This window comes from Sus scrofa, chromosome 6 (assembly GCF_000003025.6).
Source record: "Sus scrofa isolate TJ Tabasco breed Duroc chromosome 6, Sscrofa11.1, whole genome shotgun sequence".
Classification (NCBI taxonomy): domain Eukaryota; kingdom Metazoa; phylum Chordata; class Mammalia; order Artiodactyla; family Suidae; genus Sus; species Sus scrofa.
In genome coordinates this window covers 89,389,228-89,443,443 of record NC_010448.4, presented here as the reverse complement: position 1 = coordinate 89,443,443, position 54,216 = coordinate 89,389,228, and the positions used below count along the sequence as shown (strand labels likewise).

At 51.8% G+C, this 54,216-nt stretch overlaps 1 protein-coding gene and 1 long non-coding RNA gene across 2 annotated transcripts; both read left to right on the top strand.

The window, feature by feature from the left end:
* Nucleotides 650-36,974, top strand: TRIM62 (tripartite motif containing 62). The gene is made up of 6 exons (XM_003127763.4): nt 650-743; nt 1,179-1,695; nt 18,275-18,370; nt 23,181-23,437; nt 24,384-24,499; nt 34,631-36,974. The coding sequence occupies exons 2-6, from the start codon at nt 1,288-1,290 to the stop codon at nt 35,179-35,181; spliced, it is 1,428 nt and encodes a 475-aa protein (XP_003127811.1). The 5' UTR covers nt 650-743; nt 1,179-1,287; the 3' UTR covers nt 35,182-36,974.
* LOC106510647 lies at nt 39,517-51,561 on the top strand. The gene is made up of 5 exons (XR_001309294.2): nt 39,517-40,793; nt 43,804-43,926; nt 47,170-47,311; nt 48,066-48,176; nt 49,336-51,561. It is a non-coding gene; the product is annotated as an uncharacterized LOC106510647 (long non-coding RNA).

Here is a 54,216-nt window from a genome sequence, read left to right as displayed (position 1 = left end):
AGGTGAGGTCTCCTATTACTCCGCCTCTCTCCAGCGCCACCCTCCCCACCCCCCCAACCCCCACCCCGACCCCCACCCAACAATGTAGCACTCCAGAAATGTTTGCTGAGTGGAGACAACTCCTAGAGTCAGACATTAGTCAGGGCCAGGGCTTTCCAAGCCTTTTTCCCCACCGCCCAGCCCCAGACTCCTTAAGAAAGTGAAGAAGAAATGGGACCCCAAGTCTTAGGAGTGTGAGGGTCTTGAACTTGCTCTAAGCAAACAGGGTATTTCTCGAGTTTTATCGTTATATTTTACGCAAAAGTTGTATTCTATGCAGATTATACAACATATCCTTGTTGGTTTTAATACAAAGTATTATTTCCCCCAAATCTTCACTTTGATCATCCAAAAAGATATTCCTCCTTTACTCGTTATCCTCTCAAATTAGCTGTTCCCCCTCCCCCACCCGCCGCAGGGATCCCAAGAGAGACCTGAACGAACGTTGTTCCAAGTGCGGACCTGAAGGAACAGCTGGGTTTCACACCCCCTGGAGCTGGAGAATGGTGGGGGCGGGGAGGGGGTCCGCCGGCCAGAGGCCGGGCCCCGCCCCTCTTCTCCCCCGCCCGCCGCGGGGGCGGAGTCGCTTGGGCCCCGCCCGCCGGGGCGGGGAGCGAGCCAAGGCCGCGGGCAGCACAGGCTGGGCTGGTTCCGGGTTGAGAGGCTGCGCTCGGACCGGAGCAGTGGCCACCGAGCCGGCGCGGGTAAGGGGCCGCGCGGGGCTGGGTCTTGGGGCAGGGATCGGGAAGCGGAGCGTGCTCACGCCCCCCTCTCTTCTGCCTGGCATAGCCGCGGTGCGGCTTTGCCTGGCTTCCCCTTCGCCCAGAATTCCCCATCCCCAGCTTCTCCCCCTCCCCCTACCGCACCCATCCCGGTATCACTGCCCCCCAAGGCCTCCGCCCCCCTCCGAGATCCCCCTCTCTCAGCACCTATCCCTTCGGACTGTCCCTTTCCCTAGAAGCTTTTTGCTAGGAGCACCTTCCCTCCCACCCCATAGCCCTCTCCCTCCGGCGCCCATAGCTCTGGGTCACCTACTACCTTGAGACCACCTTCCTGGGCTTGCTTCCCTGATAGTATGTATCCTGCACCTATTACTCGCGTTACCCCGTCCCAGACAGCACCCTTTCCTTCTCCTGTAGCTCCTGCCTCTTCGGGCCTGCTCCCCGCAGCCATCCATAGGTGCTGCCCCAGCCAGCGCCTTGCTCTCCTGGCCGCCCCCCTGCATCTCGGGGGACCCTTTCCGGCGCCATGGCGTGCAGCCTCAAGGACGAGCTGCTCTGCTCCATCTGTCTAAGCATCTACCAGGACCCGGTGAGCCTGGGCTGCGAGCACTACTTCTGCCGCCGCTGCATCACCGAACATTGGGTGAGGCAGGAGGCGCAGGGCGCCCGCGACTGCCCCGAGTGCCGGCGTACGTTTGCCGAGCCCGCGCTCGCGCCCAGCCTCAAGCTGGCCAACATAGTGGAGCGCTACAGCGCCTTCCCGCTGGACGCCATCCTCAACGCGCGCCGTGCCGCGCGACCCTGCCAGGCACACGACAAGGTCAAGCTCTTCTGCCTCACTGACCGCGCGCTGCTCTGCTTCTTCTGCGATGAACCCGCGCTGCACGAGCAGCACCAAGTCACCGGCATCGATGATGCCTTCGAGGAGTTGCAGGTGAGTTGTCTGGCCGGCCTGGGGCGGAGGCGGGGCCTGGTCGGGGGCGGGGTCAGGGCTGGACGGTGGGCTGGACCCAGTCGCAATTGTCCTAGGGCGGGCTCACTGGCAGGGTCAGGGCCCTATCAGAATTAGTACGGGGCGGGGCCGCGGCGAGGGGGGCGGTGTTGAGGGTGGTGCTTTGGGCGGGGTCTCAGGCCTGAAATGGGGGGTGGGCCCATGGTTGGGGAGAGATCACTAACGATTGGGACGGTGGGGACAAACGCTATCAGAGTTGGACCAGGTACAGGCTGGGTCAGGGTGAGGGATGGGGCTGAAACAGAGCTGGGCAAGGGCGGGGCTGCTATGAGGGGTCATGGGGCTGGACCTGGAGACAGGGCCCACATAAAGAACGGTTCAGGACTGAGCTGGAGACAAAGGCACAGATGGGGATGGGAACAAAGTCAAAGCTAGAGAAGGGGCGGGGCCGCCGTCCAGGAATGGGTCTGGACTATATGGAGTAGACTAGCTGCAGGCTTGGGGTCACGATGCCTCTGAGTTCAGTTAAGTGTGCATCAGGACCTAGGGCCAGATGGCTCTGGGCAGGTCAGAGTTAAATCCAAGAGAGAGTATATACATGAGGGTCAGCAAGCTCCTGAGAGGATGGCTTTGGGCGCCAGGGGCTAGGCTGAGGTGTGCGAGGGGCTAAGGCTGGGATCATGTTTAAATACTGTAAGAACCATTCCGGGTTTAAATTAGAGTAGAGGCCAGCTTGAGAGTGAGGATAGGACATAAAGACTCAAGACTTGGGAGTTCCTATTGTGGCTCAGGAGGTTAAGAACCCAACTAGTATCCATGAGGACGCTGGTTTGATCCTGGCCTCATTCAGTGGATTAAGGATGGCATTGCTGAAAGCTGCAGTGTAGGTTGCAGATCCCGTGCAGATCTGGCATTGCTGTGGTGTAGGCCGACCCCTACCCTGGGAACTTACATATGCCCTGGGTGTGGTTGTCAAAACGGGGAGAGAGAGAGAAAGGAAGAAAGGAAGAAAGAAAAAGGAAGGCAGAAATTTGGAGAATAAGGCCCTGAGGTGAGGTGATTCAAGAAAAAGGAGAAAAGTGGACCTCTAGGAGTCTCCAGGATTTGTGGTGACCTCCTTGACCCACATTGGGACCTTTGAGGACTAAGTACATGCAAGGTAACCCAAGCATAGTCAGCCTAGGACTCTAACTGATCTGCTTTAAGCCTTCCCATCTTCGCTGACCAACTCCTGCTCAACTCCCAAAGCCCTGCTCAGACGCCCTCTCGGTGTAAGCCTTCTCCAAGCTCCACTGGCCAAAACATTAGCATTAGAGCTGCATCTCCCCAAGTGCCCTTTGTAAATAAGTATAATGTTTGAAAAAGTAGTGTTCTAAGATCAGCTGTACTTGGGAAATGTGATATATTCTCTATATCTTTCTTGGAGGATTCTCAATGTGCATTTGCCTATTAAAGGCTTGGAGAAATCCTGTAGCAAAGAAACTGACTTTGCTTTGTCTGATAAAATGTTTCCTTATTTGAGCCTGGAATCTTTTTCTCAAACTAAACCATTTAAGTCTCGCAGCCCCAGCTCTTTGGCCTTGGGATACCAGATGAGCACACAGTCCCCAAGAGCAGGGACCGTCTCTTAGTCATCATATCAATAACCCCAGAGCCTGGCACAAGGCCTGGCCCAGAGCACACATCAGCAAAGGTTGAATGAATGAATGACTGGTCCTGACCTGCACTGGCTGGGTCTGTGGAGCCTTTGGAAGCAGAAAGTTTTTGACTCCTTAAGTAGGAGTTAAATAACTATTTCCCTCGTGTTGTAGGGGGTCACTCCCCTCCACCTCCTTATACATAAGTTTCTGTGAGTCAGCCTGCATCAGCAGATGCTCTGGCTTTAGAAGAAATGGCCTCATGTTCACCTCAGACCTCCCTGTCCCTTTAATCCCCAAACCACAACTGACTCCTTCCCAGTTTGGCTGTTTGAGGATGGAGAGCAAGGGTTGGGGGCTCTGAGAGCTTGCACCAAGGGTGCCAGGCACCGGTGTCCCCATCTCCCTGTCTCTGAAGTCACATAAACAGAGAAGAGAGAACCTTGGGCAGGACTAGGGGCAGACTGTGAGAGTTTGAAGGGGCTCTGTCTGAAATCATCTGTCCAACCTCTTCATTATTTACATGTGGGGACTGGGGTCCAGAGGGGTGATGTGACTTGCCCAAAGCCGCACTGCCAGACAGTGAGAGAGCCGGCCTAGAAAGCACAGCCTGACCCCCGCCAGATCCCCCCCCTGCCACTCGCCCCCCTTCTCTCCTGTCTGACTTTCTAGCTGATGAGAACTCTGCCTTCCCAGGCTTGATTCGCATGTCTGCAAACCAGGAAATCCAAATTACTGTGTTGTGGTTTTTTGCAGTCCGTTCCATGACCTGGGGCAGGCAGGAGAAACTGAACATATATTTTCTGCAGACGTCATTCCTGGGTAAAAAAGAAAAACAGGACTGCCATCCCCTTACCCTCTAATGTCCTGTCCTGGGGTCAGTCACACTTGAGTCCCAAACCTTCCTTCTGCACTGTCTGCATAATCCACAAGTCCTTTCTTGGGAGCCTTGATCCTCTCACCTGTAAACTGGGGTCAGGATGATTCTTTCCTACCAGGATGTTGACGAGGCTGACCTGAGATGAACCTGCTATTTGAGATGCCTGCTCATGACAGGGGCCGGGCCAGCACGTGCTCCCATCCCTTCTCCTACCTATGAGAACTCATGTGCTCAGCTGGGCAAATGCCCAGACCTGCCTCTCACCTGAGAAGGAGGCCTGGCTTTGGTGCCTCCTTTGGGCTTGGCAAAAAAGTAGCAGAGAAATATGCCTTCTCCTGGAGGAGTAAGCTCCTGGGTGAGGCTCAAGCCACTCCCTACCCCATCCCCCATCTCTCTCCCTCCCTCTCTCTTTCTCCTTCTCTTTATAGGGAAGTAAGGCTCATTAGCTATTTATGCGCTGGAAATGAGGTTGCCCCCTCCTCTCCCAGCAGCTGGCGGCTGTCCCCAGGGCTCCTGGAGCCTGGGCTTGGGCCCCATAACAGACTCAGAGCCTGCAGGGCCCTGGAGATTGGCTGGTACAAACTTCATTGGACAGATGGGGAAGTGACAGAAGGGGAAGGAGGAGACCTGTCCCAAGACCTTGAGGCCAGAGGAGGCTGCTCCTGGGCTCAGCCAGAGTCTCCTCACACCCTGCCTAGCAGTTGGCCTGGAGCTTTTTTTCATTTATTATAAATCCTTGGGCAGCAGAGCGGAAAGTTTAAAATCTCTGGCTCTGTACTCAGGCAGCTCCAATCCTGCACTTCCATTTTCTGGCTGTGTGACCTTAACAAAATCCCTTATCATCTTTGAGCCTCGTGTCCCTCATTCACAGCATGAGAGTAACAGGGTTGGATTAAGTAAGATGCCATTTGCAAGAACTTGGTGCTGCGCTTGACACACAGTAAGCACTCACTAAATGACAGCGCTCCGTATTTTGGTTACATCATACTCGGCTCTGTTGACATTTGGGGCCAGATACATCTTCGTTGTGCAAGGCAATCTTATGCATTGTGGGATATTTAACAGTATCCCTGGCCTTGGCCCACTGGATGCCAATAGCCAAAAATGTCTCCAGACTTCATCAAATGTCCTCTGGGGTCAGAATCACCCCTGGTTGAGAAGCCTGGCCTGGAGAAATCCTACTCATCTTTCCAGGCTCAGCTCAAATATCACCTCCCTGACCTGCCAAGCAGAATTGCTTTGTACCCTAGATTCCAATCCTGGGGTCAGATCCTGGCATCATCACTGATAAGCTGTGTGTCCTTGGTCAGGTCATTTCCCTTCTCTAAGCGTCTACCTGCTTGTTTGTAACATGGGGATAATACGACCTTTCTGGGAAGGATGTGTTAAGGGTTGGAGGCTGGATCAAAAGTGCTTGATACTATGCCTGGCACAAAGTAGCCCACAACAACTTTTAAATATCTTTATTTTTCCTGATTATAAAATTAACATAGAAGTTCCCTGGTGGCCTAGCCGTCAAGGATTCAGCATTGTCACTGCTGTGGATTTGGTTCAATCCCTGGCCCAGGAACTTCCACATGCCTCGGTCAGAGTCATAATAAACAGAGCTATATAATGTAAAAGTTTAAATCCTCCCATTATCCACCCCATAGAAAAACATTATTTTTTTCTTAAAGATTTACTTTCTTAAAAACTTGCTACAGTTTTTTTGTTTTTTTTTGTTTTTTGTTTTTTGTTTTTTTCCTTTTTAGGGCCACACCTGAGGCATATGGAAGTTCCCAGGCTAGGGGTCAAATCCGAGTTGCAGCTGCTGACCTACGCCACAGCCACAGCAACCCCAGATCCAAGCCGCATCTGCAACCTACACCACCAGAGCCTTCACCCACTGAGTGAGGCCAGGAATTGAACCCACATCCTCATGAATACTAGTTGGGTTCTTAACCTGCAGAGCCGCAATGGGGCAGTGGTTAACGAATCCGACTAGGAACCATGAAGTTGCGGGTTCGGTCCCTGCCCTTGCTCAGTGGGTTAAGGATCCGGCGTTGCCGTGAGCTGTGGTGTAGGTTGCAGACGCGGCTCAGATCCTGCGTTGCTGTGGCTCTGGCGTAGGCCAGGGGCTACAGCTCCGATTCGACCCCTAGCCTGGGAACCCCCATATGCCACAGGAGCGGCCCAAAGAAATAGCAAAACGACAAAAACAAAACAAAACAAAAACAAAAACAGAGCTGCAATGGGAACTCCAAGATTTGCTACAGAATTTTTGTCGTGTAAATAGCATGTGAGCGTGTGTGAGTGAGTGTGTGCGTGTGCGTGCCTTCCCTTTTTCTTCACTGCTGAGCACTGGACCACAGAGCCCAGGGGAGGGAAGAAGCCTCATCTCAGAAAGGTTTGGGGCTTCTCAGCCAGTACTTACTGAGCCCTAGCACCCTGCCTGGGAGGGCACTGAGCGCTCTTCTTGTATCGCCTCATTTAATCTTCATCATACCCTGTCGAATGGGTACTGTAGTTTACTCTTTTTACAGATAAATAAACAGAGGCTCAGAGGAATTTGGTGACTTGTTTTTGGTCACCCAGCTGGTTAATGGCAGGGACAGGGTTTGAAGCCTGGCTGACTGGGCCACTCTTAGCCTCTGAGCTGCCTCTGAAGCCTGGGTTGTTGTCTCCCCCACATCCGGCCTATCTTTGTATTTCAAGTATACTCAGCACAGGGTCGGGCAGAGGACACGGTCTGCCTGGGCCAGCTGATGCGCCGAGGGCAGGTGCTGGATGTCATCTTGGTCAGGCTTGGCATCCGGCTCTCTGGCCATCTCAGCTTCCTAACCTCCAGAGGAGGGATTGGATTCATTCCCAGCCACCCCCTCCATACCTCATGTGACCACTGGAGCCCTTCCCAAGGCCTCCTTCATGCCAAGGGAGACGGCAATGGGTCAGCCTTGAATGGGAGCCCTAGTGAGTTGGGCGTGGTGATCCAAAGACACTGAGGCAGCCACCTGGGGACAGAACAGAGCTGGGGACTGGATTCAGATCCTGATGCTGGCTTCTTCCAGCTGAGTGGAAGGGACTGCCTTCTCCACACCCTTTCCCAGCCTGGGAAGTGGAAATAAGAACAAAACTGTCCAGGAGTTCCCGTTGTAGCTCAGTGGGCCAAGGACCCAACGTTGTCTCTGGGAGGATGGGGGTTCAATCTCTGGCCTTGCTTAGTGGGTTAAGGATCCAGCATTACCCTAAGCTGCAGCGTAAGTCACAGATGCTGCTGGGATCCGGCCTTGCTATGGCTACACCTGCAGCTCCACTTCAACCTCTAGCCCAGGAACTTCCATATGTTATAGGTACAGCCATAAAAAGAAGAAGAAGAAGAAGAAAGAATAAAAGTAGTCCACTTAATGTGTAAAGAGGGAGAGAGAGAGTTGCCACCTAGGCAAAGTCAACTGATATGAAGGCACTTTATTTTGTACTGAGGATAGGGAGACAGCCAGATTGTCTGTGTTCCTGGGGAAGTGGCCTCTGTTGTTACTTTTCCCAGGAGAGGGCAGGATCTGTGTGCAAACAGCAGCCTCCATGGGGGCGAGGCTGGCAGTGAGTCAGACCCAAGGCTACTGCTGGCATCTCTACTTCCCTCTTCACAGGTGTCCGTGGGCAGCCAGGAAAGCCTTGTTCATCCAGGACACCTTGGCTAAGCACACGCCATGGTGTCGAAACTCAGAATTGAAGCTGGGGACCCAGGACGTTTATTTTATAGAGAGAAAAGGATCTGGTAGGAAGTGACAACAGAAAAAATAACAACCCTAAAAAAAAACCCCACTAGCCAGGGTGTGTTGGACACTTGTTATGTCGCAGGTGCTATTCTGGGTATTGAATCCTCACAGCAGCCCCTTTCTTTGCTCTGCTCCCTGAGTGGGACTAGGATCAGTCCCATTTCACAGATGAAGACGTTGAGGCTGAGAGATTCAGTAACTTGCCCAAGATCACACTGCCAAGTAGGAGGCAGAACTGGGATTCAGACTTGGGTCTCTCTGGCTCAGAACTCACCCTCCTCACCAACACACTAACTACCTCAGAGAGCATCCAAATGGGGAGGGATCTCATAATCCCTCCCCTTCCATCCTCTCCCCACTTTATAGATGGAGAAACTGACTTCCTGAGGCTGGTCCAGAGCTCAGCTCCCAGGACTCTCAGTCTGGTGCTGTTTTCACAGCATCAGGTATTTAACTTCTGCTTGAACACTGGGGTGGGTGTTAGTTTTGAAGATGGGTTCCATCTTGGGTTCAGGGATTCATTCAGTTATTTCTCCAGGTGACACTCCTGCTAGAACTGAGGGCCAGGTCCTGGGACAGGAGAGAGCAGGACAAGCTTGGCCTTGCTGTGGTTCTTGTGAGACAGGCCCAAAGGCTGCAAGATTGGGTCCCACCTATGCTCCTCTGGCTGTAACAGTTGCCCAGGTTCCCGTGGAGCCAACAGCTGAGTCAAGTCCTGAGAGTAGAGAGATAAGGCATTAAGAGGGAATAAAAATGGAGTTCCCTTATGGCTCAGCAGTGATGAACCCGACCAGTTTCCATGAGGACGCCTCGCCCAGTGGGTGGGGGATCCAGTGTTGCCATGAGCTGTGGTGTAGGTTGAAGACGAGGCTTGGATCTGGCGTTGCTGTGGCTATGGTGTAGGCTGGCAGCTGCAGCTCCAATTGGATCCCTAGCCCGGGAACTTCCATACTGCCTCAGGTGAGGCCCTAAAAAAAAAAAAAAAAGAGGAATAAAAACATCCATAGCCACCACTGCCTGGGTGCAGAGAGTACCAGGGGCAGGCACCCTTTCCTGTTTAATCCTCACAGCAGCCCTAGGAGGTGGGTCTCATTGCTCCATTTTATAGATGAGGAAACTGAGGCTCAGAAACTGTGCCTAAGGCCACACATCCAGTAAGTGTTGCTGAGGCTGGAACTCGGACTCAGATGATCTGAGTCTGACAAGGGGACAGGCGTGGAGGTGAGCCAGTGGTTCACTGTAGCTGGAGGGAGAGGGTGTGTTGAAAATCGAGGCCCCCTTAATGCACCACTCCCCATCCAAGGAGCTTGGACTTGATCCTGGAGATGCTGGGGAACCAGGAACAGGTTTGAGCAGACGAGGAGCATTATGGGCATTAAGTGGTGGCATGCAGGTGGGACTGGTGCTACATCCAGGAGAAGGGAAGCAGCCACAAGGTGCTGCCTGCCAGAGACCTTGAAGCTCAGAGTGGATTTTTTGTGTGTGTGCTTTTATTTAGGGCTGCACCCATGACATATGGAGGTTTCCAGGCTAGAGGTCCAATCAGAGCTGCAGCTGTCGGCCTACACCACAGCCACCGCAACGTGGGATCTGAGCCGCATCTGTGAACACCACCACAGCTCACAGTAGTGCTGGATCCTTAACCCACTGAGCAAGGCCAGGGATGGAACCTGCATCCTCATGGATACTAGTCAGGTTTGTTACCACTGAGCCTCAAGGGGAACTCCAAGGCTCAGAGTGGATTGGGGGAGAGGTTCAAAGACAGAGAAGAACTCTGAGAGTTCAGGTTTGTTGGGAGGAGCAGGAGCATCAGGGGTCTGGACCTAGAGGATGGACTTGGGGGAAAGGGGAAAAGAGAGGCAAGTTGAATTTGGCATGTGACGATCTGGGGCATCCTTGGGTCAGAGAGAGGAAGAGAAGGCAGTGCAGGGCACAGAGAGAGGAGGGGGCCTGGAGCATCTTCCGGGTGTCGCGCCACGCTGGCCCCTTGCAAAGGCATCATCTCGTTTAATCCTCATAGCATCTCCATGAGTGCCTCTCATCCTCATCTGAGAGATAAGGCTCTGAGAGGCGGACCCTGGGAGGGGAGGAAGTGATCTACCCAAGGGCACGCAGCCCGGATTCTGCCACCAAGTTTTTTGACACCAGAGCTCATGCTGTCTGCACTGGACCACACTTAGTGAGGAGAGTGAGGGGTCTGTGAAGTGGGGGCAGATGGTTTCTTGGAGCAGCTTTGTCTTTATGGTGGGGAGAGGGGTGGCCTTGCTGGAGGGGAGGCCTAGCCTTGGGGGCATGTGAGCCCTGGCTCTGGGTCTGCACCCTCAGCTGCTGCCCCAGTCCTGGCCTCTCTGAGCCTCTGGGAGTTCCAGAACCTCTCAGCTGACACATTTGCATAATTGTGTGCTGAGGTCTGTACCAGCCCCGCCTCTGCCCCCTCTCTAGAGGGGTGGGGGGCGGCAGACAGAGCTGTGGCTCTGCCCTCCAAGGGGCATTTCCTACCACCCCCATCCTGATTCCTGCCCTGCCCCCTCAGATGGGGCCTGCAGAGTCCAGCTCCCCAGGGCTGACTGACCTCCAGGGCCTCCTCCGCCCCCGCCCTCACCCCAGCCAGCCCCACTGGCCTTTCCGGCTTTGTGAAGCCACCCACATACCTGACTCCTGCCACCCCCAACGGCCCCCTACTTCCTGCCCACTTCCTGCCCATGCCCTGTGCCCCTGCCCGTCCTGTTCTCTCCCCTGGGAATGCTCTGACCCCATCCTGGAGACTCGAAGGGACCCTGCCCCTCCATCCATCTTTCCTGATCCTTCCATCAGAAATATACTTTCTCCAGGAAGCTCCCCCAGTTCTGAGTCTCTTTCACATACAATTATAATTATTGTGATGATAATGACAGTAGGCTGAGCCTCATGGCAGGGCATGTATGAAGTCACCTAATCCTCACAACAACCACAGAGCCAGCCCTGTCATTAGCTGCACTTTATAGATTTGGACACTGACGTGGGAGGGAAAGTGTCACGAACACAGCCAGGTTCCTAGGTGCTCCCTCTCCTTTTATCCTCTTCTCCCTGTGGTCTACCTACTGGCATGTCTTCCTCCCCTCCAACTGCAAACTCCTCAAAGGTAAGGGCTGTGTCTGCAGCCCCCTCAGTGGCGGGCACAAAACCTGACCGTGGGTTCCCAGACGTGATCACTCTCTTGAATGGAGCAGGAGGCAGAGCGGCCGAACAGTTTCCACCATGGGTTTTGGAGCCACTCAGATCCCAACTTCTGAGTCTTATGAGCTCTGTGACCTTAGGCAAGCTGCTTGACCTCTCTGAGCTTCCATTTCTCCCTCTGTGAGATGGAGATGATAAAGGCACTCACCTCATGAAGTTGTGAGAATTTGGTGACAATGACACCTGTGAAATTCAAACCCAGACCACATGGCCTCCAGACGTGGTCCTGAGCCTCCAGCATGGCCAGGGTCCTTCTTCACGGTTAGCTCTATCGCTTGGGCGTTTATCAACACTCTTCCTGTTTCCTGTCTGACCTCTGCTGGGAGGAAACTTTCCAGTTGGTTCTTTGTCAAGCTGTGTGGCCACTGGCCACTCAGTCCTTTTTCTTGGACCTCAGTTTCCTGTTCTAGAAATCTAGATGGTTGGACCATATGGTCCCTAGGGCCTCCTCTGGCTATCTGAGGAGGAAAGGAGGGGCCTGGATACAGCAAATGGTGGAGACGTGGAGAAGTGACCAAGGAGCCTCCTGGGGGACATGGTGACCACTCCATCTCCTGAGCACCTGCTGTATGCCAGGCTGTCCACTGTGAAGCTAACCACCTCTTACTCTTACCTCATTTCACCCTCCCAATCCTAGGAGGTATTATTATCCCCATTTCACAGGCAAGGGACTGAGACACAGACAGGCTAGGGTGCCTGCCCAAAGTCACACAGCTAGTAAGTGGCAGAGCCAGCCTCCTAACCCAGGGGATTGTGTCTGATCCCAGGCTTGGAAGGAGGGCAGGCAGGAGGGTAACAAAGCTCAGGCTGCCTCTTAGTCCTGCTCTGTGGGTTCTCTTTTTTGTTCTTCTGAAGTTAGCTGTTCTCATGGGCTCTGTAACCCACCTGGGGAGAGCTGCCTGCTAGGGTCTCCTCTCACCCTTTCAGAGGTGAGCACTGACCCAGCCCAACCTCTTCTCTCTGGGCAGACTTATCCTGCAAACTCTGTGCCTGGCCCTGTCCTAGGTACTGAAAGTGTACAAATCTACCAGACACAGCCCCCACCCTAAAATCCCATACCTCATGGGAAAGACCAACAGGTAATCTTGCAGTTCAAATGCAGGGTATGCTATATAGTGCGAGGGAAGGCTCTGCAAGCAGGATTGTCTGAGGACAGAATGGAGTTTGGGGTTCAGATTCTCAGTGAAGGTGAGATCTAATCTAGATCTCGCTCTCTCTCTTTTTTTTTTTTTTTTTTTGTCTTTTTTTTAGGGCCGCACCCTTGGCATATGGACGTTCCCAGGCTAGGGGTCTAATTGGAGCTACGGCTGCCAGCCTACACCACAGCTCACAGCAACGCAGGAGCAAGGCCAGGGATCAAACCTGCAACCTCATGGCTCCTAGTCGGATTCGTTTCTGCTGCACCACATCGGGAATTCCTGATCTAGATCTTACAACATGAGCATGAGCCTAACAAGTAGAGAAAACCCATTCGGGTAAGTCTTCCAGACAGGGAACAGCATGTGCAAAGGCCTGCAGGAGAGCACTGCCAGTCGCTTAGTGCATCTAGAGCGGCACTGTCCACTAGAACTTTCTAGGATAATGGAAGTATTCTGCAGCTGTGCCATCTGATACAGTAGCCACTGGTCACATGTGGCTATTGAGTACTTGAAATGTGCCACCAGTACAGCTGGGGCACTGAATTTCAATTTTATTTCGTTTGAACTCATTTGACTTTAAATAGCTACATGTGGCTAGTGGCTACGGTATTGAACAGTACAGGTCTGGGTGAAGAGAAAAGGCTGGGGATGAAATTTGGGGGCAATAGGGAAGGGCCTTCATGCCACACTCAGTCCTGGCATGCTTTTTCCCAGACAGTGTGGAAATCTGCAAAGGGACATGGGGGGAGAGAGCCATGGACATATCTGTCCTTTAAAATGATCACCCCAGGAGGTCTCATCTTGGCTCAGCGGTAACAAACCCGACTAGTATCCGTGAGGATGCAAGTTTGATCCCTGGCCTTGCTCATTAGGTTGAGGATCCCAAGGTGCCATGACTTATGGTGTAGGTCTCAGGCTCAGATCCAGCATTGCTATGGCTGTGGCGTAGGCCAGCAGCTGTGGCTCTGATTTGACCCCTAGCCTGGGAACCTCCATATGCAATGGGTGCAGCCCTAAAAAGACAAAAAATAAATAAAATAAAATAAAATTAAAATCGCTCTAGGGAGTTCCCGTCGTGGCGCAGTGGTTAACGAATCCGACTAGGAACCATGAGGTTGCGGGTTCGGTCCCTGCCCTTGCTCAGTGGGTTAACGATCCGGCGTTGCCGTGAGCTGTGGTGTAGGTCGCAGACTCGGCTCGGATCCTGTGTTGCTGTGGCTCTGGCGTAGGCCAGTGGCTACAGCTCCGATTGGACCCCTAGCCTGGGAACCTCCATATGCTGTGGGGGCGGCCCAAAGAAATAGCAAAAAAAAAAAAAAATCGCTCTAGCTGCTCTATGGGGCAGGGAGGAAATTGGGGCCACAGTCCAGAAAAGAAGTAATGAAAAACTTACTTAATAAACTGGGGCAGTGGGTGAAGAGAGGAGAGAACAATTTCCAGGGCCAAAAAAAAAAAAATTTAAGGGCCACACCTGTGGTATTTGGACATCTCCGGGCTAAGAGTCAAATCAGAGCTGGAGCCTACACCACAGCCACAGCAACACTGGATCCAAGCCACATCTGCGACCTATGCCACAACTTGTGGCAACACTGGATCCTTAACCCACTCAGCGAAGCCAGGGATTGAACCCGCATCCTCATGGACACTATGTCAGGTTCTTAACCACTGAGCCACAGCGGGAACTCCTCCAGGGCAAACTTGATGACTGATTGGATTGGTGGATCCCATGTGAAGGGTGACTCCCAGATTTCTGGCTTGGATGCAGGGTGGGTGGAGGTGCGGAACATGGAAGGGGAGATGGGGAACATGGAAGGTGGGGCAGTTTTGGGGTCCCCTACCACTATTCCACCTTTCACTGTGGTCTTAATAGCTGTGTCCCATCTTCCCCCCAGCTCGTCTGCACACCTCCTGAGGCATCATGAGTTGGGACTTATCCCCCAACCCTCTCCCCATTACTGACACAGCAGCACATGGGGCCCAAGGAGGCCCCAGTTAGTACTTTTGCAGAATGGACAAATGCCTGTTCTGTTGCTCCCAGGAGTCCTGTTGTTCCCTGGCCCTGAAAGCAGGGAGGAATTTGACCATGTCCCTGGGGTGCCTCAAGGGATGTGAGGAATGTGGCCTCCAGGGCAGTTTTCTCAGAGAATCTGAAGAGCTGCCTAAGTGGCTAGACCTCATGTGGATCCATGAGGACCACCAAGGGTGAAGGTTGTAGCACTCGGTTCATCTCCTCAAAATCTGCATCTCAAGCTGACCAAGCTGCAGAGACCCAAGGCCATCAGGGAGGAGCAGTCCTTCTGTGCCCTTAAGTAACCACCATCTGTTCCAAAGACTCAGATGCACATGAATCTATTAGGAATGACTTAGAGCTGTTAGGAAGAGAGAGCTGACTGAAGTAGCTGAAGTTAGATGGGGGTGTATTTCTCTTCCACGTGAAACAGGTCTGTAGTGCGGTGGTGTGCCAAGCCAGCTTGCCCTGGTTCCTGAGAAATGATTATGCAGATCTCTTCCCAGCTCAGTGTCTGCTGATCTCTTGAAACTGGCTTTGGAGTTCCCATTGTGGCTCAGTGAAAACAACCTGACTAGTATCCATGAGGATGTGGGTTTGATCCCTGGCTTCAGTGGGTTAATGATCCGGCATTGCCTCCAGCTGCAGTGTAGGTCGCAGACATAGCTCGGATCTGGCGTTGCTGTGGCTATGATGTAAGCTGGCAGGTGAAGCTTCGATTCGATCCCTAGCCTGGGAACTTGCACATGCTGCATTTGTGGTCCTAAAAAATAAGACAAAACAGAACAAAAAACCAACAAATGAAAAAAAGAGAGAAAAGAAAAGAAACTGGCTTTGGTGGGAAATTTTACAGTATACAAATTGATAAGCACTAGAAATCGGGGCTGCTTTTTTTTTTCTTTTTTTTTTTTTTCTTTTGGTCTTTTTGGGCTGCAGCATATAGAAGTTCCCAGGCTAGAGGTTGAATCGGAGCTGTAGCTGCCAGCCTACACCACAACCACGGCAATAGGGGATCTGAGCCCTGTCTGTGACCTATACAACAGCTCACAGCAATGCTGGATCCTTAGCCCACTGAGCAAGGCCAGGGATTGAACCTGCATCCTCATGGATACTAGTTGGGTTCGTTAACCACTGAGCCACAACAGGAACTCCAGGGCTGTTTTTCTTTTGTCCAGAGGGCAAGCTACCTATCGCATCACTGAATACAGTGATGATAAAGCCACCCCATCAGGGACTCAGGCTCCTTCTGGCTTCTATTTCTTTGCTTTCAGCCTGTCACATCCATCTTTCTGGTTGCCTTATGGCCTGAGATGGCCACCAGAGTTCCAGTCATTATGTCTGTGCCAGCTGTCTGCTCTAACCAAAACAGCTATTCTGATTTCTCTATCTAACCCTATTTTCACAGCTGGCTCCTCGTCATCCTTCACCCATCATCTCAGGTGTTACCCCCACAGAGACACCCTCCCTGACATCCTACCTAAATTCACCACCCATCCCACATTTTATTTCTCTAGGGCATAGACCATAATCAGTAACTAGCTGATTCTTTTATTCTTTTTCCTTTGTTATTGGTCTTCCCCACTAGACGATCCCTTTTGGTAGGGACTGTGTCTGCCTGGTTCTCTGCTGTGTCCCCAGTGCCTCAATAGTGCCTGGTACATCATAATTGCTCAATAAATAGTTGTTGAATGAATCAGGGATAGTAAGCAAAGATCATTTTGTTTTCCACATTCTTCCCTAAGCATGTCGTCATGACCATTTTCTCACGTTGCTATCTAGTCTGTATAATTAGTCGGACTAAATGTTTTTGGAGGGCCCTCCCTGCTCTGACAAGGTGAAAGAATGGGCAGGAGGTGAGTGCGAACAGGTAAGTCAGCTCCCTGGCATCACTCACAGACCAGGCTGATGGGGGAGCCCAGGCCCCACTGAGAAGCTGTTTGCATGGAAATTGACTCCCAAAGCGAACTTCCTTGAGCCCCATCTCAGTACCAGCCCATTGATGGATGGAGGCTATAAAGAGAAAATGGTAGGGAGGGCCTGCCCTGCATCGGGAGGGATAAAGGACCGCTAGGAGAACAACTAGCTATGATACAGTGGGCTAAATGTCCAGAAGTGCTGGAGGGCACTCACTTCCATACCTCATTCATTCATTTGACGAATAATTGTTGAAGCCCTACTATGTGCCAGGCCCTATTCTAAGTACTGGGGATAGAACAGTGAACAAGCCAGACAAGATTCTTGCCTTCATAACACTCACATTCCAGAGGAGGAGATAAGCTGTAAACACACCATCAAATAAATAAGCAAGGTCATGGACAGAGCAGGAAGTGCTACAGAGACTATGAGACAGGACGTGACGGAGGGCAGAAGGGATGCTACTGTACCTGGGCTGGTCAGGCAAGACCTCTCTGAGGAGGCAGCATCTGAGTTGATCCATGAATGGTACAAAGGAATCACTGAGAAAAAACCAGAGAGTGAAGTACATCAGGCAGAAGAAGCAGTGCGTGCAAAATCATGAGGCTGAAACAAGCCTTATGGAAGGAAGACCGCTCTGGCTGGATGGAGTCACAGGAGAAGGATGGTGGGACTAGGGCAAAGAGAATGAGGCACTTGCTGTAGATGCAAAATTGAACAAGAGGCCCCCAAACTCAGTAATCAAGGAGTTCCATTTGCGGCTCAATGGTAACAAACCCTACTAGTATCCATGAGGACGTGGATTTAATCCCTGGCCTCGCTCAGTGAGTTAAGGATCCAGCATTGCCGTGAGCTGTGTGTAGGTCACAGACATGTCTTGGATCCCGTGTGGCTGTGGCTGTGGTATAAGCCAGCAGCTACAGCTCCGATTCAACCCCTAGCCTGGGAACCTCTATTTGCTGCACCTGCAGCCCTAAAAAGAACAACAACAACAACAAAAAACCACGAACAAAAAAACAAGACGAAACAGAAAAACCTCAGTAATCAAGATGAATAATACTTAATGCAGTTTTAAAAAAATCAAAATTAACGCCAATAACTCCATGATGAAAAAAATATCAAAAATTTAAATAAAGACAAGATGACTAACCGTGTTGTCCTGAACTGTACTAGAACCAAAGGCAAAGGAAAATTCAGGAATACTGAGCCTTTCCTCATTTAAAATTTTGGCATGTCTATCATGGATTTTTGCTGGTGTTCATCATGGGCAACATCACTGTAGTAAATGTGTCACCTGGTGTCATGCTCATGACACCAGACTTCCTGAGTTCCAATTCCAGCAATTCCTTTACGTGCTTAGCTGTATGCTTTGGGGCCAGTTTCTTGACCTCTCTGTACCAGTTTCTCCATCAGAAAATGGGGATCACAGAATGCCTACCTCAGGGATATTGAGGGGATTTTTATTTTTTTTTTTGGCTGCACCTGGAGAAGTTCCTGGGCCAGGAATGGAACCCATGCCACAGTAGCAACCTGAGCCACAGCAGTGACAACACGGGATCCTTAACCTGCTGAGCCACCAGGGAACTCCTGCTGAGAGAATTAAACGGCCCAGTACAATCAAAGGTCTGAGAACAGTGCCTAGCCTACCAGAAATGCTCAGAGGAGGTTGGTAGTCTGTCATGGATTGTGGTACAGACTTGGTGCTGGTCAGAGGATTCTAAGCAAGGAGTCTTGGCTAGCAAATCAGGGTAGGGCAGAAAGCTCCAGGAGGTAGATTGGAATCAGAGACTAGGATGGCCAGGCAGGAGGTGGTTGCAAAACTCCAGATGAGAGACGGGAACGTACTGGAGACTTAGGAGACTACTACTTAGGACACTACGGGACTCAGTGCTCGGGGAGGGGAGAGAGGAGGCCAGGATAGCCTCCAGCGTCCTCAGCGGGCTCTGGGTCCCCACGGAATACCCGGGCCGGCTCTGGCCCCTGCCCCCATCCCAGCCTTGTCTGTGTTCCAGAGGGAGCTGAAGGAGCAGCTGCAGGCCCTTCAGGACAGCGAGAGGGAACACACCGAGGCGCTGCAGCTGCTCAAGCGACAGCTGGCAGAGACCAAGGTGAGCCTGGTCGGGACGAGGGGGCGGTCCTGGCGGAGGTGGGGGCGTGGCTTTGTGGGGGCAGGGCCAATTGGGAAGTTGAAGGACGGGGACTGGGGCCCGCTGTGGGGGCGGGGCTTCGAGGGTCCTAACGCCAGGTGAGAGGGGCGGGTGCGGAGATGAGGCGGAGCCCTCACTGGGCTTCTGCGAAGGTAAAAGGGCCGGGAACCCATCCAAGGTCAGTGAGGGCAAGAATGTGGGCTGGTGCCTGCGTTAAAGAGAGGACCCTTTCTCCCTTCCTGCTTTGGGTTAAAGTTGAGGTGGGACCAGGGACCCTCTGGAAAAACCTGGCGTCCCATAAGGCTGGAAGAATGTGCCTAGGCTCTTTTTTCCTCTCCTGTTATTATTATTTTTTTTTGTCTTTTTGTCTTTTCTAGGGCCGCATCCGAGGCATATGGAGGTTCCCCGACTAGGGGTCTAATTGGAGCTGTAGCCTCTCGCCTACTCCAGAGCCACAGCAACACTGGATCCGAGCCGCGTCTGCAACCTACACCACAGCTCACGGCAACGTCGGATCTTTAACCCACCCAGCGAGGCGAGGGCTCGAACCCGCAACCTCATGGTTCCTAGTCGGACTTGTTAACCATTGAGCCACGATGGGCATTCCTTCTCTCTTGTTATTAAACATCGCCTGAGAAGCCAACCTGAAAATGTTATTGAGGGCCCTCCTGATGATTTGTGGTTCAGCTTGGTATCAGCTCCCCTCTTAAACTCAGACTGGAGATGCAGAAAAGTAGGGTCAAACCCTGCAGGCTCTAGCCATAGTGATTTAAAAAGAAAAGCCTTGTTCCTTGACCTGAGATCCTGAGAGGAAGGTCATGGTTTCTGACCAACCACTAACACATTGTGTGACTTTGGGTAAATTGCATGCTTTTCTGGGCCCCTAGTCTTCCCATCTGTGCAGTGGGGATTCTGCCAGACCCCTTGCAGCCCTGATGTTCCGGATCCTAGCACACTTCCCAGGGACTCAGACGGGGCAAGGCGTGCTTGGATTTCTGCTGTCCTTCGGGGACCAAGTGCCAGGACCCAGGCCTGGCTGCTAGGCTCTCTGGTGATTTCAGCGTGGCTGCACTCATTTGCAGGGGTGGCGCTGCCAGCAGCAGCTGGAGCAGAGCCTTAGGAATGCTCTGGGCCTCCAGAGGTCACGCTGGGGCCTGGAAAGGCCATTGGAGATCCAGACCAGTGCCCCAGCGTAGCCACCAACCCACTGTGGGGTCTCAGGGAGGTCATGGCAAACATTTCTTCAGAGAACATTCTGGAGTGCCTCCAGGCAGGCCCCTCAGTGGGCAACAGATGAGAAACAGTCACAGGACTCTGGCCTCTCTGCTTCTCACAGCCTCAGTTTCCCCATCTGCCTGGTGATCCTGTACCTCTCAGGTGAAGAGAAGCAATGGAAGCCTCTCTCTGGATCCAAGGCGAATATTATGGTCTGTTTCTCCTCTCCCCGCCCCCCCCCATTGTTTTTCTCCACTGACCTCTTCCTCCCCTGCCTTCCTGTCCATCTGTCTACCTCTGGGGGTCCTGTGGGGCCACCTCCCCCTCCAGTTCCCCAGCCCTGCTTCCTGTCTGGACTGGGGTGTTTATATAAGACATGCCTATGGAAGCTTTGGAGGTCATATTTCACCTGGTGCCTGACTCGGCTTTCCTGCGGCGCCTGCCCCTCCAATGGCCTGGCCTGAGGGCCCATCTGATCTCCCTCCCCAGGCCCAATGTTTTCCTTGGTCGGCCCTGACCGAGTGACGCATTCCTGGCAGGGTATTTTTCTGAGATGGCCCCCGCTCCTCCAAGCCTCCCTGTGTTCCCAGGGTTGTGGTGGGCCGAGGTGGGGGCTGCTTTCTCAGTCATGGCACTAAATGGATTGGGGGTGGGGCGGGGCGGGCTCTGCCCTAGAAAAAACTAGAATAAATGGGGCACATCAGTTCAGCTGCAGCTTTCTCTGCGCTGGGAATTGTGTTCCCCATTCATTGTCTCGCCGAGCTCTACAGAATGTCGCTTCCATGACTGCAGGATTCCCCAGAACCTACACAGTGCCTAGCGTGCAATAAATAGTCGTGGAACAAATGAGTGGGGAAGAAATACACCTTTTGAGGTAGGAATGGTGGTTGTCTCCCTTTCATCGGAAAGGAAACTGAGGCTCAAGGAGGTGGAAGGACAGGCCTGAGGCCCCACAGCTAGTAAGTAGCTAATTGAGAGCTTCCAGTCTAATTCTCTCTGAGGTTAGGGCATATTCCAGCCTCATGCTGGGATGTCCTCAGCACAATGGCTTTGTGGGCTGCAGGCCAGGTAGGCCTGGAAAACCTATCAGAGACATACTTAGGGCTCCAGGGGTGGCTGTCACTCTGATGTTCCACTTCTGAGCCGTCCTCTCCCAGCCTCTTTCTTGCTTCTTGTCTTGGGGACACTGGGCCTCCATCCCGGGCCCCCACCCTGGGAAGAAGATGGAATCTGTACCCACCTCTGCGGAGCAATCTTGGGCAAGACCCTTCCCTTCCTCAACTCTCAAGCGGGTCCTAACTGCCCACCTTGTGCCAGGCCCTAGGATGAGCACAGGGGATGCAAGCCTAAGAAAGATTCCTACCCAGGAGGGGTTCATCCACCAGCTGGAGAGCCACATAAAATGTGGGGCAGTATTTTAAGAATATGTACAAAGTGCTGTGGGAACACTGAACTACATATTGCCTGAGAAAGTTAGGGAGGGTATCACAGACAAGGTGGCTTTTGATCTGGGCTTTGCAGGATGAGTAGGAGTCTGCCAGTTGATTAATGTGTTTGTTGGGGAAGGAGTCCACTCTAAGCAGGTGGAATTCCAGTGCAATGGCACTAGGGAGGTAAGCTGGGATCAGATCGAGACTTGGAATTACAGGCTAAGGAATGTAGCATTGTACTAGTCATTGAGGAGCCCAAAAATGTTCCTAAACATGAGATCAGCTGTGACCTGGTTTGCAAGTTAGAAGGATCAGGCTGGTGGCAAGTTTGTGGGCAAAAATGTGGAGTTGACAGGTGGATCCAGTGAGCTGGTGGGACCCCCAGGCATGTGTGGAGGAGGCAGGTGGAAAGATGAAGGTGGCACTCAGGGGACACGTGAGACCTTCAATATGCACTTGGAAGCCATCATCAAAGCAGCAGGAGTTAAAGACAAGGAAGGGTGTGTGGGATGAGAAGAAAAGGATCCAGCCTCAGGTGAGAAGGAAAGGCAGCCACCTTGGGAACATGGGTGGCAGGGAGGGCGCAGCCACAGAGGTGGGAGGCAAACCAGAATTTTCAGTTAGGAGAGGGTGGCCATTGGGCCAGAGCTGCCTCACACTGGGGGAGGAGGAGCCGGAAGGGGCGGCTGTGAGATACAGGGTTCTTGGGGGGCCGCCACAGATGTACAGGGAGGGCAGGCCCCCTCTTCATCACCACGACCTGCGGCTGCAGAAGCCTCGGCCCTCCCTGGGTGAGGGGGCTCAGGGAGGCCACAGGCAGCCTAGCCATTCATCTCCAGCCTCTCCCCCACCCCCTTTGTCTGGCTGGCGCTCTGGGTGGGCATGCGCAGGGAGGCTGGCCCTCTGCCAGCAACTCTTCCTGCCGCGACGGGAGGGAACAGGCCCTAATTGAGCCTTTGTTGAGCCTCCCACAGAGCCTTGGGCACTGAACACAGCGGGGTCCCTGACTCCTTGAACTCCCAGCCAGAATCCCACAAAGTCAAATTGCAGAGGCAGGCCCCACACACTGCTGCAGCCACCGCACTCATACCTCGTGTCATCCGGCCTCTTACTGTTCTCTCGGCCTGCTCCTCGCACCCCCAACTGACATCCTGCCCAGCCTTCAGGCCCCCGCTCAGAAGCCATCTCTCTACAAAGACTTCTACGATGTGCCTGTTGGAATGTTTTAATAACCAGGCTCTTTGCACCTCAAACGGTGCCATGTGCTTTGTGAATGTTCCCTCATTTTCCATGCAGTGAACTTGTGTTACCCTTTTCCCAGATAAGAAAACTAAAGTTCAGAGGTATCAGGCAACTAAGGTCACCACAGCTGGAGACCCAGAGCCGTTGGGCACCAAAGTTGTGCCTTTTATCACTGAATCCCCTCCCGGGCCTGGCAGGGCCTTGGGCACAGAGAGAACCACACAAGTCCATGCTTGCCCCTTGTGATGATGGCTTTAACCTCTAGCTCTTGTTCCCTGGCCAGAGGGTCTCAGGGTGGCAGGACAGGGCAAATGACCACGGAGCTTTGCCCAGCACACTGCCATTTATACAGCTGAATCTATGACCTTGTCATCTTTGCTTGTGCCCCGTGAGTGATTTTTTTTTTTAAATAAAGATTTTGTTGTCTCCCAGACTGAACTCACCATCTTCTCCCTGCCTAACACCCCCCGCCACCACCGGCATCTCCTGCCAGCTTCCCCATCCTTCCCTCCCCCAAGCCAGAAATCTGGACGTCATCTTCACACCTGTCTCTCCTGCACCCCTACAGCCAGCCAGTTGGTCACCAGGGCCAAAGAGGCTTCCCCACAAATATCTTTCAAGCCTTGTCTGTCTGATGCTCCTTTAGATCAAGCCTCACTGTCTCACCTGGACCATTTCATTCATTTCCTAATGAAGACAAGTTATTTGCTGTCCCTGGCCATCAGTTCTCTCCTGCCACCATGCTTTTGTACATGTCATCCCCCCACCAAGCGTGCCTTTCCCACCCTTGCCTCTCTGTGTGCCAGGACCCTCGATTGCCTCCTCTCACTGAGGGGTCCCCCCATCCACCCTCTCTGACTAACCCCTGAAGACTCTCTCCACAGTCTTCCACGAAAAGTCTGCGGACTACCATTGGGGAGGCCTTTGAGCGGCTGCACCGGCTGCTACGGGAGCGGCAGAAGGCCATGCTGGAGGAGCTGGAGGCAGACACGGCCCGCACCCTGACTGACATCGAGCAGAAAGTCCAGCGCTACAGCCAGCAGCTGCGCAAGGTGCAGGAAGGGGCCCAGATCCTGCAGGAGCGCCTGGCTGAAACCGACCGGCACACCTTCCTGGCCGGGGTGGCCTCGCTGTCTGAGCGGTAAGTGCCCTCCTGCCTGGGGTCTTTCCCACATGGGTGTCCCCTCTTTGGCCCCTGTGGGCTGGTGGGATTGGAGACGGATGGGATAGTCAGCAGAGAATTCATTCATTCAAATCTCCATCAAACGTACAGGACATCTGCTGTGTGCCAGAGCCTGGGGTAAAGGCTTTACATATTCATATTATTTTATTTATGTGTTTTATACCATGCCCATGGCATGAAGAAGTTCCCTGGCCAGTGATTGAATTTGTGCCACAGCAGCAACCTGAGCCACAGCAGTGACATTGCCAGATCCTTAACCCCCTGAGCCACCAGGGAACTCCAATTTTATATATATAATATTTATAATCATGTAGGCTATTACTTGTGTTATTTATATTATATTACAAATATGTGTTTTTGTATTATCTATTACTTGTTATAACAATGATATTACATTATAATAAATAGTAATATTTATATTCTTCTAACCCTACTGGCCACCTGGAGATAGTCATCACTATCATCCCCATTTCACACATGAAGACACTGAGGCGCAGAGAAGCTAGAGCAACTGGCCAAGGCCTTTCATCTAGTATGTGGAGGAGCCAGGATTCAAGCCCTCTGGTTCCATAGCCACCTTTAATAATAATAACACTTAATTATTGGTTTGTTAATGACCAGTTCTGATGTCATGTATTCCACGCTGACTATGAGCCAAGCATTGCACAAACATTATGCCATGTAATCTTCACAAGCCTAGGAGGCAGGTGTAACCACAGCACCCATTTTAAAGATGAGGAAACTGAGGGTAATAGCTAAAGAAGTAGGAATTGACACAAGCAGGCACTTGAGTCTGGGTCTGGCAGACCTCCCATGCCTGACCCCGCCCTATGTCGGCTGCCCTGAAGGTGCTGGGACAGGAATCCAGCCCTCAGTTCTGCTTGCTCGCTTGCTCTTGTTCCAGGCTCAAAGGGAAAATCCATGAGACTAATCTGACCTACGAAGACTTCCCAACCTCCAAGTACACAGGCCCCCTGCAGTACACCATCTGGAAGTCCCTGTTCCAAGACATCCACCCAGGTAAGGCCCTTCCTGCCACTCACTACGGGGACCCGCGGAGAGGCAGGGATTATCATGGGTCAGAGCCAGAGGGGCAGAGCCCCGCCCAGTCCCCTGCTCTGCACATGGCCTGGGGGCAGGGCACAGGATGAGAAGACTGCCTTGCTGAGCACCTGCTGCGTCCCAGGGCCTGGGTTAGGCACCTGCCCCATCGCTCAGCCCAGTGAATCTTCTTACAACCCCAGGAGGTAGGTTTTACTAGTGTCCCCATTCTCTAGATGAAGAAACTGAGGTCCTGGGCAGTTCATTCATTCACTCTATAAAACACATCAAGCACCTACCTCACACCAGACCCTATTCTACGTTCTGGAGATAGAGCAGTGAGCAAAACAGGCAGAATTTCCTACCCTCGTGGGTCTTACTTATACCCTAGGGTGTGAGAGAGAAAGAAACCAAAAGTCAATAAGTAAAATACATAGTTGATTAGATAATGATAAAAGGAAGGGAGCCAGGGGATGTAGAGCAGGACAGAGCATTTAGATACGGGATCCAGTTGGAAGACCTCACTGAGAAGGAGGCATTGAAGTAAAGACCTGAAGAAAGAAGAGTGCAGGTATTTGAGGAAAGGGTGTTCCTGGCAGTGGGAATAGCAAGTGCAAAGGCCCTGAGGCAGAAGCAAGCCTGGCACGTTCAAGGAGCCTAGTGTGGCTGCAGTGGAATGAGTGAGAGGGAGCGTGGAGGTGAGGAGGTCAGGGAGGTAGCAGTCGCCAGACCCCTGACCATGAGGGCCTATGGGCTCATGTGAAAACTTTAAATTTTATGCTGACTGAGATGAGAGCCATCGGAGGGTTTGGGGCAGTGAAGTAACCTGAGCTGGCCTAAGTTTTTACTATCGTTCTGTCTGCTGGGTTGAGAATAGACTGCAGGGGGTAAAGGGTGGAGGCTGGAAACTGGATAGGAGACTCCTGCAATAACCCAGGTAAGAGATGCTGGTGACCTGCAGCCGGGTGGTGGCCGTGGAGGTGGTGAGAAGCCATCGGATGTAGGATCTATTGCGAACATGTCGTGAACAGACAACCAACAGGATTTGCTAATGGATCACATCTCAGGTGTGAGGGGGGTAAAAAAAGACAAGGAAGGAGTTCCCATCGTGGCGCAGCGGTTAACGAATCCGACTAGGAACCATGAGGTTGCGGGTTCGGTCCCTGCCCTTGCTCAGTGGGTTAAGGATCCGGCGTTGCCATGGGCTGTGGTGTAGGTTGCAGACGTGGCTCGGATCCCGCGTTGCTGTGGCTCTGGCGTAGGCCGGTGGCTACAGCTCTGATTCAACCCCTAGCCTGGGAACCTCCATATGCCGCGGGAGTGGCCCAAAAAAAAAATAGCAAAAAGACAAAAATAATGATAATAATAAAAAATAAAATAAAAAAATAAAAGTAAGGATGCAATATTAGACCAAAATTAAGAAAAAAAAAAAAAAAGACAAGGAAGACTACGATTTTGGCCAAGGTGACGGGGAGGATGGAGTTGCAAGCACATGAGGTTTGCAAGGCCAATTCGATGTCTCCGTGCAGACGCAGAGAAGGCTGTGGGAGTGATGGGCCTGCAGTACAGGAGGAAGGTCAGGGCTGGCGTCATCAGCACGTGGACAATACTGAGTGAGCCTGGATGAGATCACCTAGGAAGCTGGGGCAGAGAGAAGAGAGAGAGAGCCAGTAACATTTGGAGCCCTGGGGCACTCCTAGAAGTTAAGGACAGGAGGGGGACCCATCTGAGGAGACTGAGAAGGAACAGCCAGAGAAGTAGGAAGACCTGGCTTTGTCCTGGAAGCCAAGAGGAGAAAGCGTTTCGAGGAGGAGAGAGTGGCTAGTGGCGGCAAGGCTGTGTGGGAGGCCAGGAACTGACTGTTCTCTGTGTCTGGCAACATGGAGGTCCTTGGTGACCTTGACAAGAGCTGCTTCGGTGGAGTGATAGGGGCAAGAGCCTGACCAGAGGCCATCCAAGGGAGAATGAGAGGAAGTGGGGACCATGCTTTCAAAGAGTTTCATTTAAGGGAAGGGGCGAGAATGTGGCAGCTGCTGTTTGTTTAAGATAGAAGAAATAGGAGTTCCCTTCGTGGCATGGTGGTTAACAAACCCAACTAGGATCCATGAGGATGTGAGTTTGATCCCTGGCCTCGCTCAGTGGGTTAAGAATCTGGCGTTGTCATGAGCTTGTGGTATAGGCTGGCAGCTGTAGCTCCAATTCAACCCCTAGCCTGGGAATTTCTCTATGCCGCAGGCACAGTCGTAAAAAAGCCAAAAAAAAAAAAAAAAAAAAAAAAAAAAAGATGGAAGAAATGACAGCATATTGGGGGAGGTGGGGTTGGGGCATGGAAAAGTTCCAGTAGAAGGCGGCAGAATTGAGGATGAAGGAGCGAGTTGCTGGAGGGACCGCCAGGAGTGGGATCCACCGCTGCCTCTCCTGGAGAAGGTAGAACAGGTGGACACTGAAGCAGAGGGGACAGTGATAGGAGCTTGTGGGGGTTGTGAGAGCTTCACGTCCCCAGTGAGGGAGCAAGCAAGGTTGTCCGCTAAGATGAGGACGGGCTAAAGGAGGTAACGGGAGGTTTGCCGAGAGAGGAGAAAGTCTGAAATGGGTTTTTAGTAGAGTTGGTAAATTCTGGGACTGGTAGATAAACACCCTCCTGAAATCACACAACCCTCAAGGGCATCAGAGTCGAACCCGTTGGCAGCAGGAACCTTCCGTGTTCCTAAGTCAGGCCCAGTGTCCTTTCTTTATTTTTCTCTCTATGACTGCACCTGTGGCATATGGAAATTCCTGGGCTAGGGGTCAAATGAGAGCTGCAGATGCCAGCCTACACCACAGCTACAGCAAGGCTGGATCCAAGCCATCTGTGACCTACTCTGCAGCTTGTGACAACACCAGGTCCTTAACCCACTGAGAGAGGCTAGAGATCAAACACATATCCTTATGGAGACTATGTCTTAACCTGCTGAGCCACAACAGGAACTCTCACGATGTCCTTTAGAGGTGAGACAAGGGTAGGGTATAGGAGGGACTTCCACCAAAGATGTAGACACTGTTATTATCATTTTTAGATGAGGAAACTGAGGCACAAGGCGCTTAGAAACTTGCCCATGGTCACGTTCTGTAAATGGTACAGCCAGGATTTAAACCCAGATCTGGTAGACTCCAGAGCCTGTGTCCTTACCTGCTAAACTAACCAGGCATTCTCTGGCCTCATACCAACCCAAGAAGGCTGCTGGGGAGGCTGAGGCTCAGAGAGGCTCATTGATTTTCCAAGGTCACACAGCAATCAGAGCTCTTTCCATCTGTCCAGATTCATTCTTTGGATCCACAAACATTGAAAGTCCTTTGAGGCACTTTCAGGGATCGGGGAGACAGATGGGAAAACAGAACCTGACAGTCCAGTGGGACAAGGGCCATGATGAGAGAGTTACATGGGGCCTTAGGAGCCCAGAGGGACAACAGGAGACTCTGGATGGGCAGGGAGGGGCCAGGGGAATGCTGAGCAGATGATGTTTGAACTGAGGGCTTTCCCACCCAAGGAAGGGTGGGGCCTGAAGGTGCCTCCGGCCAGTCCCTGACGTTGGGCGCTACGGGGAGGGCAGAGGCGTGAATGATCCCAGGATGCTCCTGATTGGGCCTTCAGGTACAGATGGAGAGGGGCTGAGGACAGTCACTGAGGGTGTGAATGCTGGACAGAGATGGGGCTCCCCTTAGGTGATCGAAGGCCTCATTTGATACATCATTACTGGTTTCACGAAAGCGAAGGGACACCTCCTCGTACTCCTAAATCTGGATCTGTGCCCTCATAGTAATTGGGGGAAGGGCCCATTTGCCCCCAGATGGCATGGGGCTCTTGGCTATCCTCTGGGGGTAGGAGCTGCCCTGTGTGCTCCCAACCCTGGAGGTTCCAGAACCCAGCAGGGTCGTAACCACACGGGAGTGAAGCATCATAACTCAAGTAGGCAAGAAGCCGGTCCTGGGGTCCTGTTCCCTCCCCTGACCCAAGGAAGCCCCTCAGGCAGATGGTCTCAGGAGGTCTATTTATCTCAGCGGCCACCTGCCCGCCCCTGCCACAGCTCAGAGAGATAATCCAGGCACCTCGACCTGACAGTCGAGGCCCTGTGAGATCTGGGCCGGGCCATTCTCTCATTCTCCCCTCTATATCACACTCACTCAGCCACGCTGAACCATCTTCAGGTCTTACATGAGTTGTATTCCTTCTCCTCCAGACTTTTACACATGCTTTTCCCTTGTTCCCTTTGCTTAGAACCCTCTACCCAAACCTCAGCCTTTTTTTTTTTTTTTTTTTTTTTTTTGCTTTTTAGGGCCATATATGCAGCATATGGAAGTTCCCAGGTTAGGGGATGAATCAGAGCTGTAGCTGCTGGCCACAGCCATAGCCACAGCAACACCAGATCCGAGCCACATCTGTGACCTATACCACAGCTCACAGCAACACCAGATCCTTAACCCACTGAGCGAGGCCAAGGATCGAACCCGTAGTCCTCATGGCTACTGGTCGGGTCCATTACTGAGCCACAACGGGAACTCCCAAACCTCAATCTTTGATGACTAACTCTTACTCTCCTTCACATCTTAGTTTATAAACACCTCTTCTGGGAAGCCTTCCTGGAATTCTCCTCCAGACTTTTTTTTTCCTGGTCTCACTGTTTCTTTAATATCTACATGGCTGTCTCTCTCACAAGACCGTGAGCTCTGAGGGGTTAGGGGCTGGGTCTGATTCATCACTATACATCCCAGCAGCCAGCACAGCAAATGTTTGTTGATGAATGAATAAGGAAATGAATGATTCCTGGTCTCAGTTCTGTTGCCAGAATAGTGCTTGGCATTAGATAGGTGCCCCATAATTATTTGTGGGATGAAGGAATTCGCTGCACATCCTTGGACAAGTCACTTCCTCCTCTGAGCCTCAGTTTCCTCCTCTGTATTAGAGGGATGCTAGTGTTCCCTTTGACTCCTTCACAAGTGAGCAAATGGCCATGGGACCTTGCTGATTGCCCCAGGGCAGGGTTTCTCAGCCTGAGCAGTGTTGACATTTGGGGCTGGATAATTCCTTGTCTTGGGAGCTGTCCTGATGGGATGCGGCTAGATGCTGCACCCCCCGCCTCCCACTTGGTTGTGTCTCCAGACCTTGCCAAGTGTCCCCTCCGAGGGAGACTGCCCCAATCGAGAACTACTGCCCCAGAGCAAGCTGCCTGTGGCACAGGGGCTGAGGGAGCAGCAGTGTGTGCCTTGAAGATCCTGCCAAGGACAGAGGTCCCTAGGGGTTCAGAGAACAGTGACCTGGCTAGCTGGGCCCCTGCCTTTGTCTGTAGGCCTGTGAAGTCACTCTGGCTCCTTTGCCAAAACCAAGGCCCTTTATGTCCAGATGGGAGGGGCAGGTGCCCCCAGGGACCTAGCCCTGGATTCTAGCAGCTTCCTGCCTGCCCCACTTCCAGCTCAGGCTCCCTATTGGGTCACCTGAGAACTCTATCTAGCACCTGTCCCTCCCGACTCTGGAAGCTCCACTCTCCACCCCCACCCCTGCCTCTGCTCTCAGCTGACACTGGAAACCCTCCTCCGACTGCCTGGCCTGATTGCCCAGCTCCCAGGGCACAGACTTCCTTCCTATCCAGGCCAAGTGGCCATTGTTCAGAGGACACCAGACACGGCTTCCTTTGCCGTCCCCCCCCCCACCCCCCGTGCTCCACATCCAATCATTTTGGGTTCCTGCATTCACTGCCTAGCTGTGTGGCCCAGGGCAAATATCTGCCCTCTCTCAGCTTGTCTCATTTATAAGACAGGGATGGGGAAGGTGTGATTTATCTCCCAGGGTAGCTAGGAAAATTAAAGATTAAGATTATTTGTGGAGTTCCTATGTGGCTTAGCGGGTTAAGAACCCAATGTTGTCTCCGTGAGGATGCGGGTTCCATCCCTGGCCCTTGCTCAGTGGGTTAAGGATCAGGTGGCACCACAAGCTGAGGCGTAAGTCACAGATACGGCTCAGATCCGGTTCTGCCATGGCTGTGGCATAGGCCTGCAGCTGCAGCTCTGATTTAACCCCTAGCCCCGGAACTCCCATATGCTGCAGGTGTGGCTGTAAAAAGAAAAAAACAAAAGGATTATTTATTTGTGATAGTCCTAAAATCTGATAAGAGCCTGATACCTGTTTCTTATGATATCATGAATCATAAGGTGCTTCCTCATTCTTGCTGGATATGCTTTCTGGAGCCACATAAAGGAAAGAACATGGTATGAAAAGACAGCTCAAGTTCTAGCTCTGCTTCCACCCCAAGTGGCAACTTGAGCAAGCAACTTATCTCAAAGAAATCGCCTTCAAGCCTCAGTTTCCTCTTCTGAAAATTTGTGCTCCTGGGGTTGCTGTGGTGTTCCCATGAGCTAGAGGGTGTGAAAATGTTTTTCAAATGCCCGCACTGTGCAGCTGGGGGCCTGAGTAGACCAGAGGCCTGAGGGACCAGACTTTTTAAAGGTCTGAGCAGAGCAAAGAGCTGATGGTAGTTCTTGCCCTGTCAGCCCTTGAAGTCACTATCTTTGAGAACAAAGAGCCACTCACTGCAATTGATGGCACTGGACTTTGGAGCTTCTCTGCTGCCTGGGCCACTGCCATGTGTGGTTGATGGTGGCCAGGAGACAGTCTCCATCCCACCCACCTCCCGCCACACAGTCCATGCTCCTTCCTGAATGTCTTTGACCTTGAAGTCTCAGAGAAGCTTAAATGGATGGACAACACACCTGGAGACCAGATGGGCTGCCTCAGTGCCTGCTTTCTGTTTTTATAAGTGCCCCAGGACCCAGAAAAGAGCTCTGATCTGTAAAATTGTGAACCCCAGGGGACAGGATTTGTTTCGCTGGCTCCATCACCTCTCCTGGGGATAAATGATGCGTGGAGGGACTGCCACGACTTCAGCCCATCCTTTGGGGTGTAAAAGCCTCCTAGGAATCAGGCCGCACCCTCTGCCTAATAAGAATGCCAGGCCCTGTCCTTCTACTGGCTGTTGAGCCCTGCCCCCTGTGGATCAGGTCCCGCCCCCCCCTTAGCCCCACCTCTACTGTCAGAACTGACCAATGAATAGCAGACCCTGCCCCTAGACCTACCCAGTGAGTGGCGGTCCTGTCCTCAAGCCCTCTCCGTCAGGGCACTGGGGTCAGCACTCAATGCAGCGTGGATTTCCGCCATCCTACAGGCTTATCTCTGTCTGCCCAATCTCAGAACCACTGAAAGCCCACTTGTCTGCCTCCTGGGGTGCCCTCCCCACTCATCAGCGGCACCAGAAAGGCCTGCATTGCCCACATTGCACTACTTAGGCTTGCAAGCAAGGGGGTGAGCCTCTCCTCTGGTCCTTCTTCCCTGAGCCTGGGTTTTCACCTCTCTCTAGTCTCCTCAAATCGTCCTGAGCACCTCAAATATAAGGCCCAGTTTCCTGCGGGGCACTCACTGTGATATAACTACCCACACATTGGCATTGTGCCCATTCTGTCCCTTTTGCCCCTCTGCCATAGATGCCTGAGTATGACCCACATTCCACAAGCGGTAGGAGTGGCCCTGCGTGTGTCTGATTAGGTTCTTCTCTCCTGAGCTCCCCTCCCACACACACACATACCTCCTACACCCCCTCCACCTCCTACCTCCTGACCCCACTGTGGGAACTCCCACATTCCTCGTGGCAGGAGCCTTCTGGTCTGACAGGCTGTGCTGTGACCAGACGACAGGGTGAAACGTTCATCCACTGACTCATGGCTTCCTCCTCCCAGCTCCCCTCTTCTCTGTCCCTGGATAGAGAATTATGTTTCCATTGACCCCCCTCTATTCACAGGGCTAATTGTTTCCATACAGCTCTCTGACTTCTAAGAACAGGAAACAAGAGTGTAAAATTTAAAACTAAATTTATTCCTGACAGAGCTCATGGAAGCAGCTTGCTAGAAGTCAGTGGTCAGCTTTGTTAGCAGCTGTATGCACAGGAGCACAGTTCAGGGACTGGCCGTCACTCCCTCCTGGAGACGATTGCCATCATTGAGGCATGTGGTTTCTGTGTGTGTACGCAGTCGGCTGAGGTGGTTGAAGTAGGAGGTGATGCCGCAGCCAAGTGTAATCACACCCCCGCTCCACCAGATAAGGGAAGCCCCACAAACACGGATGGAGGAATCCTTCCTTTGCTCCAAGCTGGTGGTAGGATTCCTTTTCCTTTTCTCGCCTCTGTCTTGCTCTGTTCTGGAAGTGGTCATCCAGCCTAAGGAGAGTCAGTTCCAAGTACCTCCTTCTCATTGGGCATCAGCTTCCCCAGGGAGGCGGGAGGAAACAGAGTCCTTGACAAGAGTCATGAGACTCTGAGAGCCAGACCTGCTACGCCAGGGTGGCCAGCCCAGAGCTGACTGACCCAGCTTGTGCTGCCTGCCCCAAAAGCCACACAAGTGGGGTCAGTTTAATTTGGTGGGCCTTTCTGGAAAGCTTCTGCGTGCCAGACCCTGTGCTGGGCCCTGGGCCCACAAGGGAACACCTGGTTGGACAGCGCCCAGCCCTTGCCCTCCTGGTGTAAATGGGGGTAAGATAAAGGCACAGAAACCACACCTCGTATCGGGAGAAGGGCACAAAGTTAAGGAATTTCAGAGGAAGGAGTGAGCACACCCTACTGGGCAACCAGGGAAGGCTTCCCGGAGGCTGGGCCCTGGAACTGGACCTTGGGGGTTGTCATTACAACAAGCAGAGAGAAGGTGGTGGAAGGAACAGTCTGGGCAAAGGCTTTGGGTCTGAGTGGGATGGGGGGTGGTGGGTGAGACGTAGGCAGGAGGAGAGGGCTGGGGTTGGACTGTACGTGGTCTTGATGCATTCTGGCTCTGCCAATGTTTGCCAAGTGACCTAAGACTAGTCACACCTCCTCTGGGTCTCAGGTTCCCCATCTGTCAAAATGGGAGAGCTGGCCAGAGAGTTCCCTGGTGGCCTAGTGGTTAAAGATTCGGCACTGCTGTGGCTCGAGTTTGATCTCCGGACTGGGAACTTCTGGATGCCATGAGTATAGCCCCCAAAAAAGGGGTGGGGTGGGGGGGGAGAGCTGGCCTAGAATCAGTGGTTTTTCAGCTCTTTCAGACCCATCATCTGCTTTTCATAACAAATTTGTAATGTCTCAAAGATAGGACCTTTTCACAACCTTCAAGAATATATATATGCATGTATGTACAAATATATGTATATATTGCACTCTATGATATAAAGGAAAAATAGAAGGAAATTATTTATAGTAGTATATTGTATGTGTCAATTATGTAGCTGCTTACTCACAACCACACTGAAAACCACAATGAAGGAGTCAGGTGCTCACGTCACAGGTAAAACATCTTCTGCCTCAAATACCATCCAAAACAGGTAGGTTATATTAGTCAGTGATGTTATCCTTAGACATATATTTTCCAAAAAAGCAAACGATTCTCAGTGGAGTTCTAGACAAATTCAGTCTCCACCCACCCCCCCGCCCTCACTCCGGAGTTTACATGGGTGTTGCGTGTCAAAATACTCGGTTTATATTCAAACTGAACACCAGTGACTTCAGGTTTATATGGTACATGGAATTAAGTCATAATCCAGATCATGGTAAAGGATGTTTTTCACCCACATGAGTATCTAGTGGAGTATCTGAAACTCTGGTGGGGCTGGAGGGACACTGTGCATCAGGGCATTTAGCATCCTTGGATCCCATCTACGGAGACAATCCAAACACCGCCACACATGGCCAGATCACCCTGCAGGGTGATTATCCAGCACCTGAATAATCTTTAAGCTCCCTCCCAGCCCTAGAATTACCCACTTCTGGACCTCATTCAGATGTATTCAACACGTTTTTGTGGCGTGCCCCCTCTATGCCCTGCCCCCAGGCACTGTTGGTGAACAAGCAGCCATAGTTTCTGTCCTCTGCAGCCAGGTCTAAATTTGGGAAGACTCTAGCTGTCATCTTTCCATTTCACAGAGGGGGACGCTGAGGCCCAGAGAGGGCAGGCTTGTCTTCAGCATCACACAGCCTCCTGGGGACCAAGGGAACCTGGCCTTAGGGAGGCACCATAGAACGGGACCACAGCCCCTTCTCATCTTCTCTTCTTCCTCCATCCCCGCAGTGCCAGCCGCCCTGACCCTGGACCCAGGCACTGCCCACCAGCGCCTGATCCTGTCCGACGACTGCACCATCGTGGCCTATGGCAACCTGCACCCTCAGCCTCTGCAGGACTCGCCGAAGCGCTTTGATGTGGAGGTGTCGGTGCTGGGCTCTGAGGCCTTCAGCAGTGGTGTCCACTACTGGGAGGTGGTGGTGGCAGAGAAGACGCAGTGGGTGATTGGGCTTGCCCATGAGGCCGCGAGCCGCAAGGGCAGCATCCAGATCCAGCCCAGCCGTGGCTTCTACTGCATTGTCATGCACGATGGCAACCAGTACAGCGCCTGCACCGAGCCCTGGACGCGGCTCAACGTCCGCGACAAGCTCGACAAGGTGGGCGTCTTCCTGGACTACGACCAAGGGCTGCTCATCTTCTACAACGCCGACGACATGTCTTGGCTCTATACGTTCCGCGAGAAGTTCCCGGGCAAGCTCTGCTCCTACTTCAGCCCCGGGCAGAGCCACGCCAATGGCAAGAACGTGCAGCCACTGCGGATCAACACCGTCCGCATCTAGGGCGATGGAAGGAGACCACGGGCGCCCGGGAATGGTCACCAGCGAGGGCCCTGCCCAGGAGACCTGAGGCCTGGACTGCAGCCCAGCTGGGCCACCCTGAGGTCTCCAGGCAGTTGTTCACCTTTCAGCCTCCATTTCCCTGTCTGTAAAATGGGCCAGAGAGGTGTCTCCATGATTCCAGAACTCTTCCAGCACTGATGTTCTGTAGCTCTGACCTCCATGGGGATACAGCTTTAGTCCAAGGATGTGACATGGCTTCTCCTCAGAGCAGCCCCTGCCCAGCCCTCATCTTCCTTCTCTCAGGGGCAGGGGACTGTGTCCCTGTGTCTCCCTCCCATCCACATGCCCTGACCTCAGGATGTGTTAGAGTATTGCCCGCAGTTGGCAGCCCAAAAGATACACAGCGCCCTCCTATGCTCCCAGGTCTACGACGTGCCCATGACCAAGCTAGTGATGGGCCATTTTATCCTTGACCCCAGTCCATGGTGGACACAGGCAGCAGCCAGCCCCAGGGTTGCCTGAGAACCACCCTCTCCTTCCACCCCTGTACTAAGAGCTTTATGGTGCCTCTTTTACCCACTCAGGTGCAGGCAGAAATGATGTGGCCTGTGGAAGGCACCCAGCAGGGGAGCCCACATTTTACAGTCACCACGCCACCACCTTCCTGCCCGTAGGTCTTAAGGCAGGATAATGGCACAGCCAAGGCTGATGCAGAACAAGAAGCACTGGATAGTGGCGGTCCCTTGGATGGTGAAAGCCCCCAGCAGCTCTGAACAAGGGTCCAGCCAGGCCTCTGTGACCAGGCTAGGGGGGAGTGAGCCTGCGGAGAGCAGTTGTTTTAGTCAGGCCCTGAATGCTGGGATGGGCTGTTGGCTGGGCCCCCTCATCAGTCTTGGCATCTGCCTCAGTTGCGATACTGTTGCAGAAAGCAAGAGCTGCTTTGGCGAGTTTAATTAGACAAGGATTTATTACCAGGTCCCCAGTGGCTTTGCAAAGTCCCTGGAAAGGCTGGAGGAGCAGACGCTGCTGAATGTCCAGGAACAACTCCCAGCCACCAAATTCATCATTACCAGGAACACTGCTCCATCTGCAGGAAGCCACTGCATCAAGAGGGTGCTGGCTACAGAACTGTGCTCCCTCTGCTACTGTCCAGGCCAGTAAATGGACATCCTGAGGCCTGCCTCCCTCCACTCACATCAGTTTCCAGATCCAAATCTCTACAAGGGATTCTGTTTGGGGAAACTTAAATCAGATCCAGAACCTTGGCTGCAAGGGAGTCTGGGACATGTACTTTTCTTCTTTCCAGCCTCAGCCATACAAAAAGGCACAACAGAGGAAAGTTAGGATGGATGTTGAACAAGCGCACCCACAGTTTTTGCCACTGGAACCCGCCTCTGGGCCTTGGCTTTGGAGCAGCAGTGCTTCCAGGTGTCCTGCTCAGTGGCTCTGTTCCTGTCCAGGACAGGGGCCAGGGGTGGGGGGTGGGGGTGGGGGGCAGGCCTGCGGGACCAAGCTGAAGTGTCTCGTAGGCCTTGGCTTCTCTTTCTAATCCTGGGGCCTAGATTCTGAACTTGGGGTCTCTGACCCCACCCATCTCAAAGGAGCCAGACTAGCTGAACTTGGGGGGCTCCCTCCTCATAACTGTTCACCCCCTGGGGCCTTCCCTTGGGCAGGAGGAATCCTCAGTCTCAGCTACCAGAATATCTGGGCCACCCCCAGCAGTATTTTTATTTTAAATGTTGCCCATTTTGTGAGTTATGAATTTGTATTAAATTAAAGTTACAGGCTGTGCAGAGTCACTTCCATTCAGACACACCCTGCGATCACATCTGTTTCGGCGCAGGCAGGGTACCTGCATTAGCACAGCTAATACACAAAGCAACGATATTATGGATAGTATTATGCCCATTTTATGGGGTGGGAGGGGGCGGGGGGGGCAGGGGAAATGAGGTTTAGAGAGAGGCCATGACTTGCCTTCAGTCCTGTGTCCCACACTGGTGAGTTTAAAACAGAGTGGGCCTGAGGCACCTACATCATGACTTTTCATCTGGGAAAGACTATCGGCTGCCTGGAGGAGAGCATGGTGGTAGCCTTAGGAGCAGACAGAGGGAAGCTCCTGAGACAGTGACAAGAGCCTGGTCATTGGAACCCCACAGACCTGGGCTTAAATCCAGGCCCCGTCACTGTGTGATCTTAGAGAAATGACTCAACCTCTCTGGACCTCAGTTTTTCCATATGGGAAAAATCATGCCAATCTCACACAATATATTGGTGAGCTGCAAAGTGCCTCTCATGCCAGCTGCCTCCCACAGTCAGGGCCTGGAACTGTGTGGGGTTTCTGAACCTCTGGGCTGGCTCTGCCCCTGAGGAGTCTGTCTTCTTCCTTGTGCCTCGTGAGGGGCGGGGGACCACCTAGGCCAGGAAGGTCCTCAGGTCGCTGTGTAGAAGGAGGTCCATCCCACCTCTGATGGATGGGGAAGTGGCCTGGCTGGGAGTCAGGGCCCCACAGAGAAAGGCCACTGCCCCCCCCCCCGCAGTTGCACAGTGCAGCAGCCTTGGAAACAAGACCCCTGGGTCTAGTCTTAATTCTGGGCCGACTCATTTTGTACCCTGAGGGTCCTTTCCTCGGTGTCCTCACCTGCAGAATGAGGGAGGTCGGACCTCTCTGAGGCACCAGGTGGATCTTCGTCTGTACCTGGAGGTCGGGGGGAGGGGGGGAGAGGGAACTACTCCAGCCATGGACTTGTTTGGGGAGGAGGGACATGAACAAGGGCAGGGCGGGGGGTTGTTGGCAAGGGTGGAGGGGAGGTCTCTGAATGGCTGATGGAGAGCACCCCAGTTTGCAGAGAAGTAGGGGGTGATACTGGGACTAGACTATCCTCATCCCACCCTTGCCCCATGCTCTCAGATCCCTGTGACTCCCCCAAAGCCACACCCCTCCATTTGTGCTCAGTGGGCCTGTCCTCTGGAGGAGAATCACCCTGTCTATGGCACGCCCTTCTTCTCCCCTCTCCCAATCTCAGATCAGGTCCTAGAAATGTTGGCCAATGCCTGGTCTTCGCTCCTGATCTCCAAGTGTCCGGGAAGAACTGTAGGGGCCTAATTTGAACACCCAGCTGGGGACTCTGGGAAATTAGGGTGCCTCCAAGAGGTATGACGTGTCCAGAGACTTCCTGAATGAAAGAACCTAGGGGTTGTCAAGTTAAGGCCGGGACCCCACACTTAACACAGGTCATTGAAGACAGGAGGCCAAGGCAGCCCAGCCCTGGAGAGGAAGGGGGAGCAGCAAAGATCTTCCCCAAGACAAGAAAGAATTGACAGAATGAAAGAAATTCCATTGCCATCCCTGTTTGTGGTCAGCAAGCAAAGTGCTGGTACTTTTTGTACCTTATCTAACATCAAGACAAGTCCATGAGGTTGGTATCGTTATCTCAGTGTTTGAAACTCTACTTCCTGGGGGATCCGCAGCCAGGACTCATTAGAGCTGGAAATCAGACCCAGGCCCATCCAAGGCTAAAGTCCAACCCTTTACTGACCTCCCTGAAGATCCTTCTCAACTTTGAGGACCGCTTCCTTGATAAGCAGAAGCCACCAGATTCCCCCTGGGATTCAAAGTGAGAGCTTAACCCAGGCTCCAGATCATTGAATTATGCAATTGTGAGTCAAGTCTCATCTGTAAGCCCTGCCTCACAGAGCTCCCCGGTCCAGGGTGCATCCATGAAGGCACTGTGGGACCCTGAGCAAATCCCTCTCCCTTCCCTGGACCTCAGTTTCCCCACCTTAATTGGGGAGGGGCTAGAGAGCTAGCTAATTGATTGCCAGGGTAGTGGCTCTAATGGTTCAGGATTCTGTAAGTCTAATGTTGGACCCAGGGCTTGGCCTGCTCAGCACCTAACAAGGCCATTAGCTCTGGGTCTTTCTCTCTGGGGTGTCAGCAGGAGCAGAAAACAACAGAGATAAGGTCTCTTGGCAGCACAGTCTTGGCTTCGGGACTCTAGGGATGGACCTTCCCTCCTGCAAGAGAAGCCATCCTGGGAGGCTGACTGCTCAAACCTGGGCAGCATTCCTGGCTTCCTCCCCTCCTGCCTGAGTCCTGGCTCTGTTCACTGTCCCCAAATGCTCCACCAGAATGTCAGTTGCAAAGGACCGTGTCACAGGCTTACATGCAGGGAGCCTGAGGTTGGGCGGGGCGGGGGGGGGGGGGAATGCTGGCCGAGGTGCTGAATCATTATTGGCCATCAGGGCAAGGTTAATTTTCCCTCCCTCTGGGACACCTACAATTCTAGCCAGTGTCTCTGGGGAAGAGGAGGTGATAGAAAGCAGAACAGAAATGAGGGGGAGAAGGGGAGAGAGGGAAAGCAGAGAGGCCTTCAGGAGGCAGAGCCTTCAAAAAATAGCAAAAGCAGGAGATGAGAAAAGACTTTTATTTTTAAATATGCTCATTTTCCTTTGTTTTTCTTCTCCATCTGGATGAAATTATGTGGATTTTTGTTTACCCCAGATAGAGAGTAGAACAGTCTTCCAACTTTCAAAAATTTGACGGTCGGTTCTATCTTATTTCTGACCATTACGAAATGCCCCCGTTCACCCGAGGAATCCAATGAAGTAGGGAAGAGCTGGCACTTTGGACCAGAGGACCGGGAGCTTCCTACTCTGATGTCGTGACAAGGGAGACCCTTTCAAGAGGCTAGGGCCAGAGGCACAAAGCCCAAGCTCTGGTGAGCTCTCAAAAACTGTGGGCCGCCATGTGACCAAGTCTGAATGCTGGAGGAGCCTAGAGGTTCCTCCGGTCTAATCCTGAGGCCCAGAGAGGGTTTCTAGCTCAAGGACATAGAGCACATGGCAGAGCCAAGGCTGGAACCCAGGTGTCCTGGCTTCTGGTTGCTGAGGAGGGAGAATGGCCTGCTGAGAGGGCCCCTACCCAGGCAAGAAAAAGGAGCACAGAGGGTCAGCTGGAAGGGGTCAGGGCAGGACTGAGGAGGGCGGGGCTTAGAAGAGAAGAGCTCCCATAACTAAAAGATCAGTGGGGTGTAGGGGTGCCCTGAGAGGTGGGGACTGCAGCTCCTCAGAAGGAAAGAACAAAGCAAAGTCAGGAATTCCTCTCTGGGGTGGAAACAGCCCAGCTGAGCATGCTGGTCAGCATCACAGACTCCAGAACGTGATGCTAAGAGATCACCTGTCTCAACGCCATGATTCCACAGGTAAGAAAACGGAGACCCAGATGTGACGTCACCTAGGAGGCAGAGCCAGATCCAGACTCAGGTCTCCAGACTCACAGCCATCGGCTCTTTTCATGCAACCTTTAATCTCCCCACTGTGGATTCTGATGGCTCCTCCCACCCCCTGGGAACCTGCAGTCTGAACAGAAGGAGAAGGGGAGTGGCCAGGGTCCCCGCAGCCCCAGGCACCGAGAGCTCTGTACCTTTCTCCATCCTCTCCCCAAAGAGAACAGAGAATTGGCTGGGACCCCAATGGCCCCTCCTCCAGGGCAGAGTCAATTGGTGCCTGCCCACACCTGCTACCTCCCTTACTGGCAACAGAGTCAGAGCCAGCACCAGCCACAGCAAGGACAAAGCCACCTGGGCAGCTGCTGGAGCCACAGGGAGACAGAGGTAAGCAAGGGCATTGAGAGCAATGGCCCAAGGGGTCCTCTGATCCCATGGCACTAGAGTCAGCCCTGGTACCACAGGTGGTTTGAGGATTTGGAATTTTTTTTCCCAGATAAGAGGCTTTGCCCTCTCACTCCCTGTAGGCTGAGCCACTGGGCTTGCTTCCTCTACTTGCTGCAAACCCCAGACCTTCCATGACCAAGCTGCCAGATCTACAAACCAGGAATGGGGTCCTGGGGGCAGCAGCTCTTCTCCTGCCACTGGGAGAAGGGAGAAGCAGATAAGGTCCCCAGGAGGTCCCAGGTGAAGCAGACACCAGATGGAGGTGTGTCTGTCTCATAGGTGTGGACTGCGCATCGAGATCTGAGCAAACCTGCTAAATCTGGAGTGAGTCCAGTGACCCTGGACAGCTTTCTGCATTGTCACCTGTGGGTGTCCACCCCTCATTGGTTCAGCAAGAGAGATGGGTGGCCCTGGGCTATGGGGCAACCACAGGTGCTAAGGTTCTAGCTTGAGGCAGCTTCATGAAATCTGCCCAACAGTGCCCACTCCCTTCACCCTCCCTCTTCTTCTTTTCTTTTTTAATCAGCTGCACCCACAGCATTTGGAAGTTCCCAGGCCAGGGACTGAATCCAAGCCCCAGCTGCAACCTACACCATAGCTGCAGCAACACTGGATCCTTTAACTCACTGCGCCGGGCTGGTGATCAAACCTGCATCTCTGCAGCGACCTGAGTCGCTGCAGTCAGGTTCTTAACCCACTGCACCACAGTGGGAACTCTTCCCTCCCTCTTCTTTCAGGGGTCTCCCTCAGTCACACTTGTGGAAAGTCCTCCTCCACGCCTTTCATTCCTCCATCAAAACTTAGCGTTCTGCATTCCTCACTAACTTATGGTTTGCAGTGCCTCCCCCCAAAATCCATGAACATAGAAACCTCTCTTAAAGAGTAGCTGTGGTGGGGAGTTCCCACGGTGGCGCTGTGGAAGCAACTCCGACTAGGAACCATGAGGATGCAGGTTCAATTCCTGGCCTCGCTCAGTGGGTTAAGGATCCGGTGTTGCCGTGAACTGTGGTGTAGCTCGCAGATGCGGTTCGGATCCCCCGTTGCTGTGGCTGTGGTGTAGGCTGGCAGCTATAGCTCTGATTGGTTCTCCTAGCCTGGGAACCTCCATATGCTGTGGGTACAACCCTAAAAAAAAAAAAAAAAAAAAAAGGAAAGAAAAAAGTAGCTATGGTGGGATTTTAGCACCACACCAACAAGTGGAAGAAAGATAATAATGAGGATGGGAAGGCAGAGGAGACTTCTTATGATTCCATCTGGGCAGCACTACAGCAGCTGTTACTGAATGGGCACAGACCTGGCCAGAAATGATCGTGGCTCCTATGCACTGATCCAAGCCCTGCTCTTGGTCCAGCCCTCAGCCCTCACTCCCCCTCACCAATACCGAAGAGGCTCATGGTGACACAACATTGCCTTTCTGTTTTCAGGGTCTCCCAGTGGAGGAGAAAAAGAGTATGCATATAATGCTAGAATCAGAGCACTCAGAATATTAGGATCCCAAATGGACAGTGTTAAGCATAATTTGGCCCTTAACACAAGCTTTTGTAATACTTGTCCGCCTCCTAGAATTCCCTTGCCTTCCTTTATCTTCCTGTTGAGATCTTACTCATCCTTCAAGTCCCATTCAAGGTGAAGCTGTCCTAGGTGTTCAGGTCCAGCAGAACGCAGTGTTCTGGGCTTGTGGCACTTTGGGTCTTCCATCGCCACTAGACCATGAGCATCTTGAAGCAGGACTCGTGTCCCATGGTTCTGCCCACTGGGGGCAGAGAGGGTCTCAGAGAATGTTTGCTGGCTAGAACTGGTGAGTGTCCAAGCTGGAATCAAGAAAGCACTTCATGTCCAAGTTGGGTGGAATCTTAGAGAAGGAGGATGGCTCCTCCCTAAAGATGCTCAGGGTGAGTCCCCTGACCACCCCCAGCCAGATTCTGCACAGAGAGAACCAGCAAGAGTGAGCAAGACAAGGAACATTGTTTGTTTGTCTGTTTTTTTTCCAATTACAAAATAACTTCTGCTCTCTGCAGAAAACATTCAAATAAACCTAAGTTCATAAAGCAGAAAGTCCTCTCACCCCGCTCCCAGGAGTAAACAGCTGTTAACAGTTTGGTGAAGATCCTTCCAGGCATTCCTGCTTATGCACGAGCAAAACTAGATTTTTTTTTTCTTACAAAAATAGGTTCATTCTTCCTTTCCTATGAGTTCTGTAAATTTCTAAAGTGGAATTTGTTGGTCAAAAGGCTTGCTCACTTAAAATGCGTCGCTTTCCTAAGTAATTTTTTTTTCTTATAACATGTTCATTGCAGAAAATTTGGAAAATACAGTCAAGACACTCAGAGAAAAATTACCCATCAACCATTATTTGGAGATAACCACTGCTAGCACTTTTTTTTTCTGTCTTTTTAGGGCCGCACCCAAAGCATACGGAAGTCTCCAGGCTAGGCATCGAATCAGAACTATAGCCACCGGCTATACCATAGCCACAGCAACACTAGATTGGAGCCATGTTTGTCTGTGACCTACACCATAGCTAATGGCAATGCCAGATCCTTAACCCACTGATCAGGGCCAGGAATCAAGCCCTCATCCTCATGGATACTAGTTGGGTTCATTTCCGCTGAGCCATGATAGGAACTCCCACTGCTAGCAATTTGAGGATAAGGTTTACGGGGTTTTTTTTTTTCCATGAGTATATGTGTTTATTTACAAAAATGAGAATACACTCTCCTTTTGTTCCATAGCCTATTTTTTTTCTCCACTTGGTAACAGATTGTGTGCATTTTTCCTTGTTGTTAAATAGTCTTCTACAGCATCTGTTTAATACGATGAGATTGTTTGACCTTGAGGGGTCCCCTAGAGGCCTGCTTTTCCTGACCTCTTCTGAGCAGAGAGCCTGCTACAACAGTTGGCCAGAACCTGTTGCTCCAGGATGTAACCTTGGCCTACCCCCCACTTTCAGGAAACGAAGGCCTAGGAAGCCCTTGAGCACCTGCACCGCCACCCCTCCTGAGTGGAGGCCCCAACACCCCATTGATGGGCTCAGATCCCTCCTGTAACTTCTCCACTGCTGCCCCCCAATGCAGTAAGTAGACACCTGCCCCTTTCCTCTGCTGCCTTCCTGGACTTTGGGCTCTTCTGATCCTGGGGGTGGGGATTTAAGTGATCCTGACCTTGAGGTGGAGAAAGGCCTCTGGAATCAGGTCGGGGGGTAAAGGGAGGAGTTCCACTTGCCCTTGTACTTCAGTCAGTTTCCCTGATACTCTCCAGACTGGAGGAGGAACAGGAGCAAGTCGTCAGGGAGGGGCTGGGGCAGGAAGCTGAGCCACTTGAAAGCTTTCTAGTTCCCAAAGCAAATACTCCATTTCCCAGCCCAAGCCCATGATCTGTCCCAGGAAGTTACCAGCCAGAGAGCGTAGAACTAAGTGTGATCTTGGATAAGACCCTTTTCCCCTTGCTGGTGGGGGCTGGGAGGGGGGCAGGGGGGTGTTATCTTCAGTCTTCTCATCAACATAACATGTGGTTCCTAAGGCACTGTCTCAGCTCAGGAATTCTGTAATCCAATCTGAACCCATGCACTCTTTCCTCTCCAAGCCCCTGCATACCCTATGATTTGTTGAACCTAATTGTGCCCAGGCCTTGTTTGAGGGACCTTTAAGATGAGGTGGATTTTTCGCTGTCATCTCCTTTAATCCTCACAACAATCCTGAGAGGAGGTATTGCATTTATGCCCATTTTACAGATGAGAACACTAAGTCCAGAGAGTTAAGATGATTTTCCAATTAAGTGGTAATGCTTAGATTTGAACCCAGGGTTGTGTGACTCCCAAACGTGTGACACTCCCTTACTTGTCCTCCTACCTCCACACCACTGTGATGTGGGCAGGGAATCAATGCTACAGCTGAGGAAACTGAGGCCAGAGAGGGAAGATGAATTCCTCAAGGTCACCCAAAGTGAGATAAATCCAGGCTTTGTGCCTCCCAGCCCATCCTCACCTCCTGCCCAGCACCTGCTAGTTTTCAAAGAGGGAAGCTGGTGAGTTAGAAACAGCCCAGAACTGAATGAGGGTAGGGAAGTCAGGTGGGGAGGCTGTGTTTGTTCAGCCCAGCCTGGGTCCCCCCCCACCCCGGCCAACTGGCACCTCCCCAGCTCCATCCAGAGAAGTATTGACTTTGGGCAGGTCCCGAAGGAGAAAAGGTGACACTGCCTATGGGTGGGGATGGGCGGGTCAGAGAAGCCCATTCCCTACTCTCCTCCTAGACGCCCCACTGTGCTCTCTACTCCCTCGCTCTCCCATTCGGCTCACCTGACAAATCCCTATCAAGTGCCTGCCAAATCCCTATCAAGTGCCTGCTACGTGCTGGTGCTGGCGCTGAGCTATGCAAGGACGGGTGCATCCCAGGTGTCTATCAAGGAGCTAATAGGCAGACACAGCACATGTGCTGCGGGCTGGGCTGGGACAGGAGGGGAACCCCAGGAATTTGGAGTGGAGGGGCCTGCTGGAGGAGGTACCATGGAAGCCGAGGCCTGCAGCATGAGTGAGACTTGAGCAATGTATTCCAAGAAGAGGGAATAGCATGAGCTAGGGAGAGGAGGCTGGAAATGAGGTCATGCAGCTAGGGGTTGAATGTAAGGCAGAAGGGCAGAGCAGTGAGGCTGGAGAGGAAGGCTGGACTGGGTCATGCCATCCTGTGAGCCATCTGAGGGCAATGGGGGCCATGACAAGGAATTAAGCGGGGAAGGAAGATGGTCATATTTGCATGGGGTGGGGCACAGCTGGAGGCAGGGAGTCCAGAGAGAAGGCTGAAAGATGGTAAGGCTGAAGGGGGAGGGGTGGTAAAGGAAGAAGTGAAAGATAGGGAGTTCCCATTGTGGCTCAGCAGTAACGAACCCGACTAGTATCCATGAGGACGTGGGTTCGATCCCTGGCCTCACTTGGTGGGTTAAGGATCTGGTGTTGCCCTGAGCTGCAGTGTAGGTCGCAACCTACACTGGGACCTCACGTTGCTGTGGCTGTGGCATAGACCAGCAGCTGCAGCCCTGATTTAACTCCTAGCTTGGGAACCTCCATATGCCGCAGTGTGGCCCTAAAAAGACAAAAAAAAAAAAAAAAAAAAAAAGAAGAAGAAGAAGAGGCGAAAAATGGGAGAAATGACAGTTCTCCTGAGAAATGTCTAGAGCTGGGTTACTTAGCCTTCTTCCCCTATGTCAAGAGCCCCAGAAAGGACAGGCACAGAAAGCTGGCAGTTCTGTAGAACAAAACTCAGAGCCCCCTCATTGGTCCTGGCACCAGCAGAACCCTGAGAATTTGAAGCTTGCAGTTTCCCACACCACAGCATCCCTGGGTAAACCTGCACAGAGGCAGGATGCTCACTAGCTCCTCCAGTCATGGAGGTCCCTTCTCACATGGGTCCCCTCCTATCCCCACTGGCCCCAGCTCTGTCCTCCCGGCCCCCCTCTCCAAGGCCTCCTCTCCATAGGACAGCCCTTTAAAGGTCCCTCTGTTAACTCCTTTCCCAAGGACACCTTCTCATTCTTCAGCTGAATAAACTGAGGCAGGACTAGGGGATCCCTCTGCTACCTAAGCATCTTAGCTGACACGAGCAAAGGGTAGTCAGCCTGGGTTCAAATCTTGGCCCTGCCACTTACCAGCTGGGTGATCTTGGGCAAGACACCACACCTGGCTAGCCTCAGTTTTCCCGTCTGAAAAACAGTGATAATAACAGCTACCCTTGCAGAGTTGCTGTGAGGACCAAGGGAGTCAAACCCATCGTAATACCTAAGGAGAGCTAGACTTTCCTGAGGGACTAGCATATGCCGGGTGTTGTTTTACTGAGCTGGGCCACATCCCCGGCCCATTGCAATTGTTCAAGACATGCTTATTGGGAAGCATGTGGATAGCATGAAGGCCTGGCAGCAAGGAGATCTGGGTTCAAATCCTCCCTTTGCCCCTTATTACCTTTTTAACCTCAGGCAAACCAGCCCCTGTATCTCAGCCTCTCTATCTGGTGAGTGGGAATAGCAGAGGCATCTAGTCTCGTTGGATAAGACAGGGTATATGAAGCATCAGGTGTTACCAGCATTGTTTCTCTCCCTTTAAGTCCACAAGCACCTTCTAAGTGCCAAACACTGGAGGAAAATAACTATTGGCTCCTCATCCAAGGTTGTTCAATCTTTGCCTTCAAGCACGTTCTTGCCCTGAACCATGCCTTCTCCAGACCTGGAACCCCAATACTGTGTGGGCCACAGCTACTGAGGGCAGGGACACAGCCTACCCCTGGGGAGAAGTCCACTACCCATGCCTTGATGTCTCTGTCCCTTTGGCCAGACGTGGGTGGCCTGCAGGCTGCGGTGATCGTCATCCCAACCCTGCTCTCCTCGTCCTCTCTGCTGGTCATCAGCTGCATCTTATGGAAGACATGCCGTCGGTGGTCTCGGGTCAGCCACTCCAGCCCACCGTCCTTGCCCAGGTAAGCGGCTCAAGGACACTAAGGACAGCGAGGTTCCATTTCTGCTTTATTCTTTGTCTCCTTGGGAAAAGCCCTATCGCATCTTTATTGCCCAAAGGTGGCACATGGGACCCTTAGGAGGAGAAACTCTCCTTACTCTCCAGAGGCAACAACGGATGATGATGTTCTGAGCTGGACAAAGCCTTGCAGAGGTCACAACCACGTGTGTGGCCTCAGAGTCTCCTATGCCCCTGTGCAGATTCTGCTGGGTCTTACTCACTAACCACTCAAGTCAAGGCAGCCCATTGCACAGGCCCTGTAACTGTGGCCTTAGATGACTATGAGACAAAGGCTGCCCTTGGCCACATGCCACCCCCCTACCTCCCTGTGATGCCCCTAGGGGGGCCCCATAGGGAACCTTACCAAAGAGCAGGAGGTCCTCCTCCAGGGACGGGATGACAGCACTCCTGCTTTCATCCCAGTTGGGGTGTCGTTTATCATATTATCCAAGGCTTGCGGGCCTTAGAACTTTCCACTTCTCTTATCCGAAAACACTCGCATCACCAGTGCTTCCCTGAGGTCAGGGAGTTTCAGTTTATTGTATGGCTCTTAGGAAGAACATAGCCCCAAGGCCTCTGACAGGCAAGGCTTGGATGGTATGGAAACTGCCAGGTCCCTAGAGCCCTGCCCAGCCTGCAGCCTCCCTCCCCCTTTTCTACTGCCTGAGCCCTGGGATTCAGAGGGGCAACAAAGTGAGGAAATGGGTCTCTTGCAGCTAATACAAAAACCCAGAATTCTCACCACTGACCCAAGATCACAGGACGTCTGCTCCCACTGGATGCCGCCAAAGGTTCATGGCTCCTCTCACTTATCCAACGATACTCAGGTGTGTACCTTGTGCTGGGCATGCCAGGCATTGGGTTTATTACAACAAATGAGACCTGGACTAGTAATCTAGTAGCCAGAACAGAACAATGACAGCAGAATTTGAGAATCACTTGGATGGGGTATAGGAGCCTGGGGGAGCATAAAAAAGAGACCACTGGAATTCCCATTGTGGCTCAGCAGTAACAAACCTAACCAGTATCCATGAAGTTGCAGGTTCAATCCCTGGCCCTGCTCAGTGGGTTAAGGATCCAGCATTGCCGCAAGCTGTGGTGTAGGTCACAGATGTGGCTCAGATCCCACATTGCTGTAGCTGTGGTGTAGGCCAGTAGCTGCAGCTCTGATTCAACCCCTAGCCTGGGAACTTCCATATGCCTCAGGTGCAGCCCTTAAGATTTAAATAAATAAATTCGTAAGAGACCATTAACCAGCCAGGGAAGAAGAGATAAGGAAAGCTTCTTAGAAGTGCCATCTAAACTGAGACCAGAAGGATGACTAGGCACTTGCTGGAAGGAAGGTGGGAAAGGACAATACAGGCAGAGGGGCCAGAAAGCACAGTGTAGGGTTTGGCAAACTATGGCCCACTTCCTGCTTTTATAAGTTTTTACTGAGACATAGTCAAGTCCAGTCACTTACATATTGTCTCCAACTCATTTGATCTACACAGCAGAGTGGAATAGTTTGGAAGAGAAGCTGTGGCTCACAAAGCATAAAACATTTACTATCTAGAGTTCCCATCGTGGTTCAATGGCTGATGAGCCCCACTAGTATCTGTGGGGACTTGGGTTCGATCCCTGGCCTCACTCAGTGGGTTAAGGATCCAGCGTTGCCGTGAGCTGTGGTGTAGGTCGCAGACGCAGCTCGGATATGGCATTGCTATGGTTGTGGTGTAGGCCGGCAGCTACAGCTCCAATTCGACTCCTACCCTGGGAGCCTCCATGTGCCAAGCGTATGACCCCAAAAAGACCAAAAAAAAATTTTTTTTTTTGCTGACTCCTAGAGATTAGAGGGCTTAGGCTGACTTTTAGGAATATAGTGGCTGGATGGTTGAGAACTGCAGTAGGCAGCTCGCAGTAAGTCCTTCTTCCCTTGGTCACGGCGGACTGGTTGGGGTAGACACACCTGATTTAAACTGATCTAATCAGATTCTCTCCTCCTAGGAATTTGAAATGTGGAATATAAGACCCAGAAATGGAGCTAAGTTACATTAACGTCTGTGAACCTCTGCTGCTGAGGCCCCTAGAGCTGCCCTGCTCTTCCCAGACCTGTTAATCAACAATGCCTTTGATTCTAAAGACCCTCACAGTCAATTCCCCAAACCTGTAGTTTTGGTTTCCTTTCAATGTCAGTTTCTGATACTTTTAATGAAAAAAACTTTAACTAAAATTAACAGAGTGAAGAGAGATGAAGCTGGTAGTGTGTATAGATTCAGTCAGCATGGTCCAGTATATGCATAATATGAGCCACATACATAATTCTACATTTTCCAGTAGCCACATTTTAAAAAGTAAAAAGAAATTAGTGATAATAATTTCAATAATATGTTTCATTTCACCCAGTATAGACACATATTATCATTTCAGTATGCAGTCAATATTTTTAAATTGCTAATAAGATGTTTTACATTCTTCTCTTTGACCATGGAATTTAAGCTGGCATGGGAATCTTAATCATGTTATTCATAAATAGTTCAGTTCTCCAACCCCACCACTTGCTTCTGGGCCTTTAGTAGAAACACCCTTTCCCGTCCGGTGGTGGCTGGTTTTGGCCATGTGATTAGCTCTGGCTAATTAGATAGCGGATCCTTGATGGAACATTTAATTGCCAACAAGACCCTCCAGAGTTCTCTTTTCACTCTGGCTCAGTGACCAACAATAATGAGATGGTGGCTTTTCCCTCAGCTGGGGCTACAAAAAGCAGAGTCCCCTGTCAAGCCACAGTGTTCAAATTGTGCAAGCAAGAAATTGATCTTTCTTTGTTGTTTTGAAGCTTAAAATGTAAGCCTTAAGTATAAGCCTGAAACACTGGGATTGTTTGTTACTGTAGTACCACCTAGCCTATCCTGACTGATACAACTGGAGGAAAGGACAGTAACAGGGAGAGAGATAATGCAAAATGAAGGACTAAGAGATTTCAGTTCCTGGCATTAAAGGATTGATGTGGTCAGAAGAGGAGGGGGAAATAACTAGAAAGACATGATAGGTATTAGATTCATGGCAAGGTCCAGGGTATGACCATGGAGGGCCTGAGGTGGAGAGAGGGCAAGATCTTTGAAGCAAGTAACCAAGAGAACAATGCTGATGCATTAACAGTATCTTCAATTTTTGTTAAAACACAAACATTTATTGTGTCACGGTTTCTGTGGGTCAGGATCATCTGTGTATACTGAAATCATCAAAGATTAAGACAGAGACAAGGCTGGAGAGAGCAACAACCAGAAACTTAAAAAATGTATTGTTTCTCTTTCTGCAACAAAGATATGAGTGCCATGAAGGCAGGGACTTTTGTGCTCACTTTTATATCCCCAGTGCCTGGGTCAGTGCCTGGCACAAAGAAGGCACTTAATACATAGTTGCTGAATGAATGACCAAATGAAGGGGACACACTTTGACAAGTAAGTTTAGCTCAGTGAAGAGAGTTCCTTCCAGTTTTTACAGCCTTAATCCTATTTTTCTGCAATATCCCACACCCCCAGACCACAGTGACTGGACTGTATCCAACCTAGAGTCTGCTTGTTGATCTATCTTGTTGTTGCCAGAAATCTCAAGGAGCTACTTTTTAAACTCATCCCCAGTGGCCCGCACGCTGGCAACTCTAGCTAATACCATCCCCCATGCTACCAAACAGTGGTGTTGTTCTCTCCTCTGCCTTTTCCCTCATTCCCACATCTAACTCCATTGCCAAATATCTTCCCTTTTTTTCCCCAGATGTATCTCAAATCTGTCCTCTGCTCCTCACCCCCTCTAACCTGCTTCAATCCAGATTCTCATCATCAATTCCTTGGCCTAGAACAAGTGTCCCTTCCAAGTCATCCTGCTTTTTTTCTTTGCTTCTAATGTCTCTCTATTATCCAGTTATCTGCTGATGCATTAACAGTATCTTCAATTTTTGTTAAAACTTAAACCCACAAACATTTATTGTCTCACGGTTTCTGTGGGTCAGGAATCTGGATGTGGCTTAGCTGGGTGCCTCTAGCTCAAGGTCCCAACCATCATGGCCATCATGTGTTAGCCAGGGCCACAGTCATGTGAATGCTTACCTGGAGGAGGATCCACATCCAAGCCCACTTGTGTGGCTGTTAGACGTCCTCAGCTCCTCGCTGGCTATTTGACAAGGACATCAGTTCCTGGACACATGGTCCTCTCCATAAGGCAGCTTACAACATGGCAAGCGTCTTGCCTAAGAGCAAGTGAGCTAGAGAGAAAGAGGGGATGCTCGAGACCGAAGCTACAGTCTTTGTAATATAATCTCAGAAATGACAACCCATCACTTCCAATTCCATTCATTAGAATGGAATCAATAAGCCCAGGTCATACTCAAGGCGAGAGAATCATATCAGGGAGTGAATACTGGAGTTTGCGATCACTGGGGACATCTTAGATACTGCCTGCCACAACTTCTTCACTATCTCCATAAGGTGCAAAGCTGATCTCCTAAAATAGTCACCTAAAGTGCAATGCTGGGCTCTGCTCTCCCCTTCTCAGAAACTTCTGTTGACTTGCTGATACCAGGACAGAACCCTTCCTGGTATGCCTCAATTGCTACTTCATTCTCATCTTCATCCTGTACTCCAGTTTCTAAGAAAGAGCTCTGAATTATCACCCTACTATCCCACTTCCCTGGTTTGGAAGGAATGCATCCCTCAATTTCCCCAGACTTTTCTACCTGGCCAATGCCTACTCATCCATTAAGGTTTCTACTTCCATTCACTGCTTCTGCCAAGTCCATCCTAACTCTGGAGGCAGTTATGTCTATCTCCAATCAGATTTCCCCTGGCACCCTGTGCTTTTCACTAGCACACCACTTACCACACCAAGTCCTAAGTCATAACCTGGATCCCTCACAGGATCTCAGATTGAACATTTTCAGAAGTTTATTTTTCCTGATTTTATATAAATGAGATTTAGCAGGAGAAAGGTCTTGCAGCCTCACTGTCTTCATTGAAGATGTACAGAACAAGTTCTAGAACCTCACCATCTTAATTGTAGTTATTAAAATACCCAGAGAGGAGTTCCCATCATGGCACAGCAGAAACAAATCTGACTAGGAACCATGAGGTTTTGGGTTCTATCCCTGGCCTTGGTCAGTGGGTTAAGGATCTGGCGTTGCCATGAGCTGTGGTGTAGGTTGCAGATGTGGCTCAGATATGGCGTTGCTGTGGCTCTGGCATAGGCCAGCGGCTACAGCTCCAATTAGACCCCTAGCCTGGAAACCTCCATATGCCGAGGGTGCAGCCCTGAAAAGCAAAAACAAAAACAAACACAAACACAACAAAAAAAAACAACAAAAACTCAGAGAGCAGTCATTTGGTAATATGGTCCTACTAAATAAACACATGTGCTGCTCTAAAGGCAATTATGTTCCCCACAGGCTTCCATAAGAAGAGGGCTGTGTGATCATGACTGAGAAGCTCCTCCAGAGTAGGCAGAGATGGTTCCCAACCTGCCTCCACTAGTGACTATCCATTGTAGGCAAGTTACTTCATATCTAAGCCTCAGTCTCCTAATTTATAATTGGAAATAACTTAAGTGGTTCCTATGGTGACCAGACGTCGGTTGCGTTTTACGCACTTTAAATATATTAATTTATTTAATCCTTAGAATTAGGGTATGAGGTAGGTCTATTACTCCATTTCACAGATGCAGAAACTGGAGCCCAGGAAACACAGGTAATAACTGGCAGAACCAGGATTTCAACACAGGCACTGAGGGTCAGAGTCTGTGTCACAATATCCACTTCACAGGCTTGTGCGGAGTAAGAGAAAAAATGTGAGGGAAGGGCCAGGGCAGGGCAGGGCATGGCACACAGTAAATACTCTAATTTTAAAATATAAAACACCTTGGCCTCCAGGTCGAGAATTCATTCAAAGCCCATGATTTTCGGCTTTCTGTGTGAACTCATCAGGTGTCTCCTCTCGGGGATGCAATGGATGAGATGAGTGGGGTGAACACTGGAGACGAGCCTCCCAAGACCCCTGCAGCTCTCTGGTCTACTCTGGGATTCTCCTCCTCTGTAAGGGGAAGCGGAAGAAGCTGGTGGGCAGAGGCCATTTCTGCTGTTCCTTTGGGGCTTTCAAGCGGACCAGGGACCCAGACATCCTCTTACCCACGGCCTGCGTCCTAGGATAACCCCTTGCCCTTGGGGGCCCGCCCCCGGCGAAGGTTCGGTTTTCCATTGGTGGAGGCTGCGTGTTGCGTCTGCTCGTTTTTCAACCAATGGGCTCGGCTCTCTCTTCTCGCCATTTGGTAAAGTCAGCCCTCCTCCGCTCAGGCAGAGGGCGCCAGAGCGTAGGGCTCGACGCCTAGGAGACTCGCTGACGCGGAAGTGACCTCACGCAACCGGAAACGCTCCCGCCGGGACTTGGGGGTGTGACGGGTAGTTCCGGCTGCCGGCGCGGGCAAGCTTCCGCGAAGCGGTGTCTAAAGTGCATGGTTTCCGCGCTGCATCAGCTCGGAAGCTCAGATGAGAAAAGTGAGCTCCTAGAGGCAGGGGCTCGTTCATATTCACCCAGCGAGAACGACTCCCGAGACCAGCACGCTTCCCAAACGACTCCTCGGAGCAGAGGGATGGCCTTGGGAGTGGTTTGCTCTGCCTGAGGAGTCCCTGATGCAAGTGTCACAGGGATAGCTCCGTTCCGGAGATGGGGAAGACCAACCCAGAGAGAGGCAAGGAATTGCGGGGTAGGGATTCCAGAGTTAGCAGAGGAGTTCCCGTTCTGGCGCAGTGGTTAACGAATCCGACTAGGAACCATGAGGTTGCGGGTTCGATCCCTGCCCTTGCTCAGTGGGTTAAGGATCCGGCGTTGCCTTGAGCTGTGGTGT

Bases quoted from the DNA above. Each gene is read 5' to 3' on its own strand.
- TRIM62 (XM_003127763.4), top strand. From the start codon at position 1,288: ATGGCGTGCAGCCTCAAGGACGAGCTGCTCTGCTCCATCTGTCTAAGC. The intron at 1,696-18,274 runs GTGAGTTGTCTG...TCTGTGTTCCAG, and splicing joins ATGCCTTCGAGGAGTTGCAG to AGGGAGCTGAAGGAGCAGCT. The intron at 23,438-24,383 runs GTAAGTGCCCTC...CTCTTGTTCCAG, and splicing joins GTGGCCTCGCTGTCTGAGCG to GCTCAAAGGGAAAATCCATG.